General features: G+C 40.5%; 1 protein-coding gene and 1 pseudogene across 1 annotated transcript; both read left to right on the forward strand.

Annotated features, from left to right (window-relative positions):
• LOC135363651 (mitotic spindle assembly checkpoint protein MAD2A-like) overlaps positions 1 to 2,303 on the forward strand; it is a 16,455-nt pseudogene extending 14,152 nt beyond the window's left edge.
• A 16,647-nt stretch (positions 2,304 to 18,950) lies between these two features.
• On the forward strand, positions 18,951 to 46,611 carry LOC135363544 (rho GTPase-activating protein 20-like). The gene is made up of 10 exons (XM_064584025.1): positions 18,951 to 18,994; positions 20,015 to 20,182; positions 26,629 to 26,778; positions 29,247 to 29,288; positions 29,926 to 30,010; positions 34,134 to 34,211; positions 36,434 to 36,500; positions 39,026 to 39,214; positions 42,499 to 42,669; positions 46,604 to 46,611. The coding sequence occupies exons 1-10, from the start codon at positions 18,951 to 18,953 to the stop codon at positions 46,609 to 46,611; spliced, it is 1,002 nt and encodes a 333-aa protein (XP_064440095.1).
• The last annotated feature ends 25,478 nt before the right edge of the window (positions 46,612 to 72,089 follow it).

Consider the following 72,089-nt stretch of genomic DNA (forward strand, 5'->3'; position numbering starts at 1 on the left):
AGGCAGTCGCTTAACTAACTGAGCCACCCAGGCGCCCCTCCTTAGACATTAAACTGAAGTTTTTAGATTATCCGGATGGGAGATGCCCATCATTATATGCTAATTTCTAGCATTGTCCTAGGCATGCTTACCTGTAAACTCTGAACTATCTCTCATAATGAAATGATGGAGTTTGCTCCTGAAGCCTTTGGTCTGTTTTAGAAAATGTTTAATTATTAACGCCATACACGAGTAACATCTTATTTGAGGCAATAGGAAATTAGACATTTAGGCATTACTAAAAATGCCAAAATGATTATACCGATTCAATATTTTAGATACTGCTTGTTATCTTTATTTTAAGACATGCTGAAGCTTTCCTGACTTGAAGTACTTGGCAGGTTTTCTAGTCATCTGTTATTTAATGACCTGATACTAAGAACAACCCTAAAAAATGATTGGAAGGATAAATGAAATAATAGAGATACATATTGTGCCTACTAAGTTTCTTAAGGACATATATTTATTTTCATTTAAAAAAAAACCTCCTTTTGAATGCATTACTTATTTGATTTTGGAAGCATTTAATCAGATAAATAATCTTACCTGTGTTTCAAATAACTTGTTAAAACTTAAAATGAATTAATTGGTTTCTTTGATAGTGCACCCAGAGAAAAGTCTCAGAAAGCTATCCAAGATGAAATCCGTTCAGTGATCAGACAGATCACAGCTACGGTGACATTTCTGCCACTATTGGAAGTTTCTTGTAAGTATTATACAACTTCACACTGGCTTAAATTTGTTGTGGAAAAGACTAAGCTACTACTTTAAGAATTAATGCGCTCATTAAGTTTTTTCTTAATTATAAATGTCATGTTATATGAATGAGAAAACTGTGATAAAGCTAAAGTAATGCTATTTGCATTTTATTTACAAGTGCTGAAAAGGAAAGGAATGAAAGTATTCTACAGTACTCACTCTTGAATATTTTGATGTAATTTCTGTCATTATTTTTATTTTCTGCACATTTCTATGTATATAATTAAGATTTATAGCTATAATTGTGTCTTTGTTTTCTTAGTTACTCCTTCATTCATCAGATATATCCTAAATACCTACTACATGCCAGATGCTGTTCTGGGCACTGGGATACAGCTGTCACAGAACCAAGGTATTATCTTTTCTATGGCTTAGATTCATGCTGTCTCATGATTAATTGTATACTTTCTGCAAATATTTTTAGTGGTTTTCTCTTTAAAAAAAAAAACTTGAGTTTTTCATAAAGTAAAAGGAGTACAGTATTTTCTGTACTAAAATTTCCACTGAGGAAAAGCAATTAGTTAATATAATTGATTAGAGATCAAGGTAAACTAGCTTTTCTGACACTATAGATGGTTCAAATGTGAAAGACACAGGAAGGGTGGTTGTACTTTAGAAAAAAATAATTGTACTTTAATGATCTTATCCCCAATTTAGGTTCATTTGATCTACTGATACATACAGACAAAGATTTGGTTGTACCTGAAAAATGGGAAGAGTCGGGACCACAGTTTATTACCAATTCTAAGGAAGTCCGTCCCTTCGTTCATTTACTACTACAATCCACAAAGTCAATAGCATGGTGGCCTACAAAATTCCTGTCAATGACTGAGGATAAGATAAGGACAGTGATGTACTTATAACTCTCAGATGTGGTTTTCCTGAAACCAAGTCAACTATAGTTGATACATTTTGTTTCACTGGTTAATTTTTAGATGGGGAAAACTTAACATTATACTTCTATTGAACTGTGCATAATTGTTCCATTTTTTGGTACCCGTATGACTTTATACAGGGTTGGTATAAATTATTGCACATTGTTCAGAAGGGAACTAGCAGATTACATCAGCATTGTTAATGTCAATTCCTTTAAAGGTGGTAACTGTAGATGGAAAGCTTTTGCCATAAAGCTAAATGCCTTCTTAAACCTTTTGGTCAAGTACCTTGATTCGGAATATAGGTAGGGAGATATTTAAATATAAAATACAGCAAAAGAAGTCCGAAAATTCAGAGTCTTTGTTTAGATCCTGAAATTATCTAATGATAATCTGTAAGTAATGAAATACTGCTCCTGTTAGGTCCTTTTGCCATTTATTTTATTTGTATATTTTCCGTATTAAAAGCATTTCCAATTATTTGATTTTAATTTATATAACTTGAACTTACAAAGCTATGTATATTGCCACTGTTTAAATTCCTGTGATACAGAACACTTAAAATTTTTTTTTATGTTTTATAAAATCAAGCTTTAAATGATGTAATAAAGTTAAGTATGTATATTTTAATTTGTCTTAACATATTTTTATATTGGTGTGGTATTAACACAGTTAAATAGCAGGATGGATTCAGTATAGCAAATAATATCTTGTACCTACCAGGGCCTAAGAATACAAACTTGAGTCAGTCTGGAGGTGCTTTCAATTTAATGGACAAGCTTTGATTATACCCCTTTAATCTTATAACTGTGGACTTAAAATAAGCATCATTCTTTGTATAAAATAATACATGTCATTTGGAATTAATTCATTTTAGCATATGTTGGGCTGTAGAACTTTTCTATACTCCTAGCCTTATTGCTAGCCTAGTCTTCCTTATTTTGCCAAGGTCAGTTGAAGGCAGACTTCTAAAAAGTCTCTTCTAATCTCTGTTCTAAATCTTATCTCATTTTGTAATAATTAAGTGCTTAGTATCAGACACTGTTCTAAGCTCTTTATATGTATTAACTCGTTAATCTTCACTATAAAGTAAAAACACATAGCCTGTATCCATTCCTTCAAAAATTACAAAGTGAACACCTGTTAACGTGCCAAGTATTGGGATGAATGAAACAGGGTCCTGGCCTTTCTGAAGTTTGAGATATGAAGGAGAGGAAAATACATGGCAAGCTTCCAAGAAGTAACTACACGGATTTATCACATATGTATTTGTCTTTGTTATTTCACCTGAATGATCTGTTTGATCCTGTTGCCTGCTTGTTAAGAATAAAGGGCAATTCTCTCACTACAAGACAAGTGTAGGTCCCCGTATTTGATGATGGGTGTAGTGAATGCTGTTGCGAAAGCCCATTCCCTTGAGAGTTGAAGCTATCTAATTTTAGAGGTCCACCCACAACTCTTGCCTGAATAAGAAAAGTAGTTATGCAGAAATGGAAATGATTTTGAATTAGGTATGGTCAAGAGTCTGGTTTTCCAACATGAGATATAGTACAAAGTGGTCACTAGTAAGATTAAAACATTTGCATTCTTGGCTGTACATAACCTTCATAACATGACACATTAGGTTGAGAAAGAAAGCAGAAATGGAAGTTCAGTAAAAATATGGAGAGAGTTGAAAATTCTGGAACTACTTTTGGGACAAAAGTTTGAAATTCTTTTCAGAAAGCAGTAACTGCTTTAGGAAACACAATGCCTCTGCTAAATGGCCGGAAATAATGTGGTTCTTCCCCCACAAAAGCTCACTGGTAGCAACTTTCTTAATATATCATTGGTAATACTTAAATTTCTGTCATTTGTGTTTTTATTTACCAAATTAAATGACCCTAATATTATCACTTTTAATTTGTGATTTCTAACATTGCTAATTTCCCCCCCTTATAGATTATGTATCATTTAAGAAATACAAATACAAAGCTATGAGCTTTGTTGGTAAAGCTCAATTGGAAAAGCTTTGGCCTATGGCTCCAACTAAACTTGTCCTGCCTTCTTTCCTATACCTGAAGCTCACCTTAGGAGGGAGCTATTTAAACCAACAGGTTCAAGAATTGTGAATGACCGATGAGTACTGGGTGTTACGTGTAAGTGATGAATCACTAAATTCTCCTGAAACTAATATTACAGTATATGTTAATGAAGTAGAATTTAAATAAAGATTTGGAAGGAAAAAAAAAAAAAAACAAAACGTGCGTGACTTCCATACCATGTTAAACAGAGAAGCCAAGATTCCAAGAGAGTCTGATAGGCCTCTGATAGGCCTGGCCTGGACTCTGACTCGGTTTTGCTTACCGTAGGTACAGGAATGAAAACAACATGTTCCGATTGGGCCTGTCGAGGTCTGAAACAGAGCCCCAGATGGGACTGAACCACACCCGGTCTTCAGGACTCTTCTCCCAGTGTCATCAATTGGACAGAGAAGTCAAGCCTTGATGGGAATTTTACACAGAGGTATAACGATCTCATGTTTTAGTTGGCTTTTGCTTCATAGCAAACAACCATAGAATAACCGTAAGCATTTTTTTTTTTTTCCTGTAAGTCTGTGGATTATCTGGGGTGCTTGTTTTATTCTCATGCAAATCTGCAGGTCACATGTTTCATTCTACCATTGAAGGGGCAATAGCTAGCCAGGACTTTTAAAGCTTAGTTTCCAAACTTTGACACTGACATTTTTGCCCACATTCCACTGATTTTGGCCAAGTCTTGTGGCTGAGCCAAACTTCAGTGGGGCAGGGAAGTATACTCCTCCCATGGAGTTGGGGAAAGGGGTATGTGAAAATGTGATGAAAGTGATAATATTATTATTAGACAGGAAAGATCAGAATAGCTATAATGCCGCATTGTAACTCATTTTCCACCAGATGTCACTAATGCTGCAATATTCAAATTAAGGTGAACTTTTGACTTTAAAGGCTGTAATATTCAGCTTTTCTTATTGGAAATCAACAGTGGGATTTCTGGCTACAAAAATATAGACATCCAAGGAAGGAAATACAGCATCTGTAATTGGCTAAGCACTTCACATGAATTATTTAATTTAATTCTCATGCTTTAGTGCACAAGTAGAATTGCGGAATCAGCGGGCATGCAAACTGCACTACATTTTTTAGAGTTTAGATGGTCTCTTCTGTCCATGACCAAGGAAGCTCATCTGGCTCCTCAGCAAGCACATCAAAAGGAGTGTTTCTTCACCCGTTTCCTAATGGCTCTTACCTTTGACATCCTCTTAGCAATTGAGTGTCCAGAGCAAACTGGTTTTCATTTACTCCGCTTTACAAAACTCTACGTTTCTTTGGGTGCATTTGTATTTACACTTTCCTCAGATGACTTCCTGTAACTTATCCATATTGTGCAAAGAATAAATCAAGTGTGCATTTGTGAGCAGTTGTGAGACACTTGACCCACTAGTCAAAAGAATTGTTCGTTAAGTAACCTCAGTTACTCTTTAGGGAATTAATTTTTGGCTAAAGTTGTAAATAATAATTTCTTATTCTTTTTTTAATTAAATATGTGAAATTAGATTTTAAGTTATTTTGTTCAGTGTAACCGTGATAAAAATTTGTGTTGGAATAACTATGGAATAGAAATGCTGCTAAATTCCAAATTTTATGAGCTACATTTTCTAAGAACAGATCTTTAAAGATCTTTCCATTCATCACGAACATGGCTTTGAAAGCCAGCAGTATTAACTGATGCTTATTAAAAAAAATCTAGTTGGGAAAGCTACTTAAGCTTCATTAGAGTGGACAATGCTGTTCCAATCTGGCAAAAACACTGTAGCCTTAGCAACAAAACTATTAGAAAAGGCCTAGAGAGAAAAATGTCAAGAGTTGACCCTCTGATTACACAAGTCAGTTTATGTTACCATTTCACCTATTTTTGTGCTCTTACCATTTGATCTATTTTTATACTAGAGAAACATAATTTCATTTATTTGTATAAAGTCCATTGTCATCTGCGTTTATCTGCACCATTTTGTTAGGTAAGCTTGTTTGCACAAAGGTACACATCCTATCAAAATCTTTATTGTTTTGGCATTTTATCTGTGCTGAAAAAGGCCTCTGAATATAAGCACGACCGCTCAGGCTCCACTTCCATGCAGGGGAAAGATGTCAAACCTCTTTAAAAGCTATCTAGATATGGACATGCCCAGTGGATACCTAGACATGGATGTGAATTTCTTTCTGAATGGCAGTCTCACTGACTCACACTCATTTCCTTTAATCCTCACAACAACCCTAGGAGGGTTATTGTTGCCATTTTACACACGTAAAGCCTGAGATTCAGGGAGCCTAGGTAATTTGCCCAACTTCAAACATCCAGAATCTGTCCCCAGGCCCGCCCCCAAGGCCAATATTCTTTCTAGTATATCTCATTGCTTCTCAGAGACTAGGGAACAAAGGAGGGTGCCCCTGCTCCAGTGTGCACAGACTCAGCCAAAAAGACTAGACTGCTACATGACTCTAACCCCAAGTTGGGGAAGGAGAACTCAACAGTATTTGAGTATCAAGTTTCATTAATTTTTTAAAAAACACTTTTTCATAACAAGCGATCATTAGATGTTTATATACACACAGTATTTTGCTGTACGATAGCTGCATGCATCTTCTTCCATCAACAGTTTCTTCTCTCATTCTTTCACTTGTTTTTGTAACTACATGCTGTGTTGGAATTTGAACGAGTGAGAAAGAGGAGACAGAAGGCGATTGAGATGTATGTTATCATCCAAATCATGGGGTTCCCTAGCAAAGCTGGGTAGAGTGAGGCTTAGATCTCAAGCAGAAACAGGGTTTGCTACTACACCTCCAGAAATGAGCCGGGAATGGCCAGGCAACTGCAGGCATCCTCGCGCAAGCCCACTCCAACGTGGGAGCAAGAAGCCCTGCGTCCTGAACGCCAAGGGCACAATAAGAAAGCACTTGACTCGAACTCCTATAAGTCTTAGAAAGGTCTTTTCTCTGTTGCTTGGGATGGTGTGAGAGAGAAAGTGGAGAGAGGGGCCCCAAATCTCTGCCCAACACCACCTTCTGTCATCAGGATTGGAGTGGAGACCCGGAGAGTGGAGTAGCATGCATCCCTCTCGTTGAATATTTGCCAGCTTTTTAAGCTTTTTAGTGTATTACACTGTGCGTTCCACAGGCGTCCTGTGAGTTGCTTTAGGTAGCATGCTCACGGGCATTTTTTTTTTAATTTTAGTAGCTATGTATTTTAGTCTGTATTCAGAAAAACGTATAACATGTTCTAACACGTTACCATGAGCGAAGATTCTACAGTCCACTCTGAATATTTAAAGAAAAACCGATCAGTGTTTTGTATGGATGATGCAAATGTAGACAAGGGAAGAAGGCCGCGCACTCATGATGGAAGGCTGCGAAGCAGTGTCGTAGCCCATGGTGCTCCAGCCTCCGAAGGGAGCCAGGGCAGCAGTCCCCTTAGCGGAGCCGCGCCTGCTCCCGCTACTGCTGCGCTCACACACGCCTGAACTCGCCTCCTGCCCACAGAGTCCTTCGGGAACTGCTGAAGGGCATCTTGCTTTCTGCCCACAAAAGACTCCGGCCCCATGAGTCCGGTAGAACGCCATGCAGCGCCCTAGGCTGAAAGTTAACTCGCCGTTCCATTTCGTATCACTAATTAGGTCCAGTCATGTTGTCCAAAGGGGCTCACCAGCCTTTGATGAAATGAGCACAGAGACTGTATCCACATGAAAATGTCCCAGATTTGAACACTAGGACACTCTTTGTTTATGACTCCACTTCCCCCCAAACTAAATCCCCTCACAAAAGCCCATAGAAATTAAAGTCCAAGTGCCTTCATTCTCAATCGTATACAGTTGGCTCAGTGTCAGCCAGAGGCTTTTACGCAGAGCCTGGGTTCCGGTAGCTGTAGCGGTGTCCGGGGATTTCACAGGAATGGGCGTAGCTTCTTCAGCCTCTTCAAAGTTGGTTCGAACCTCGAATTAGTTCTAGTCTCCAAGGGGTCAGCAGTCACCAAAGAAACTGCATCTCCCCTATAGAAGTTGTCACAAACAGGGGCGCCTGGGTGGCTCAGTTGGTTAAGCGACTGCCTTCGGCTCAGGTCATGATCCTGGAGTCCCGGGATCGAGTCCCGCATTGGGCTCCCTGCTCGGCAGGGAGTCTGCTTCTCCCTCTGACCCTCCCCCCTCTCATGTTCTCTCTCTCTTTCATTCTCTCTCTCAAATAAATAAATGAAATCTTTAAAAAAAAAAAAAAGTTGTCACAAACAAAACTGTGGTCCCCCAATTAAGTGACTAGGTAATGGCGTGGCAGGTAACTTAGTGCTCCCTCTATTGGAGACAGCGAGGACCTGGGAACTGTTGGGTTTCAGTCCCACGGCAAGCCAGCCAGAGGCACCCGCCTTGAGTCCACAGCCTGTGAGTCCGTATTCACTGAGCACACAGCGCCCAGCAACTGTTGTGCTTCCACAACGGTTTATGTTTAATATGTGTGTGTATTTCTTTGTGTTTGTTGTTGTTACTGTTTTGTTTTGGTGACTCGTGTGTAGTTATCTCCCATATATATTGCCTACTTTCAGGGAGTGACCTTTTCTTTTTTTTTTTTTTCTTTCTATTAACATATAACGTATTGTTTGTTTCAGGGGTACAGGTCTGTGATTCATCAGTCTTCCACAATTCACAGCGCTCACCATAGCACATACCCGCCCCAATGTCTATCACCCAGCCACGTCATCCCTCCCACCCCCCCACCACTCCAGCAACCCTCAGTTTATTTCCTGAGATTGAGAGTCTCTTATGGTTTGTCTCCGTCTGGTTTCATCTTGTTTCATTTTTCTCTCCCTTCCCCTATGATCCTCTGCCTTGTTTCTCAAATTTAGAGAGTGACCCTGAGACATTATTGCCTTCTTCGAAAATTTAGATATTCTGGTTTCATTTCCTTGTGTCTCGTGTCCCATGCTTTTGGCACTTTGGTGCAAGATTGTGGTCTAGAGAAAACGTCTACTCCCAAATTCCTCCGAGTGTGTTCTCTCCAGAACAGTGGAGTGAAACACATTCTCCTCTGTCAGTGCATGAGGAATGGGGTAATGAACGTCACCCTGCTCCCTTAGCACTATGTTTAACTTACCTAATATGCCACGTCTTACTTGTTCTGATAGTAGTAATTGTCATCACTCTTCCATAGACTTTTCATTCCTACCTAGGCAGGCTGAGTTGGACCTGGCTAGGAAGTAGTTGACCAGAACCAAGATTCTAAGAAAATAAAATACCACGGTCACAGTAAGAGCCAATGAGTCAGGATTACTCTTTGTCAAGAAGGAACAGAAGGATACCAAAGTTTAGCAAGACTTTAAGAAGATTCTAGACATCACAGATGAAAGTAGTCAAAAGTTAGTATTCCAAAGAGTGGCGCCATTTGAAAAGACAGAACACAAGCACAAACAAATAAAGATTCCAAGACACTCAAATTAAGGGCAGAAATTTTTCTTTTCTCTCTTACTCCTTCCTGTCTCAGTAGGATCTGACCACTGGTGTAAGGAAAGAGACTGCAGCTGGGAAGGAAATGATGCCAAGAGCTGCAGCTGCAAAGAGGGTTTTTTTTTTTTTTTTTAACTTTTATAGTGTAAAATTAATACATACACACATTTTAAAAAACAAGCAGTACAGAGTGGTACCAAATGAAAAGTAAATTCCCTGCCTGAACCTGTTCCCCAACTCCTCATTTCCAGCTCCCTATTTTTAAATATTTTCTGTTCTGCTGGTGGTTATCACAATACCTCTGAAACCTATGTTAATACTTTCATTTCTTGTTTTATGAACTTGAAATAGCATCTATTGAAAGATGAGAAACTTATTTCTTTTATCCATCTGCTTCTACATTTTCCAGTTACATTGTTTTGGTTTTTCTGGTTATTACCATTTTAAAGAGTATGCTTACGTCTGTATTTTGTTACATCAATTTTAGACAGTGTATCTTGATTTTTTGCTATATAAATAAATAGGTGAAAAAGATCTGTGACATTATCTCTTCCATGTCTCTGCTGCCTTAATATTCAGACTTCCATTTTTTTTATATTATCAATGTTAGTATTAGTCAGATTCTTTTACAGTTGTTGTCTTCCAAGTTTTGTTTATACGTTGATTCTACAAATTAAAATAGCATTTCCATTATTCCAATGATTAAATTACTCCTTACCGAAGGACCAAATAGCTCTACTTACTGAGAAAGAAAGGGTAATCTTATGTCATTAAAACTGAAAGATGAATGTTCCAAGTGTCAAAGTCAAGTGGGATTCCTTAAACTCAATCTTCAAGACTTTCTAGTACATTTAATTTGGTCGATGATATCTTTAATTTCCAAAAAATTTTTTTCTTTGTTCTTATTTTATAGCCACCCATTCTTTGGCTTCTTGACTCTGAAGATGTTAGTTGGTTTTGTTTTCTTAATCAGTTTTTTTTTTTTTTTTCCCTGTTCTCTTACTTGTTTTCTTTAGGATTCGACTGTTACAATATCTGTTCCACTTAGACCTCCTCATTTTTGTTTTTCACTTACTCTAAATTTTCTGGGTTTTTTTCCCCCATATATGTGAGTGATGAAAAAGGTTGAGCAGTATTGATAGCATGATTTGCCACTGCAGTATTAGACCTCTTTCTTGAATGAAAAGATGGATGGCAGGTTCTGTGTACATATAAGCTAGTAGTACTGTTTTAGGGTACATTTAGATATTTTGTTCACCATGTATTTTTTGCAAATTGACTTTTTAAAATACTATATTAAAATTAAAATATCATATCTTATTTACTTAGTTTTTTGGTGCACCTCAAATTTTGTGTGCCTGGTTTCACTCACTGTAGTATCTATTTGGGCCAAGGGCCTGAAAGGTTAAATGTACTTTCCAGGTATGGTCAGTAGAGGGCAGCAAAGGGTAGTGGAGTGAGCACTCGCAGCCAAGGCCTGGGCATCCCTTTTTTCCCCTCTATAGAGATAAAAATCCATCAGTGGTAGTAGAAAGTCCAGAGTGCCAGAATCAGGAGAGAAATTACTCATAGGGATACTGATCCAGAATGGGGATCAGCTGAGGAGGCACAATTCACAGCCTGGTATCTATCTTAGCGATGTGAACCACTAGACATCAGGAGGGGAATCATTCGACTTTCCCAGTCCTGACGCCTCCTACTCCCTGCCTGTCTAAAACCTCAGATCTGGCTCCGTAAAATAACAGGAGTCTCCTGTCCATCTTGGGAGCTGATGCAAACTTCCTGACTGAGAGTTAGGACATGGTACCAGCAGTGGCTAAGTGTTCCTCAACCAGCCATTTCAGGGAGGAGAGACTGAGTGGGATAGGGTCACCATAGGCAAACACTGACAGCTGATGAAAACACTCACATATGTGTCAGTTAAATAATTTGGGAGCCAACCTAAATGGGATGTGGCTTAAAATATATTTTCTTTCCTCCTCCAGAAGGAAAACATTGTTTAGGTGAGGAAAAACTATATGACTTTGAAATTAGACAAACTTGACTCTGCAGATTATTTGGTATGTGGTTCTCAGTTACTTCACTTTATTGAGCTTCAGTTTCTCCATCTATAAAATGGAAATAATGATTCTTACCTCACAAATCTGCTGCAAGCAAATGAGATGATGTCCATAAACTGCCTGGCAAAGAACTTGGCAATTTGTAGTTACTCAATTGGCATTACTACCTGTTCTCTCTCCCTGTCTTTATTCATGGGGGGAATACCCATTATATTGTTGCTATTTTTGAATAAAAAGTCTCATTGTCTCCTGTAAGCATAACTAAATTATTTGAAGGATTAATCTGTTAGGTACCATACTAACATTTCTGCAGTATGATCTCATTTAATTCTCACAACAACCCTATGAAGCAGATGCTTTTATCATCATTTTGATTTTGCAGATAAGGACATTGAGGCTTTAGAAGTATAACTGGTTTACCCAGTGTCACGTAGGTAGTAAATCATAAGGAAGGATTAAAACTAGGTAATTGGATTCCAGAGCTCATGCTCTCGACACTACATAATGTTTTCCAATATACACATTTAATCAAAGATTTAAAATTGTAAGGGAATAAATCAGAGAAGAAATTAAAAAATACATGGAGACAAATGAAAATGAAAACACCATGGTCCAAAAACTTTAGAATCCAGCAAAAGCTGTTCTATGAGGGAAGTTTATAGCAATCAAGGCCTACCTCAAGAAGCAAGAAAAATATTGAAGAAACAACCTAAACTTACACCTACAGAAGCTAGAAAAAGAACAAACAAAACCCAAAACCTAAAGAAGGAAGAAAATAATAAAGATTAGAGCAGAAATAAATGAAATAGAAACTAAAAAAAACCCAGTAGAGCAGATCAATGAAACCAGGAGCTGGTTCTTTGAAAAGATCAACCAAATTGATAAACTTTTAGCCACACTCATAAAGGAGAGAGAGAGAGACAGGACTCAAATAAACAAAATCAGAAGGGAAAGAGGAGAAAGGACAACCAACACCACAGAAATATGAAGGATTATAAGAATATTATGAAAAATTGTATGCAAACAAATTGAACAACCTAGAAGAAATGATAAATCCCTAGAAACATATAACCTCCCAAAACTGAATCAGGAAGAAATAGAAAACTTGAACAGACTGATTACCAGGAATGAAATTGAATCAGTAATCAGAAAACTCCCAACAAACAAAAGTCCAGGAGCAGATGGCTTCACAGGTGGATTTTACCGAACATTTAAAGAAGAGTTAGAAGGAAAGCTTCCAAAATCACAAATTCATTCTGTGAGGCCAGCATTACCCTGATACCAAAACCAGGTAAAGACACTTAAAAAAAAAAAAAAAAAAAAAGGACAGCTGGGTGGTTCAGTCAGTTAAGCGTCTGCCTTCAGCTCTGGTCATGATCCCAGAGTCCTGGGATTGAGTCCCCCATCGGGCTCCTGGCTCAGCGGGGAGCTTGCTTCTCCCTCTACCACTCCCCCTGCTTGTGCGCTCTCGCTCTCTCACTCTTGCTCTACCGCAAATAAATAAAATCTTTTTTTAAAAAAGAGAGAACTACAGGCCAATATCTCTGATGAACACAGATGCAAAAATCCTCAACAAAATAATAGCCAACCAAATCGAACAATACATTAAAAAATCATTCACCGTGATCAAGTGGGATTTATTCCTAGGATGCAAACGTGATTCAGTATTCACAAATCAATTAACATCATACATCACGTCAACAAGAGAAAGGATAAAAAGCACATGATTATTTTAATAGATGCAGAAAAGCATTTGACAAAGTACAATATCCATTCATGATAAAAACTCTCAACGAAGTAGATTTAGAGGGAACATATTTCAGTATAATAAAGACCATATAAAAACCTACAGCTAAAATCATACTCAATGGTGAAAAGCTAAAAGCTTTTCCCCAAGATCAAGAGCAAGACAGGGGTGTCCATTCTCACTACTTGTATTCAACATAGTACTGGAAGTCCTAGCCCCGGGAATAAGACAAGAAAAAGAAATAAGTGGCATCCAAATGGGTAAGGAAGAAGTAAAACTTTCACTATTTGCAGGTGACATGATACTCTATATACAGAAAACCCTCCAGACTCCACCAAAAATAGACTAGAACTGATAAATGCGTTCAGGAAAATCACAGGATACAAAATCAATATACAGAAATCTGCATTTTTATACACTAATAATGAAGAAGCAGAAAGAGAAATTAAGAAACAGTCCCATTCACAATTATACCAAAAATAATAAACTACCTAGGAATAAACTTAAACAAGGAAGTGAAAGACCTATATTCTGAAAACTATAAAACACTGATGAAAAAAAATTGAAGACAACATGAATGGAAAAATATTCTATGCTTATTGATGGAAGAACAAATATTTTAAAATGTCCCATACCCAAAATGATCTACAGATTTAATGCAATCCCTATCAAAACACCAATAGCATTTTTCACAGAACTAGAACAAATAATTCTAAAATATGTATGGTACCACAAAAGGCCCCAAATAGCCAAAGCAATCTTGAGAAAGAACAAAATTGGAGGTATCACAATCCCAGATTTCAGGGTATATCACAAAGCTGTAATAATCCAAACAGTATGGTACTGACGGAAAAGTAGACAATAGATCAACGGAACAGAATAGAGAATCCAGAAATAAACCCATGATTTTATGTACAAGCAGGGAGGCAAGAATATACAATGGGGAAAAGATAGTCTCTTCAAAAACTGGTGTTGGGAAAACTGGACAGGTACATCCAAAAGAATGAAACTGGACCACTCTCTTACACTATACACAAAAATAAAATTCAAAATGGATTAAAGACCTAAATGTAAGACTTGAAACCAAAAAAGTCCGAGCAGAGAGCACAGATAGTAATTTCTCAGACACTGGTTGTAACAACATCTTCCTAGATATGTCCCCTGAGGCAAGGGAGACAAAAGCAAAAATAAATTATTGGGACTACATCAAAATAAAAGGCTTCTGCACAGCAAAGAAAACCACCAATAAAACGAGAGGACAAGTTACTGAATGGGAGAAGATATTTGCAAATGATATAAAAGGTTAGTATCCAAAATATATAAAGAGCTTATAGAACTCAACACCAAAAAACCAAATGATCCAATTTAAAAATAGGCGGAAGACATCAACAGACATTTCTCCAAAGAAGACACAGATGGCCAACAGACACGAAAAGATGCTCAAATCACTCATCATCAGGGAAATGCAAATGAAAACCACAATGAGCTATCACCTCATACCTGTCCAAATGGCTAAAATCAACAACACAAGAAACAACAGGTTTTGGCAAGATTGTGGAGAAAAAGGAACTCTTGTGCACTGTTGGTGGGAATGCCAACTGGTGCAGCCCCCTGTGGAAAACAATATGGAGGTTCCTCAAAAAATTAAAGATAGAGTTGCTATATGATCCATAACTGAGTATTTACCCCCCAAATAGAAAAACACTAATTTGTGGGGTGTCTGGGTGGCTCAGTCGGTTAAGCATCTAGCACATGGTTTCAGCTCAGGTCATAATCTCGGGATCATGGGATCGAACCCCACATTGGGTTCTGCGCTCAGCACAGAGTCTGCTTGAGATTCCCTCTCCCTCTTCCTCTGCCCCTGCCCCCACCTGTCTGCTCACCCTCTCTCATTCTCAAATAAATAAATAAATAAATAAATAAATAAATAAATAAATAAATAAATAAAATCTTTAAAAAAAGAAAAACACTAATTTAAAAAGATATATGCACCCCTATGTTTGTTGCAACATTATTTACAGTAGCCAAATTATGGAGCAAGCCCAAGTGTCCACTGATAGATGAATGGATGAAGAAGATGTGATATACACACACACACACACACACACACACAATGGAATATTATTCAGCAATAAAAAAGATGAAATCTTGCCATTTGCAACAACATGGATGGATTTAGAGGGTATAATGCTAAGTGAAATAAGTCAGAGAAAGACAAATACCATATGATTTCACTTATATGTGGAATTTAAGAAACAAAACAAATAAAAAAGAGATAAACCAAAAGACAGACTCTTAGCTATAGAAAACAAACTGATAGTTATCAGAAGGAAGGTGGGTGGGGGGATGGATGGTAGGTGATGGGGATTAAGAGTACACTTATGATGAGCACTGAGTAATGTATAGAATTATCGAATCACTATATTGTACACCTGAAACTAATAATAACAATTATACTGGAATTGAAATAAAATAAATATAAAAAAATTAAAAGAAAGAAATTGAATTAAGAAAATAGTCTAGGGGCACCTGCATGGCTCATTCAGTTAAGCATCTGCCTTCAGCTCAGGTCGTGATCTCAGGGTCCTGGGATCAAGCCCCACATCGGGCTCCCTGCTCATAGGGGAGTCTGCTTCCCCCCCTCCCCCCCCACCCCCCTCCCTGCTCATGCTCTCTCTCTCTCTCACTTCTCTCTCAAATAAATAACATCTTCAAAAAAAAATTTTTAAATAGTCTTGTCTTTGCAACATGCTTAAAAATATTGATATTATGGGCATAGGATCACCTTATACTATCTCTTCTATTTGATATTTAGGGTGAAAAGTTAAGTGTTCAATGAAATAGATGAAAACAAACCCTATCACTGTGATTCTATTTAGAGCTCATTCATCAAGTTAAAATAAGTAGCAATGGTATTTTAGAAGAAAATAAGCTTTAGCTATTACTGTAAATGTAACTATTACATGACTAAGGAAAGCTCCCTTTATCTTTCTAAGAAAACTTTTCTCTCCTTGGCTTTACTACAAGGGGAAGATAGAATCAGAACACTACATCTTTCTCAATTAATTCCTGAAGATTAGTAACTCACAATCCTGGTTACATACAAGAATCACTCAAAAAATTTTTCAAAATACAGGTTTTCTGGATCTGATGAATCAGAACCTCTAGGGGTTAGAGAGGGAGTGCCTGAAAACTCCCCCAAGTGAGACTGATGCATATCAGTATTGATAAGCAGATACTAGATTCTAGAAGGAGAGTTTTCCTGGTCTCTAAATCTCTAACCTCTCTGAAGGGAGAGGCAGAGAAATGGGACATAATCTGGGAATTGGGGAAGGTGCAGAGATAAGTTTGCCTACATTTTTACATTAAATAACTGTTGACAGATGCTTGATGGGAGGCCAGAAAGTGTTGCCCCATGAGCCTCCATGGTTCTAATACAATCAAACATGTCCAGACTAGCACTTGTCCCTTTAAAAGTGGTGAGAAGGGGCATCTGGGTGGCTCAGTCGGTTAAGCTTCTGACTCTTGATCTCGGCTCAGGTCGTGATCTTGGTTCAGGTCATGATCTCAGGGCTGTGAGATCGAGCCCCAGGTCAGGCTCCACTCTCAGCACTGTTTGTGCTTGTCCCTCTCCCTCTGCTACCCCCCACCCAAATAAATAAATAAAATCTTAAAAAAAATAAAAGTGGTGAAAAGTCTGAAGGCCACTATCTACATGTCACTTCTGTGCTAGTTTGGTTTTAAGATGAGAGGCCTCAGTAAAGTCTAAAAGGTCTACCAGGACTTGTGCTCTTGCCTCTACCTACTTTTTCAGGCATATTTCATGCTCCTGTACCTTCTGCCTGTATCTCCAAACTAGCAAACTCTTCCATGTCTCTGAAACATCACATATTCGCATTCTGTCCCTTCAGCTGAAAAATGTATCTTCCCTTCCAATACACTTCTCTTCTTGTCCCTTCCCTCTGCCTTCCTCTTTTCTCTCCTCTCTCTAATCAATCCCTAATTATTCTTTAAAGCTCATTTTAAAGGAGCTCTTCAAAGGAGACTTCTTCACAACTGAAATCAGGTGTCAGGTCCCTCTTTTAATTTCTCATCTCTTTAATTTTTCTCTGCAGTACTTTCCAGAGTCTGGTGTTACACAGTTATTGATGACACTCTTTGTTTAATTTCTGCCCCCCACCCCCCCATTTAAATCCTGGTTTTGTGAGAGTTGGGCCTGGCTCTCTGTTGCCCAGACCTAGCAAGTGTCTTTCTCCTAGTACAGGTTCAAACACTATCTGTTGAATGAATGAAGTAAATGAGAGAGAGACTAGTTTAGGTCATGCCTTTTCCCCATCCATCCATGCCAGAAAACTATTTCACTCACCCATTCAAGAGAATTTTTGAATTCCTCCAATGTGCCAATGTTTGTGAGAATTAAAATGATAAATCAGACATAGACTCTTTCCTTGAGGCCCATAGAGTCGAGTGGGGAATAAAAGAGAGGGATTCACATACCTGTTCGAGGTGCCTATAAGGGAAACCATGAACTTTGTTAGTAGGATCAAATTTCAGTCCTCCACTGTTGTCAAAGGAAAGACACTGTCCGTGTGAGAAGAGTGGGGGCCCTCACAGGAAGCTGAGTGACCTCCTGAGTCAGCTGGATTTGAATCCTTCATGTTATGTCGCAGCTGCTTGAATTGAAAGCGTCTAACCTGTCCGTGAAGCACCTCCTCATCTGTAAAATGGTCAGTTTTCTAGTGGACAGGGAACACCGTCTCCACGGAAAATGTTTTTAACAGACTACTGTAGGTTCCGTCACACTGAAGAAGATGTCCGCACGGCAAACAGATGTTTAGCATCACTAACCATTGGGGAAATGCACGTTAAATCCACAGTGAGATATCATGACACAGCTATCAGAACAGCTAAAATAAAAAATGACAACACTAGTTGCCAGTGTGGATGCTAGTGTGGATGTGGGGAAACTGAATCACTCCCACAGTACTGGTGAGAATGTGAAATGGCAGAGCCATTCTGGAAAACAGTTAGTGTCTTAAAAAACAAAACAGAGCAGCTACCCTAGGACCTGGCAATTGGACTCCTGGGCATTTAGCCCAGAGGAGAGAAGACCGACGCTGACACAAAAGCCTGTACACAGATGTTTACAGCAGCTTTATTAGTGAACGCCCAAGCCTGCAGACAATCCAGAATTCCTTCAGCAGGTGGTGAAGCAAACTGTGATACAGCCATATCCTGGCATACTACTAAGAGACACAGAGAAATGAACCGTGAGCACCTGTGGCAATCCGGATGACTCTCCCGTTATGTTGAGTGGAAAAAAGCAAATCACAAAAATGTTACATACTATATGATCCCCTCTGTATACCATTCTTGAAATGTCAAAATTATACACATGGAGAACAGATTCGTGATTGCCAGGGATTAAAGAGGTGGGGGAGGTGGAAGGAAGTTTGTGTGGTTGTAAAAGGGTAATAGGAAGGATCCTTGTGGTGATGGAAGTGTCTGGAAGTCTCTGTCTGTAGAAAATTGATGTAATCTCTCTGTATTATTTCTTACAGATACATATGAATCTATAGTTATCTCAAAATAAAAAAGATTACTTTTAAAAAATCAAAACGTGCAGGCCAAATCAGGGAAACAAGTATGTCAGTTTGGCAGTTACGACATGAGCCTTAGATCCGTGACATCATAATGGTAGTGATCTCAGGTTACTATGGAATCCTCAGGCTTCAAGCATTTTACAGTACTCTGCCTAGTGCTGTAGACTCACTTGATTTTCAGTCCTGAGAACTGAAGACAAAAGGATGTTCACATCATTCAGAAAGTATGCAGAACTTATAGGTGGTCATTCAAGGCTTCACTGCAGAAGGTAGTCTTTTGATATACTATTTTTGAGCCTCAAAACAGACTGACAATAACAGGAAGTGTTGTTCTCTTTTGTTTCTTCTAATACGTGTACACTAATGAGTAACTTCAGCACCAGCTTCGTGAAAGGCTACTCAGGTTCGTAAGATTCAGTGCTGCTGAGCTGAAGAGAGCAGGGTTTACATTCTCGGAGGAGACACTTTCTTGGCTCCACGAGAGAGAATTTTCCCAGGTCTATGAAAATATCTGTCCTATTTATGAAAGAACTTTTGCATTCTGTTCAATTTAGCTGTTTTACCTATGATGACCAGAAAGTCCTATCAGAGCTCAGTCAGAGCTCAGCCAAGTAATAGCTAAACTCTTGTGTTTAGAAACTTTTTGATGTTTCCAGTATTTTTGCCGATCTTTGAGAATTTTTCCCCCAAGTTTGAATATTGATTTAGATAAGATTTAGATAGATTTAGATAAGTAAATTTCCAGAATCTTCAGTTGTCTTCATTTTTATCTTAACATGAAAGCAAATTGTAATTAATTCTTCACACACACACCGTATCATTTTGTTTTATATTAGGCCACCAATTGTCCTGTTTGTTGTTGTTGTTTGTTTGCCTTCTTGTAATACACTCTACCTCTTGATCCTCCCCTTCCTAAAAGCTCATGATTAGCTTTGCTGCTTTCTCCACCCCACGTCTAAGTGTTGGCATGCCCAAGGGCTTTGTCCTTGAAACTGTTCTCCATCTGCATCAATTCACCAAGTGACCTCATCTCTCTCTCCTTTTTAAAAATATTTTGTTTATTTATTTGAGAAAGAGAGCATGTGAGAGAGAGAGAGAGAGAGCTCAAACAGGGTGGAGGGGTAGAGGCAGAGGGAGAAGCAGGCTCCCCGCTGAGCAGGGAGCCCGACGTGGGACTCGATCCCAGGACCCTGGGATCATGACCTGAGCTGAAGGCAGACGCTTAACCGACTGAGCCACCCAGACGTCCGACCTCATGTCTTTCAATAGCTTTCTATAACTCAGCGATCCCTGAATGTGAGCTCTGGAGCTCTGCTTTCGGGGTTGAGACTAAATTTTAGTGTTATGCGAACCTTGACATTTAGCATAAAACTCTATTGTGTATTTGACTAGTAACTAGCTGCTCCGTGGTGTTTGGTGGGTTGCAGGAAGAGCTCTTCTGTTGAGGTGGATGCCTGCAGCAAAAGCACTACATCATCTGAGGGTGCCGCCCATACCCTGCTTATCCACGGCCCCGTCGAGCTCAAGAGAGGCTGGAGGAGGCAGAAGCGGCACCTCTTCTTATTCAGCGATTTCTTGCTGTTGTCCGATACCAAGTATGTATACTAAGCAACGTGCCCTTGTGATGATCACGAAGTTACATTTCCATTAACCCTTACCATAAGAAGACATGACATTTTTTTTCTTTTGTTTTTGCCCATGTTTGGATCCTTCATTCATTCAACAAGTACTTATGGAGGTCTTGTTTTGTGCCATACCCCCCTCCCCCCCCCCCCCCCCCGCCTGCAGAGAATACAATAGAGAATGTGACAAGCAGTGTGTCTCTTGCCTGGAACTTACAAATGACAAAAATAAGAGGGGTAATTATAGATTGTGATTAGTGCTTCTGATAGAAAGTAGACAGGGGGCCGTGTGGAGATGATGGGAACGTATGAGAGAGGGGTAGTCCAGGAGGGCCTCTCCTAGGTGGCAGCACTGAAACTCGATCTATGGGATGAGAAGCAGCCACAGTCCTAGACAAGGTGCCTGAACCTTCTAGGCTGAGGGACCGGCAGGCTACGTGGGTGCAACCTGACCCCTGGGGGGAGGGGCTCAGGAAGGCTGATTTGATGGGAGCCGAAAGCATGGGGCATGCGATCAGATGTGAAACTGCGCTCGGGGTCCAGTCACACACGGTCTTCACAGGCCATGGTGAAAAGTGGAAATATTTTGCCAAAGCATTTTTAACTAGGACTGACTGAATCTGATTTATAGCTCTCGCAAATTTTTCTGACTGTTGGTAGGTAATGGATGGATGGTTGAGCAAGAGTGGGAGCAGGGAGACTGGTTAGGGGAGGCAGTAGTCCTGATGCCTGCTCTCAAGGGCTCCAGGATAGGAGTGCAGTAAAAAGGAAGGAGGCAGCAGACAGGTTGGGAATATATGCTGGAGACAGAACTAACTGCGTGCACTTTCCTCTCAACCCTGAACACAAAGGTAACTGATAGCCAGCCTGGAACCTGATGATTGCTCAATAAATGTCCAAAAGCAGGTGGATGGGAGGTCAGCTGTTTACTTGCTCTGTCTCTGTTTTCATTATTCACAAAACATCATGAAAGACAAAGACTATTCCAACCAACCAAATATCAAGAAGCTTTTTAGTCACCAGAAAAAAAACTACGCCCCCTTTATTTTGCTGCCCTCACCAGCTCCCAGTTATGCCATGCCATTAGTAAGACATGCAAGTACTAATTTGGCAAAATGCTGTACTCAATCTGAGTGACATTAATGATAATTTATCAGGGGCTTACTACATGACAGGTGTTATGCTAAGAACTTCATGTATGCAATCTTCTCCAACCTTACAACTACCCTGTGAGATGGGATTATTTTTATTTTAGAGAAGACCTCTGAAAATCAGAGGTCTGAAGGTTTTGCCCAGGTCACCATATTAGTGATGAGTAGAGTCTACATTTGAAATTAGGTCCGTTTCTTTCAAAGTACAGGCTTTTATTCTACGTGTGGTGCTGCTGTTTCTATTATTTCTATTTTTCTGAATTTCATACAACATTCCATGAACACCTAGATTCTCTCTCATTATTGAAATCAACCTTTCCTTTATGTTGAGTAAACAACTCCAATCTGCTTGGTATCTGGTAAGAAATAGGTCAGAATGCTTAGTGAACTGAGAAATGAAGGTAGTGTAGCTGTCCAAAAAAAAATAAATAAATAAATAAAAATCAGAGGCAAAGACAGAAATAGTAAAATATATTTGAGATGAGTGATATTGCCTACAGATGTAGCCTTGGAGGTGGTGATGTCATGAGGAGGACAGAGAGAAAAAGACTGTCCAGGTCCTGGCATGAGGTCCGTATGACGCACTCTGCTCCTCCTGATAGAGGGCCACATCATTATTTTTAAAAAAGCAGACTAGTTACCATTCCCTTTATTTAACCAAGGTGAGTACAGGAGACTAAAATGTGTGGGATGCATGCTGGGGACCACACGAGGAGCATTACAGATTCCTCGTGTAATTTCCCCACAGCCCTCCAAGGCCAGTATTGTTACCATCCACTGACTGCAGAAATGAAAGTGGGGATGGAGGAAGTCTCAGGAATGGACCTGTCATCCACAGGGAAATGGTGGGAGAGACTCCAAGCCAGGCCTGCCTTCATCCCAAGGCCACACTCTTCCTGCCACACCATGCCACACCTACTCTTGCATGCTCAGCCCGAGACACGCTAACAAACAGCAAACTCCTTTCCTGCTCCTTGGGACCTTGCAGACCACTCACATTCGATTTATAAGGGGAACAGGTTGTCCTTCACTTTGTTTTCATCTTTGTAATTATTATAGCACTTAGGGAGAGGAGAAGACCTTTCTTTTCTTACTAGAGCCATTTATTGTCCTGGATACTGTTTACCTCTCAGCGGGTTTTACAGAACCTATGGTGTTCTGCTGAAAAGATTTTATATACAGGCAGTGTTCTTTCCCCATGAGAGAACTGCATCCTTTTAAGAGCTGAATTTTTTATTTTGATTGGTTCACTATTACAAAAGAAGTGCAACATTTTTCCTCTTCACATATTGCTTTTGAGATAGGTCTTTGTGTCTACGCAAGGGTTTTTATGATGTGACAAAATCTACATCAATGTATTTAATAATGTTCTCTTTAAGAGACTCAGCTCCTGAAAGATTATCTTATATACTTTTTACATCCATTTGGAATATTAGAAAATGTAAGTGATCTCAGGCACTTGAATTTGGCTTCTAAAACCAAGGCCCTTGACAGAGAGAGAACACAGATTTTTGGAAGTCCAAGTTCGGGACACCATCAGGGTCAGGTTCCCGCGAGAGCTGTCTTTCTGCGTGCAGATGGCTGCCCTCTCGCCTATGCCCTGTGGGGTTTCCTCAGCGCCTGCATGTACACACACACACACAGAGCTCTCTCTCCCTCTTCTTACAAGGGCACCAATCCTACTGGATTAAGCCCTTACCCTGATGGCCCCATTTACACTTAGTTACCGCTTAAAAGCTCTCTCTTCAAACATGGTCATATTGGCAGAGAGGGCTTCACGGTAGGACTGTGGGGAGCAGTGGGGGAGGGGACACAATTCTGTCCCTAGCAGTCACGAGCAGCACTTCATGCTGTGGCCGCGTACAAGTTTTTGCCACAGTTTTTAGAAAACGACCATGAGAACATTCCCATAGTAAACATTTGGGTATATTTATGATCACTGTGAATATTGGACAAGTTTACATTTTTTTTTTTTCTAGAAGGAAACAACTAAAAAGAAATAGCTCCTGCATTAACAACCTTGTTTCATCCCTGTCATCCTTGTTCTTGGAGGATTGTGTTATGCCCTGAATCAATCTGTTCAAATTAATCATCTGAATTTAGGGCCTACGTTTTCCAATTAGCCATAAGAAGGGGTTGGGGTGACCCAGGTTCTATTTTACCTCAGCTCACCTGCAGGCTTCAGCTGGAAACTCTCATCTTTAGGTTGACGCTATAGAAATTAACACAAATTGGGTAAGTAGTTGACTAATTGCTACCTCTGTATTCTGTCAAAATTAGTGAATTTTAGTTTGTGTGTAATAATAAAAGGAATTTAAATGTTTGTTTCTTCACAAAGAAATTATATTTCTCTAGTCGTACAAGATGTTAATAATAGTGAAAATTGTTTGGGGATTCTTTTCATACACCTTCAGAAATTTCTCAAGAATTGAGGTCAGATGGAACCTTCCTTATTACTTTTGATATTCATTAGAATACTAAATAAGTTATTTTTCAAAGAAAATCATTACTTTATTTTTAAGAACAGTATCTGCTTGATAAATATTAAGATACTAATACTAGTAGAGGCCCATGAAGAATTTACAAAAAGGAAGGGACTGAACTTAGTTCTTTAGACATCACATTCCTCATATGTAGTTATTAAAGAATATAAAATGAAACAAAAAGTGAATTTAAATTAGGTCAAAAGATGAAGATGACTATTAACTCATTATCCGTGAAATTACAAAGAATTACTTACAGAATATAACATGACCCCCACTCCCAACATCTGTAAAAGGATACCCCTCTCTTAGAACAGGGGAAATCCCCCTAGAATCCTGCAAATTTCCACAGTGCACTGGGGCTTCCCTTCTGGTATAAAGGTTAAGGTAGCAGAAAGCAAGAGTGATATCCATCATGTTAATACAAATATAATAAAGGACTATTTTTAGAAATAAAAACCACAGTTCTTTCTCCTCCTCTTTCTTCTCCTCAAGTCAGTTTACATTAGATTAATACTTTCTAATTTCTACTGAGATAATCCAGTTGGGTCAGTGATTGAGAGTGAAGAAATGCAGTAAGACCCTAGAAGAATCCACTGAAGTATGAAGCTTTGTTGTAATAAACTTTAAATATTTCCAAGCTAGTAACCAGCTTTGTTAATATAATGTCTTGAGATTTATCCTCTCACTCCCCAGATAATCCAATGAGAAAGCCTGATGGCTCTGGGGACCGAAGTGAGGCTGAGTGAGGGTAGGAAACATGAGAAGGGTAGTTCATGGAACGATAGGTCAGCACCCACAGAGGCCAAGTGGTTACAAACATGGGCTCATGAGTTAGGCTGTCTGGGTTCAAACTCTCTTGCCTTTGGCAATTTAGTTGACCTTTCTGTGAGTTTCCTTATTTGTAAAATGGAGCTAATAAAGACCACCTAGTGTAGTTGTTTGAGGATTACATTTTTTATATTTGTATTTATAAAATATTTAGAACAGTGCTTGGCATATGATAAGTGCTCCAAATGTGATAGGACAGTCGAAACCATGCTCTGGGCTTTGGGATAACTCCTTGGTTTGGAGTAGATAATCTTGGTGCTTTCTTGAACTAAGGAGAGAATTACTGAAATGCCTTTTTCCAGGTCAATGTATTTGGAAGTTCCCACACAGTACCTTGGGTGTCTGTATACACACAGATACCTACATTAGAAAAAAAAAGAAAAAATCTTAAAAACCAACAGATATATGTCTATCTTTCCCATTAGCCATCTATTTCTACCCTGACAATGCCTTTGGAGTTACTATCTAGAAAAATGATTTTATCTGATAATCAGACATCTGATATCTGATAATGATTTTATCCGATGACTTTATTCATTGTGTCATAAACTTTGAATCTAGATTATCCTTCAAGTGTGCGTCCAGCAAAATTATTTTTATTTCATAAAACCCATTGGAGAGTCTTAGCTTTAATTGTTCCATGAATCACTGGAGTCACAGGGATTTTTGCACATGAGGTGTCTTTGATCTCATTTTAGTTTAGTGTTTCCACATGTGTTTCTGAATAGTAAGGAGTTCCAGAGTGGTGTGTCCAAGTTCCCTAAGCATCCCTCAGAGGGCTTATAACTATTTAAATCCCAAGCCCACCTGAGAGTTAAAGTTGTGAATTAACCAAATCAATCAATATGGTGGTTTTCATGTTAGAGATCAAAGAAGATTAGGCAGAAATTGTCAAAAAGCAATTTCACCACTGACAAAGTTGATCACCTTCTGACTCCTCAGAGAAATGGGAAGTATCCATCACTCACATATAAGACCTCCTGACCGCTGATCTGGGATTGATTGATGGATGGATTGATGATTTTTAAATTGGGCTCAATCTGTAGGCTAACAGTTTTTCAGTTTTAGCCAGAATCTAAGGGAAAATGATATGGATAAAATTTTAAGAAGGGAAATTGAAAATAACCTATGCTTTAAAGGCTAGAAAGTATTTTTTTTTTAAATTAAGGTTGAAAATAACTTTTAAATCTTTCTGATCCCCCCCCCCCAAAAAAAAATCTTTCTGATCCAAGTTTATTTTTTGTTCTTGGTTTGTCTCTCTCTCTCTCTTTTTTTTGAAGATTTATTTATGTATTTATTTATTTTAGAGAGAATGAGCGTGAGCGGGGGGAGGGGCAAAGGGAGAGGGGAAGCAGACTCCCCACTGAGAGGGGAGCCTTACATGGGGACTCGATCTCAAGACCCTGAGATCACCACCTGAGCCGAAACCAAGAGTTGGATGCTTAACCGACTGAGCCACTCAGGCGCGCCCCCTGGTTTGTGTCTCTTAAGCAAAAAATTGTATGACTATTTTTATAAATCGTGTATCAGGTAGCTTTGTTCAGCCCCTCAAATACTTTTTGAAGTAAGCAAGTCATAAATGAATAATTAACTATAATAATAACCATAAAACTATATATAATAAGAAACAAATTCTAACAATAATAAATGAATTAATGGTTTTCTTAAAAAGCTCTGGAATATATAGTCTTTACTCAACACTCAACATTCAGAAAAATGGCCACTTGCTGCCATTTGAGGAAGTGTTTTCAGGGCCTTCCTAGGGCCAGACTTCGCTCAACACACACTTTGTAAAGGTCATGTCACCATTTGCTGTGCTGGGCACAGAGGGTAATAGAGACAAGGGAGGCATGCTGTGCCCTGGAGCAGTGAGAACTGGTCTCTGATGAGCACAGCTGTTCCCATAACATTTATGAAACAAACTAACAGAGGTCTTGTTTGGGTATCTTTCTAGGTATAAGAAAAAACTTAAGATAAAAAAGAAAATACCACTGAACACCATGTGGACTGCCAACTGTATGGACAGAGTGGAGGATGCCAACATCTGTGCTGGGAGGTCCTTTATCCTGGGCTGGCCCACGGTGACCTTTGTGGCCACCTTCGGGTAAGACCGACCGTTTGGTCTTGTATTTACATGGGATAAAAAGAAAAACATTTTAATCTGATTATATGTCAAGCCAGTGACTCCCTTTTTGACTTCCCATAATGACACTCATTTGCCTTGTACTTCCCCCCAAAAGGTATGTACAAATGGGAGCAAGTAGATAACATAGAGTGGGAACTATTGGAGTAATTTCTTTTGGTTTTGATCAGTGGTTTTTCCCATGGGCTCTAGGAGCCACTTGAGGAATTGGGTGTTTTAGGCATATGGAAGGAGAATCAAGAGAGTGAGGTTCTAGAACCCCTCTCCAATATCCTGCCCCCTAATTCCCAGGGGGTATGTGTGTTTCTAAATCACTGGCATATTTTTCTTGAGCAAGTACTATTAAAGAGTCCAATTAAATTTGAAAAATTGCTCTTATACTCCCAAGGTCATTCCTTTAAAAATAGTATGGAATTATACAAATAAATTAATCATGTCATTGAATATGAGGTTGCCTGAATTGGTGTGTACTGATTATCTTAGTTGGTGTCTCTAGAGAGGTGACCATCTAAAACAAAAGTATGATTGCATTGAGTAGAGGTTAGTTGTGCAAGACACATTCTTAGGCTGACACGAGGATGGGGAATGTGACTCTCTACCCCGGACATCCTGAGCAGACACTCCTGAGTTTACAGGGGTGGTGCAACACTTACATCTGCTGTTTGAAACAACCACACCCCAAGTCTCATTCTTGTGTTGCACAATGAGTGTTCATCACATGCACTTAACACCCTTCTTTCTTCTCCTCACCCCACTCCACCAAAATGTCCCACGTCATCACAAAGGGAAGACAACGAAAATGTTTACAAGTTGTTAATTTATTAAGCCCTATAATGCAGCGTTGACTTAAGGAGAAATTGTCAAAGCTTATTGGGAAGAAATATGTATTTATATGCTCTCCGCATGTCTTCTTTTCCACGACGCATTTCTGTAAAGATTCTCAGTTCCTCTTGCTTCCTGTCTTCTCCATGATGCAAATGGAAGGAAACAGTTTCAATTGGGAATGTATAAAGTCTTTGACAGGGGAGTTTCCAAGAGACTTTTTTTCCCTAACAAGGAGGACAATGTGGAAGCCAGGCTTATACATGTTATATTAGTTAAAAAGCTGTGTAAACATATAGAAGGCATTTATAACAATTCCTGGCACCTAGTGCTTTTGCTATTTGTGGTTATGACTGTTCTGCAGATCAGCATGGCTAACTAGAAGCTGTGTCCATGCGCATAGGCAGGCTGGGACGCTAAGTGGGCGTTCCATTTTCCAGATGGGACAAATCCTGAAACAGCGATGGAGGGGTTGGGGAGCAGTGTTGCTGGGAGGAGTATAAAATGTGGCAGCCACTGTGGACAGTTTGATGGTTCCTCAGTAAGTCAAACAGAATTACTATACAACCCAGCAATGCCACCCCCAGATAGATACCCAAGAGAAACGTAGGTCCACACAAAAATTGATACACAAACGTTCATAGCAGCATTGTCGACAATAGCCAAAAAACAAACAAACAAAAAAAAGTAGAAACAACCCACGTGTTTATCAACAAATACACAAAATATGGTACAGGAGCTAGAAACAGGAAGGAAGGAAGAGTGACTGCTTCGTGGACACAGGTTTGCTTTTGGGTGAAAAAATGTTCCAGAACTAAACAGTCACGGTAGTTGCACAAAACTGTGAATGTACTAAAGGTCACTAATGGTCAATTTTATTTTGTGTAGTTTACCACGGTAAAAAAACGCTAGTAAGTGGTAAGGCCATGTATGCATGAGGCTTAAAACATTCGCAACTTTGGGTATTAAATGCTGTGAAAACTTTAGTTGAGAAAAGACTAACCTTTAGTAGTTTAGCACTAGCTGGATCGATCTTGCTCAGAGGATCACAGTAACGAAGAATGTTTTCTAGAAACTAATTTAACACATTCCAATCTGCTATGTGTATAAAGAAATAAAAATATTACAGGTGTTTCTTCCTAAAAAGCTATTCTTGTTTCTGGGCCAAGATAGTTCCATCCAAATGCCAAATTCCTTAAGTATGATTTAATTTGAATAATAATGTTCTTTATATCTGAATAGCACTTGCAGCTGCAGGAACACTCGGGGTATAATTAACCCTTTTCCAGTTCTGGAAACTGAAGATCAGCGCAGTTAAGCAAAGTGCCCCTGATCACATAGCTTGCATCACATAGTTACAATTAAGTGTTCAGATTCAAAACCAACTTTTCTCCCACTTTAGGATCTACTTCCCATTGCTTTAATACGCTCATAAAAGAGTGGGGTCCCTCCAAAGCGCAACTATGAGGACAGTATGATATTAACACATGCATCCACATCCTTAACAACTGGCTGCTGCTATTTTTTTCTGGAATGGTGATCTTATTTTGCTAGTATAAGTATTGTATGTATCTTAATTTTTTCTTCCCATTTTTTTTAAATTGCAGTTCTTCGGAACAAAAGGAAAAATGGCATTCTTTCCTTCAAAGGTATCTTGTCACTATACATATTATACATCTTTAACCCATGAGAAAAGAATAAATCTCTTCAAAGCAGTGCCCCCACACACTATGCTTCCCCTACTTAGTAGAAATTGTTAGACTATCCTCAAATAATTTCTTATTTAGATGTACCCTGGCTGCTACTGCAAATAATCTGCTCTTATTTACATGCACATATTGCTTATTTTTGATGAAATTCTGGTTATCACTCTCATCTTCCCCTTCTCTCAGACCTAATGATTGGAGCTAACATTATTCTCAAAAGATACATATTAAATTTTCTTAAGTGCAATTTACTCTCCTGAGTGATGCTCAAAGCACCTTCTCATTCCTACCCTTGAAGGTGCTGGGCCCTCCAGTCTAGGCAGGAAAGCTTTGATGACTGGATCTGCTACTCACATCTTACATGACGAGAGCAACCTGTTGTTTTCTGAGTCATGTCTTATTTTCCTGAAATAGTTTTGCATGTTTTCTTCCAACCCATAATTTGATGTTGCTGAGTTTATTTACATGCATTTAAAAATAACAGAGTATGTTGAAAATTTTAGCCACATAGATCAATTTGAAAGTAAGCTAATAGCTAATTCATCCTACTCTATTTGGGGTTATTATTGAATTTGATTAGGTATATCAATCTGGCCAAAGAGAAGGACCAGCCCAAAAGCATTCCTCTCAGAATCTTCACTGAGGACATCAAGAACTGTGCCAGTGTAAGTGTTTTTAAGACCAAAAATTAAATTCCATGTTCCTGATTCAGATAGAATGAAAGAGATGGAGATGGAGATGGAGATAGAGAGCGGGAGGGAGGGAGGGAGAGATGGGGAGGTAGGAAGGAGAGAGCAAGAGATAAGAAGAGAGAGAGTATTTAGAAAAGTACCATGTGGGAAAATGTATTTTCCTGTCTACACGTGTCTTTGTATACATAAAGAGTGCATCCTAGGTAATATGAAGCGAGAGGAATCCATGCCACAGTACTTAAGCATGGAAAGAATATTGCATGTTAAATATCCATAATATTTCCCTGGCTCTTTCTAATAGCAACATCACTGGCTTGTAATAAGGTGATTTTCACATGCAGGTATTTCCTACTAGAAGTAAACATTTTTTCCCAATGGTTACTACTTATGTACAGAATGGTTTGGATTGTTTCCACAGTTCTCCACCCTCCCCCCATTGACGCTTTATTTGGTATAACTGTAAACTCACAGAAAAGTTGTAGGTATAAAAATAAAACAAAAAACACCCCATGCACCCTTTACCTAGATTCAGCTATTAGTAACATTTTACTCCACTTGCTTTATCATTTATTTTCTTTCTCTGTCCCTATTATGTGTATGTTATACTTATTTTTGAGGGTCATACAAATGCCATGGCCCTTTATCCTTAAACCTAGGTATTTCCCAAGAATAAAGATATCCTCTTATATCACCATCACACAGTTATCACCTTTAGTAAATTTAACATCGGTGTAATACTTTACTCTGCCTTCCATGTTCCCATTTTGTCAGTTGACCTCAATAATGTCTCCTTTCCAGTACAGGATCTACTCAAGGGTCAGGTATTTCACTTAGTAGCTATATCAACTGCAGAGGGGTTTTGAAAGGTCTTTTGATCCAAGGAATATCAGGGTTGAATTGAGCTCAGAGGGATGACACTTTTAAGGGATCAGCATATTTCTATCTCATTTTCTTTTGGCTGTTGGGGGGAAAAAAATCAAACCAGTTGCCCATTCTTGGTATAAAATTTGATTTCTGAAATTGTAGTGCAGTAGCCAAGACATTTGCAATGATGAACAAGATACTTTGGGTATCTTTAAGTGACATTTTTTTTTTTCCTGTTATACTTTACAGTAGCTCTAGGTCACACAAAATAGTATTTGAAGGTGGAAAAAGGGGTAGTTATTCCTGGCCAAAGCAAAAGCCATGCAAATATTTTGATTGGTTTCTAAGCACCAGGTAGATGCATTGCATGAAGGAGATAAGGCCAGAGGGTTCTCTAGCAGCAGAGCACACTCTTGTCTCTGCCTGCTTTGATTTCAGCTGTGGCAGTGGGTTACACTCAGAATTTTCCATGGAAAATTACCTTGAAATCTTTAAAAATCAACTTTATTTATGTATAATTTACACAAAATAAGCATTTCTAATGTTCTTCACTTGTTCCTGAACATCCAAGTTTCCCTCTAACACTGTTTTCATTTCATCCTAGAGAGATGATCCTTAGCATTTCTTGTGCAGACCTGGTGCAAACAGATTTTCTTAATTTCTCTTATCTGAATATGGCTTTATTTCACACTCACTCTTGAAGGATATTTTGAGGGATGTAGAATTTTGTTCGCAAACTTTTTCCTTTCAGCTCTTTAAAGATGTTCCACTGTCTTTTTGTCTTTGTGCTTTCTGATGAGTAGTCTGTGATCAATCAAACATTAATCCCCTGTAGGTGATTTGTCATTTTTCTCTAGCTGCTTTCAAGAGTTTCTCTTTATTTTTGGTTTTTAGCAGTGTGGCTATGAAGTATCAAAGCATGGTTTTCTTTGAATCTGTCCTATTTGGCATATTCTGAACTTCTTGAATTTATAAATTTAATTTCACCAAATTTGGGAAATTTTAATCATGATTACCTCAAATATTTTCTTCCCCATTTTCTCTCTCCTCTCCTCCTGAGAGTCCAGTTATATGTATATTAGACCCTTTCATATTGTTCATAGATCCCTCAGACTCTTAATTTTTTCAATCTTTTTTTCCCCTTTTCTTCTTCAGACAGGATAATTTCTATTATCTATTTTCAAATCACTGACTTCTTTTTGTCATCTCCATTATGCAATGTAGCCTAGTCAGTAAATTTTTTCTTTAAGATATTTTTCAGATAAAAAATTTCTGTTTTTAAATATTTTTAGTTTCTATGCTAAGATGCCTCTTTCATTTATTGTGAGCATATTTTCATTTGTATCATTGAGCATTAATGTAATAGCTGTTTTTGGCTAACAGTCTGAACATCTAGATCATCTCAGGGTTGGCTTCAGCTCTTGAGAATTGATCACATATTCCTTGTTCTTCATATATTAAGTAACACTTTGACTCATATAAAAAAAAAAGTAACATTTCTTTTTCTTTTAAATTATTTCAAAAAGCAGCTTATTTTTCTGAAGTCATTTGTTTACAGAGAGCTCTATCTACTGGAATTTATCTGTTTTGGAGAACCTACAACATGCAGGAAAATATACATACATCTCTGGAATTACTATTTTGAACATAGTATGTTCCTTATACCATGAAAACCATTATCTTGCAGACCAGATAAATTAAAAAGTGATTATTAGTATTTCAAAAGAGATTTTTTTTTTTTTCTTTAAAAAGATTTCATGGGAGGGATGCCTGGGTAGCTCAGTCAGTTATGCATCTGCCTTCGACTCAGGTTATGATCCCAGGGTCCTGGGATGGAGTCTTGCATCAGGCTCCCTGCTCAGAGGGGAGCCTGCTTCTCCCTCTGCCTTCTCTGCCTGTGGCTCCCCCTGCTTGTGCTCTCTCTCTGACAAATAAATAAACAAAAATCTTAAAAAAAAAAAAATTTTGTGGGAAACTTTTTAAGTTGTACTGAAAGGCTTTCAGACATCTTTAAAAAAATAGCAGAGCCATTACTTCTAACTAAATTTCAAGCTAAGACCCAGTCTTGAATCCTCTAGACAATTTAACATAGGAAGCCCCTCCTAGACAATTTAACATAGGATATCCTTGAGTTTGGGTGCTCTGAGTCCTACTGCTAGGTTCTGAACACTTTTTTTTATAATCCTTAAAGCTCAAGTAGTTTGAAATCAATGAACACTTTTGTTTATAAAAGTTCGATTATCAAGCAACTTTTGGGCCATCTGTCATATCAAGCAATTGCATTTCAATTCATAAGAAGAAAAATACAATGAAAGAACAAGTTTCTTTTAACTTTGTTTTTAATATTTTTAAGGACTGTGAGTGTCCACTTCTGTTGCTTGTCTTCTTCATGCACTGTTTCTCAAAGAACACAGGCCTCATTGCCTAATAATGTTATAAAAAGTGTATGCGTGGTTGGTTACATATTGTCCTATTTTAAAATGTCTTTTGGAATTCGGGTACTTTTATCGATATCATCTCAGATTCCTATCCATCCCTTTCAGATAATTTTCAATAACTGTTTTCCTTGTTGTATGGAGCAGTTTCTCAATATAAGGTGTGATAGAGAGATATTATAAGTAACTACTCACTGTCAGAGTTGCGAATGGAATATAAACTTCTAACATTTTCAGTCTCATTTCCTAGACTCATTGGTTTTATTTGTCTCAACAGATTTCAACAATGGAAATCTTAGTAACCATGATGACACAAAGAAAGTATTGACTAAATAGTAGTTTTTTTTTTTTTTTTAATGTCTGTCACAGACGGTTCTTATTCTGATTTTGCTGAAACTGAGTATGTAATTGCGAAGAGAGAAAAGTATCTAGCTCCTCCTTTTTAAACTATCTCCCCTCTCTATTTTGGGAATAGCCTTATGGAGCTGAGGGTCAATTCATGTCCCCTCGTGGAATTCTGTTTTTCTCTTTCTTGCTTAAGCTGCTATATTTTGTAAGCCACAAATCCTTGAAGGGAAATATATGTTTCACTGAAATGTTTCCTACTAGCCTCATGTTATGTAAAGAAATGAAAATATTGTAATCAAGGGTGTGTGCTCTACATATGCTTTACTTTGTCATTAACTGAAAACAAGCTTTGCCTTTAGAGTATGGATAATAATTTGACAATAATTATTTGGTCACCTGCTTTAAATTTTTAAAAATTTATAGCAATTTTTCTCATTTCTTTTTTACAGTCTGTAACTGTAACAGTAACAAATTCAGACACAGTGAATGACATTATCAACATGTCACTACCAATGCTAGGAATAACTGTAAGTTCCCTTGCAAACTATTTTTAATTTAAAAACCATCTTTGACTTTTGAGATTTGTGTGTGTGTGTCTGTGTGTTGTGTACCTCCCGTTATAAGACAGCTGATTATTATACATATCATAGTCATATTTTGTCCCCCAGATTTAGAAATTGAAGGCAGCAAAGCTATATTATTAGCCTATACATGGGTGCTCTTCTTGTCTTCCCATTTTAAATTTTCTGCGAATTCAAAATCATAGCATAAAATTGGGCTATAATTTTAGAGTGCTAATAACAACATGCAGTTTATTGTATATATTTTATACACAGACAATAAAATATTTCTAAGTTTCTAAATATTTCCTCCTCTATTGGACTCTTCTGTCTGTGTCTTCATTCCTGATTCCTCCCCATCCCTGTTTACTCTGGTCATCACCCAAGGACTCAATCCCAGTTAGATGAATCCTAAATTATATGTTTTGTTGTACATTTTGACATAAAGACCACATGGCTAGAAGCTACCTCCTCTTGATGCAGTTCCTTGGGATGAGGCGGCTCACACCCCTTATGAACTGGTAAAGAGGACAAGTTCTGAATAAGACCATGATCTGGGGGCAGTTGCGTACATATCACTTTCATCTTGTTTTGGTTTTAACGGCCTGTTCCTTTATGTTTTGATGGTGCTGGTGTGAGTTGCTGGATTTTTTTTTTTTTTTTTTGATGAAAGACATGGACATATTTGAGGATGAGGTTTTCTAAGGGAAAAGAGAGGGAGAGTGATAGTCAGATGGACAGAACTGAAGGGAGCACTTGTAAAGCACAGCTTCTTATATAAAATCCTCTATAAATGCAAAAATGTCTTGCTATTATGACATGACATAATTACAAGATTCTTACTTAAATTCTGTCTGACCCAATGGTATAATAAAGCCCCTTAAAAATTCAGGGCAACTGGAATTTAGCATAAGAAATCAATGATTTCTGTACAAACAAAATTTAATAATATATCAAATAAAATTGAATTTATATGTACTGAGTAAAGCACATATCTACATTGATTTCTAACCTGTATGATATATATACCCTAAATAGGAATTAAGTCTTAGACAGAGAGTGAGTGGTTTTAGGGATGAAGTTGAGGAGATTGATTAATGATGAAGCTCATTTTATTTCATGTTTGTGATTTTCCTTTGCATAAAGTGATCAATCTCACCACACAAAGAATTTCTGTTTTAATGAAGAATTGGGGTTATTTGGCTTTATGTATGCCTGATTTAAGGGATTCCAGCATAGCATTTCCAAACCCTACCCTACCTTACTAGCTCTCACGAGTTATTTGCAATACAATTTTGAGCAGATTTAGCTATGTGTGTGTGTCTGTGTGTCTGCGTGTGTCTGTGTGTGTGTCTGTGTCCATACCTATGACCTTTCTTCATAAGGGCAAGACCATGATTTTTAATCAGGAGTCCAGGTCAAGCATAGTACCTATCACCAACAACTCCATGTCAAACATTTTTTGCTTTAGTCTCCTGGAAGACTCTCTAAAATAGTTCAGCGGTCTTTATAATTTAGATGTGTTTGTTTCAAGTAGGACTTCCAGGTTTACTGGGCGGTCATTCTGCTGGGAGTAATTGTTTTCTGCATCTGATATGTTGTCTAGGTTAGAGTCCTTGTTCTTTCTCTCCCTGAAGTGGGGCTTGCCTGCACCAAAGCCAGTGGCTGACTTCAGTCCACTATCTCCTCAAGGCCTCTTGGGCGTTTGTCTCCTTTTGCCCAGGGCTGCGGAACTATTGATGCCTTTCAAGTTACTTTGCTCAGGAATAGTCATAGCAGGGTATATGGCTCTCTGGACAATATGCATGTCAGGGCAGGGACATTTGGCGGCAAAAGCCAGCATTATCCAAGGAATCTAGAGACAGCGGAAGGCAGGACTCTGAGATTAGAAGTTTCCTCCTTAGCGAAGGGGCACAACTGTGATTTCTTAGGCCATGGGCCACCCACACCGTGAGGGGCTGATTGTACTGTGGTTTCCTGGCCTTTATCAAAAATGACAAGAACCTGGGACGGTCCACTGGAGGCTATGAGGGAACAAGTTAACAAGTACTGTAGCTACCTCCATGGACCAAATGGCATTTATACTGGCCCCAATTCTTTCTTTCTGGAAACAGAGAAATGCAAAGGAAATGTGTTCTTCAAGTACTGTGAAAGATTTGTTATGATGCATAGTTCTTTTTGTTTCCAAGGGCTCTGAGAAAGACTACCAGCTGTGGGTGAGTGCTGGCAAGGAAGCGTCCCCACACCCACTCACTGGTAAGTGTCAGGGAAAATCTAAGATGGGATTGATTAGGTTCAAAATTGTAACTCTACATCTCAAAGTAATGGTTGTTCTGTCTTCAGCTTAAATACCCTTAAAAGTGAAAATCACATGCAATATTCACTCTCACGTTTATTAAAGAATTACCAGGTGCTTACTTGTTCCCAGGCACTGAGGACATCTCTTCATTCATCAGCTTAAGGTCTAGTTAGGGAGAGAAATGTAAATTTTTCGTTTCTACTTCATTTTACCTGACAAACGGAGCTGTCTTAAAAATTTTTTTGTTTATTGTTTACTTACTTATTTACTCACTTAGGTATGAAAGCATAGAATTGGAATTTTTTTTCCCCATACATTTATTTTTCATATTCCAGTCTTGAATTCCAGTTCCTAACGACTAAATAGCCTCTATTTTGTGAGAATCCGCTAAAATCCAATCATGTCTCTGAATCCAGGTATAGGTATGTATTTAACACCTGCTCTGTGCCCAGAAGTTTTCTCAGCATCATAAAGAGAATGAGATAATCACATTTAAACTCCTCAAGTCTTCACTGACTAAACTACCTGCACTTTGTTGTTTCTCAGGCTTTTTCCATCACTGTTCTTAAGGTTATTGATAAACAGATTACACCTCTCCTAAAATAGTTATTAGCACAAGTTCTCTAAAAAAAAATCTTTGGATTAGCAAAATTGTTCAGTGCTTACCAAAAATAGAAGGATTAAAAAACAAGAGAAAAAAGAGAGGATCTGTAGCAGACCTTGAAGTATAGTAATGTATGGTAATGGTGACAATGATTTCTGCTAGAAATCTTAGAGCATTCCTTCTTACATGCGTTTTTCAAAATCTTTTTAATAATCCTGTGAGGCGGGATGCCTGGGTGGCTCAGTTAAGTGTCTGCCTTTGGCTCAGGTCATGATCCCAGGGTCCTGGGCTCCTTGCTCAGTGGGGAGCTGCTTCTCCCTTGGCCTGCCGCTCCCCCTGCTTGTGCTCTCTCTCTCTCTCTGACAAATAAATAAATAAAATCTTAAAAAGAAAATAATCCCGTGAGGCTATTACTCTTTTTCAAGTTATCTAAAGAATATTTTCAAGTGATCTAGAAATCTAAATAACCAATTTCTTTCTACGAAATGTATATTCCCAGTCTTAGAATACAGAGAGTCACCAAGGGCATAGCTGAGGAAAAAAATCCCCCCCACCATTTCATGTTTCATATTAATATTGACATCTCTGTAAAAGTCGGCCAACCACAAAAAGGAAAAAAGTCAAATACTTAAATATATTTATTTTAATAAAGTGCATTAATTTAGGTAAAACAATATAGATGATAACTTTTTAGACTTTGAGCAGCTTCACACACCAAGGCAGCTCTAAGGAATCCGGAGAGCCTGTCATTCATGATGATCCATTGGCAGCATTCAAAATGCATTTTTTACCAATGCTCTCAATTCTCAATTGCGGATTATCTCTTGGTTATCTTTGTGATTTGGTTGTATTGCTGTCGTAGAAGCTTCTTTTTCCTTAAAAGAGGGAAGTCACTGTGATTCTTGTGAACACATCACTGACACTGCATCTATGACAGATGAGAAGGAACAGCAAAAGCTCCCCAAGTTACATTCAATAATAAATCAGAAATGACAGAAAGAGAACTTCCATTCTGTTCTTAAAAAATGAGATCCATATCCTATAGCACAGGGTCTTTGAGAATTCTATAGAGAGGAAACAATTTAAAGCATACAAGAATAAAACAAATCACTTGGCAGGCAACTCTCACTGACTCTGGGTGCAGTTTTCCACTCTGTAAACATCGTTTTGCACTTTGCTTGTGGGTTCCCAACACTGTTCAGCCTTCCCTCTGATCATCACCTGGCAGGACTCCCCTTGGAGGAAGGGCAGCAGTGGGAGGGAAGTATAAAGCATAAAGGCAACCCATCCCACTGCCCTTGAGTAGCTCTGCCTCTAGAAATTGACAAAAGGAAATGAAAAAAAAATCTGCTCAACTGACATTATGTGAGAGAGAATAGCAATTCTTAATATATATGTTCAATTATTTAAAAAATATTACCCACCAATGCATATTAATATATTTACTCTGATCCTTATAAGTTTGTGTGAGGGCAAGCATTTCAAAGGATGAATGTAAGGCTCAGAGGGGTCAAGTAATTTGCCTAAGATGTGCAGATCTCGTTAGTGTCAAGGCAGAAACTAGAAGGCCTTAAATATTCTCAGATGGAAACACAGCGAAAGTCAGCATTGTGCAATGCACTGATGAATCTTTGTATTCCAAGTAAAGTAACATGCTTTACATTTTTTTTCTCTTTTTAAAATCTTTTCCTTGGGCACCTGCTTTCTGCAGGGTGTCTCCAACAAGAGCGAATATGATGCTCACTCAGGAGGCACAGAGTGAGTGCCAGAAGCCCCAGGAGAATAGCAGCATATACCAGTGTGATGCATACACTCATGGGAAGGGGGATTTGATCAGAGCCATCACCATCAGCCTGAATCTATATTTTTTCCATATAGGACATAAACATCCCTGTGGAATTAAAATGAGCCATCTTCCATCTACCACACTGCTGCCGCAGACACCAGAGGACTCCATCTCTCCTTCCACCCTCCAGGAGTCCCTCCTTCTGGAGCAGGGGTTCGCAGAGATGCAAGGCCGGTTCATCCTGAAGCCCAGGCACCCGGCGCAGAATGAGCAAGGGAGAGGTGAGCCCCTTCCCTTTCTTCAGGTGTCTCCTCTTGGCTCATGTCTCCACTCTTGCCCACAAATTGAGGACACAGAGCTCACTCTCTCTGTGGGGGGTGGGGAGGAACAGTAGAGGCAAGAACCCCAAAACTGCACAGAATCGAGCTTAGAGAAACCCAAAGGTCTTAGGACCCAACTCACTTCGAGGAAGGTTGTGTGCTTGTTTTAATTCTCCTAGGTAGACTGTTAGCTCCTTTCTCTGTATCCCCAGAACACTTTCTACATATAATTATGTGAGTACACATCTGTGTGTCTTCTTAGAGCACAAGCTGTTTGTGGCCTGGAAACAGGTCTTCCCTATTCCAGGGTTTTATCTAGTATCTCAGGCCATCACAGGATGGAATCAAATGACTGCATGGCTTAGACGCACCTGGAATGGAAGAACTCCAGTGGAGTAAAGAGTTATGGAACTGAATTGGATTTATTCTGGGCTTAGGCTGAAGTGGCCTTGGGCTTACAGTTAGAATTCAAGTCTCAATTCTGCCCCCACTTTCCATGTCTGCTTCAGACACAGGTCAAGGCTGGAGCTAGACTGAATGTTTATGGTCAGGGCTTTTTCATCTTCCTTCTTGCTATTTTTTTCCCTACCATTCCAGTATTCTCCCATTGATATTTTTTTCTCTGATGAAAATGTGTTATTCATCTGAGAAGTATTGGGCCAAAATAGAAAGTATTTTATTGTTATGATTGTTATTCTATAAGCACAAAGTTTCAAAAATTTTATTTTTTAATATTCATACCCTAATTCAAGCATTAGGAAACATTAACCCAAATCTTGCCAGGACTGTTTAAGAAAGAATAGGTTTCCATAAAGTTAGCTTGTTTAAACATTCCTATATTTTTCATGGCTATAGCATATATTTTTATTAGTAATAGAGGCAACATGACCTCTAACAGCAAATAATGTACATTATGAAACATCCAGCTAAGCCTGAAAATACCTTGGAGAAAGTATAGGACTCAATGTGTACTTATTTTCTGTATACTCATAGAGTAGCTAGATATATAGCTTTGTACCAAGGGATACAACATTCTTCTTAAGAGCATTCTTCTTATTAAAGCTGAAGAATGGAATATATTTGGGTAGTTTTAGAAATAATAAAACTAGGGGAAGAGTAGGGAACCCAGGTTGCATACAACAACTCAACTTACATATTAACACGTATCTTCAGCAAATGCATACATTTTGATGTACAGGAATCTCCTCCTGGATTTAAGAATGTGTTTGCTTTCTTTCTTCTCTCCTTTTAAAATGGTAGCGGTATCAATTTCAGAGCAGGAAGAAAGAGCCTTAGTTAAGTAAAGTGGTAGCCATCCTTCATGATTGCCTACCTTCTAGAGGTTGCAAAATCAAATAGAGAATGGGAGTGATGTCTGCTTTGGAGGGGGAAGAGACTGACGTCTAGACTGCCTGAGGCCTTCTGAGCAAGGAAATTACTTTTATCAAGGCTGCCACGAGCCATGCCTTGTGCTGAGTAGTACATTACATTTAGTTCAACGAGTTGTAGGCAGCAGCATTTATGTTAAAGTTAAGCAAACCAAAGCTTAAGAATTTTTGAGTAATCTAACTAGGTGGCAGAACCAGGATGCTTCTGGTTCTTAGATCCTGGTCTCTCTGGTCAAGTGCCATGAGTGTTGCCACCCACGTGAGTGGATACGGTGATGCACTCACTACATCCCAGAAAAGCCCAGTGGACAGGTGTTTATGGGTGTTTGGTGAAATGTTGCTCATTTGTTTATCCTTCTACAGCTTGGCTCCTCTGTGGACTTTTAAAGAATTCAGTTATTTAAGCAGATTTTATAAGCAAATGTTAAGGTATCTTATAAGGAAAACATTCATAGCTGAGCAGTAGAAACTTTCAACTCAGCTTTTCACTGCAGATCACCTTTTCTTTGTAAAGCTCTTCTTCTGCATTCCTTTGATAGGGAATGTTGGGTAATTCAAAATCATCTCTGGAAATTGGGGATAAATCAGGCATTCATAATCTCTCATTGTTTTTCTTTTTGTATGTTTTCTTTCAAGCCTTGTACTGGTATGGTGTATATACATGTATGTTTGAGTATGTGTGAGGAATTGGGTGCAATTCATTGTGGATTAGACTCTTTTCCGTAAATATCAAACATAATTTACAAAAAAAAAAAGTCATCTCTGGGTAGCTTGGTGGGGTATCACAAGAAAACACAGTCACCTGGAATCTTACCACATAGCCAGCATGTAATGACTATTTCCCAAGAACCCTGAATGCAGGGAGTCATCCTTGGGGATGGCCCAGAGCAGAGACACCAGAGGCCGCCTGAGAAGTGGGGTCAGGCGGATCATGTCATGAAAGGCAGATCCTTTTGATCTTGGAAGGTGAGCACTCAGGGGCACCTGGGTGGCTCAGTCGTTAAGCGTCTGCCTTCAGCTCAGGTCATGATCCCAGGGTCCTGGGATCTAGCCCTGCATCGGGCTCCCTGCTCAGTGGGAGTCTGCTTCTCCCTCTCCCAATCCCCCCCTGCTTGTGTTCCCTCTCTCGTTGTCTCTCTCTGCCAAATAAATAAATAAAATTAAAAAAAAAAAAAAAAAGTTGAGCACTCAGAAAGCCAAAGAGGAAACTTAAGACTGGAAGGAGACTCACTGTGAAAGCAGATGATTAACAAACTCAGCTTGATTTGAATACCAGATCTTTTGAGCTTTTAAAATCAGATCTGACACTGGATGAATCCACTAATCATACTTACCAATAGGAAACAAACAACAAGTTAAGTGCCTCATGATAAAGCACAACGGGCAGTAGATGGGATTGAAAGCATTGACACTAAGTCTGATCAAGTCTCTAGGTTTAACCATCAGTTTGCAGGATCTGGGGAACAACTGTTAACACCATAAGAATGCTATTGGCCAATTTCAAAACATGGAAAATTCTACACAAAAAATGCCTCAGTTTCCCTCTTCTAGCCATTGCAGTGAATGTACCGTAGAATGGGAATGGTGAAAATAAGGTTAAGCGGGATGGCTGGGTGGCTCAGTTGTTAAGCGTCTCCCTTGGGCTCAGGTCATGATCCCTGTGTCCTGGGATTGAGCCCTGCATTAGGCTCCATGCTGGGTGGGAAGCCTACTTTTCCCTCTCCCGCTCCCCCTGCTTGTGTTCCAATTCTCACTGGCTCTCTATCAAAAAATAAATAAAATCTTTAGAAAAAAAAAGAAAAGAAGGTTAAGCGAATAAAACAACAACTACTACTACTAATCTCACTTCTTCCTTAGATTACAGGCAGAAGACAGTTAAAAGCAGTTTTTTCAGAGACTGGGCCTGTTGTCTGGGCTCCAGCACTAGCCAGGACAGCCAGTGCACAACCCCACCTTCTTCAAAGCCAGGACAGCTCTTTGGAGTTTCCCTCATGGATGTGTGTAATAAAGACAACTTGCCCTTCCCAATCCCGGTAGGTCATCTCCTTTTGGTCTTCTATAGCCCTTCTGAGGAGGGGACACTCTGAGAGGCCACGTGTCCTCATCCAAATCTATTCCCAAATGGAGAAGTCATTAGACAGCCCCTGGCTTTGGCTGAGAAGCTCTGTTACTGTTATTTCAAAGAATAGAATCTGATTTAGGTCCTGCAGAGTCATGAGGCAAATACAACAGGAAAAGACATTCTTGTCCATTCCACTTGGGTCTTGTTTCCGCAAAGACATGCGGAGGCTTGTTCAGATCAGTCAAAATGGACTCTGTGTATGTGAGTCTCTGAGAGTCCACCTCATCTTCACACTCTCCCCTCATTGCCTTCCTGAACTCACATGAGTATCAAGTCTCCTTCAGCAGAGTCTACTCAGTCTAACAACTGTAAACATCTGACACGAGCATAGACTCATCCTCTGGCAAATAGGAAACTATTAATCCTAACAGAATATGTCAAATGAAAGCCACAGAGTTTGGCCTGTGTTATCTCAAGCTGCTGTAGTGAATTGTCAGTGTGGACATTCACTGAGTATTCGGTGTCTCTGCAAGCACTGTCCGGGATGTAGGGAACGTTCTGCTAGCTATGAAGAAATGAATCATCTTAGCTAGCATGTTACCTGCTAGCTACTACCCCAGGTCCTTGCATCACAGCAAATTTAGAGGGTAGCTAGGATTATCATCCTCCACACTTCTTAAACGAATCGGAAAAGCCTCAGTACAGGATGTATGTGCCCCAGGTCACACAATAGATAAGTAGCATAATAGACTTCAGATCCATTTTATTCCCTGAGTCCAGCCCTTATTAAGATTCTACACAGCAGAGAGAGGACATGAAGATACAGCAAAAGACAATGAAAGACTCATGAGAAGGGAGGGTAATCAGAGAAAGAGAAGAGAGTTTCTGAGCCTGACTTTAAAAGAGGGAAAGAAATAGAACAAGTAGGAATGGAGTATACACTCACTTAAAGAGAAATAAACAAATGGGAAATGTGTATTTCCTAAATAGACTTCCATACTTGGGGGAGAGCATCTATGTAAGGCAATAATGAGAAAAGAATGGTAAAGTAGGAAACAGACGGTGATTGTGCAAAGGCCTTGAAGCAGAGAATTTTGATTGAAGAGTGGAAACTCAATGGAAAGGAAAATCTGCTTAAAAGAAGTGTTTAAAATGTTTCAGTGTATGACTGTAAAATGGATATATGGGTAGAAAGTATATAGAGAGACACTGAAAAAAAAAACAATCTAAATTGACTTTAGTCCTTTCAGCTCAAAAACAGTGTACCATTGCATTCCCCTCCTCTTTCAAAACGGAGGCAAGCTTGAGCTCTGCGTTTGGGGTATGAGATGCGATATAATTTTCTTTTCTTCCTACAGGATATGCTTTCCTTTATTAATCAAAAAGCGTCCCTCACAGAATGCATCTTCAGCAAATCACCCAATATAAAATCAACCAGGGTCCTAAAGGAGAAACTAAATTCTGGGGTCAAAGTGGACCTGTACAGCGAATCTGTTCATGTGGTCGCATCCGTCTTAAAGGTAGGGAAGGTTCTAGCATTATCCACTCACGAGTAACTGAAGCTATGATTGGTGTCTTTCATCATGACTGCTCAAGAACCATAATGGGCATAATAGATTAAGAACCTGACAAGCTGAAAAACGCTTGACAAAATCAAAATTTAAGGAAGCTACTTTAGGAGTTAAAAGCCCCATATGTTAGAAATTCTTTCTGTTTTCACCACACACCGCCTACCCTGCCTTCACTCCTGAAGTCGCCATGCAAAATACTAATACTGAAATGACTACTAGTCATGATAATAAATTTAAAAATACGCACTGACACATACACACTGTTTACCCATGCAAACATTCTCACCACCCTCCTAGTGAAGGCAAAGTTTCCAAAAGAAATAGAACAGGGAAAGAATTTAATCCATCCACCTTGGCACTTATGAACAGCTCTGAACAACCCTATGTTAACGTAGTAATGACTACAGTCTTAGAATCTCAGTCACATTTGGTCTTCCCTTGTCCCCCGTTAATGTTCGAAGATGTGATCAATAGCAAAGTCCAGAAATGACTTAGGTAACCACTCCTACACTGCGGTCATAGTGATATCCAGTAGTAATATACATATAGGCATCAGGAGACAGGAGAAGAATGCTGATACATTACATAGCAAGATGAGTGTTGCCCTCTGTAAGGTGAGCACATGGAATCGATTTTCTAGCAAGAGTTAGGAGGTTCCGGGTGCCTGGGTGGCTCAGTTGGTTAAGCGACTGCCTTCGGCTCAGGTCACGATCCCGGAGTCCTGGGATGGAGTCCCACATCGGGCTCCCGGCTCAGCAGGGAGCCTGATTCTCCCTCTGACCCTATCCCCTCTCATGCTGTTTCTCTCTCTCTCTCTTTTAAATAAATAAATAAATAAAATCTTTAAAAAAAAATCATTAAAAAAAAAAAGAGTTAGGAGGTTCCTTCCTGATTCGGTGTTATAAGCACCGACTAGGAAGAGGGTATGCACATGTGGGCATAGTGCTTAGACATTTCTAAAGTTTTCTCTTCCTGAAGTTGATGGATCTTGGTGGAGAAACAGACTCTGCAACTTTGGCCTTGATAATATCATGTCAAAAAACTGGGAATGGACCTAATCTAGAAATGAATCTATCCTCAGGACCTCAGTGAGTCTACTATTAGACTCTCGACTTTTAGACAGTTAAGAAAAGGAAGAATGAAGCAATTGTGCGAGTAGCTTTCTTCCAGGGAGCACACATACCCCGAGTGAGAAGACCTAGTTCTTTCCTAATATGTGTGCAAGAGCCCACCTGTTTCTGTTTCGATTGTTTCAGGCCTTTTCTTGCTAGAGTTAAGAGCTAGCACTGTGTCTAAAACAAGCAACATGGGTAAGCGTATTTCTGTCCAAGAAGCTAAAAGGATTTAGGATGGTCTATAGCCAGACCCTGTCAGTTTGTGGTACTTTGCAAAAAAAGCACACAAAGAAAATAAGTTCCAGATGATAGAAGGGAGCTTTATCTTCATTTCTACCACAGCCTAAGCTCTGCTTTAATGCCTCTAAGATTTAGGGGGAGAATATCCAAGCACCTGATGCTGCGTGTGCAAGTCAATGGAGAGTCAGAGCCAAGCTCCGTGTGGGTCCCAGTTTGGGTATCTGTGAAGGAAGTGGGGGCTGAACTGAATTTTTTAACTACATATTTTCTCTGTAATATTTCCAATACATATTTTCTGTAATATATATACATATTTATTTTTATCTCCACAAGGATTTCCTAAGAAATATCCCAGGATGTATATTTTTGTCTGATCTCTATGACAAATGGCTCGGTGTTATTGATCAAGGGAACGAAGAGGAGAAGATGACTGCAGCGCGGAGGTAACGATGCAATAATTACTCTACTCTGGTCACATCTCCAAAATACACCCAACATACTATTAGGAAAACATTGGCTTACGTTTTGCAGCTTTGCCCACTATAATCACGACCAATGTCAAAGAGTTTCAATTCTTCAAAGCCATGGGGGTCAGCTTCAGAATAGAGGCACGCTTTAGGGCTATTATTGTTCTTCTCCTGATCTTATTAATGTGGACTCCTTGGCCGTTTGACACCTTCTGGATCCATGAAACTTGTAGACGAAATTCCCTGGTTCAAGACACATGCAAGAGCATCAACTGCCAGGGCTATGACCTTAAAAGTCTGTCAAACATTTAACTAACCAGAGAAGTGTTTATCTGGCTCAGGAACTAAATTCAGTGCAACAATTTTGTCTACATTCATGCCTGGAACTCTGCTAGAGAGGGGTTGTGTGCTAGATATACAAGGATGTATCCTTTTCCCTGTCTCTGTTGTTCCAACCTCTTAAGTGGAATCATTTACCTAATTTAAAGTGTGTTTTTCTGACCTTAGGCTTTTAGCCCAGCTGCCAAGAGCAAATATTGTTCTCTTGCGATACCTTTTTGGAGTGCTATACAACATTGAGCAACATTCCTCATCCAATCAGATGACAGCTTATAATTTATCCGTTTGTATAGCCCCAAGCGTTCTTTACCCACCTGATTCCGGCACCTTGGAATTGGAAGACAACTTGATAAAAAAGGTAATGAGAGCTCTCATTTTTGTCCCCCAAGGGGTAGAATCCCTACTTTGAACCGGACATGTGCAGTAGTAACTCTGACGGATGGAACCTTGTGAAGTGCACATTTTCGTTAGGCCCCTGTGGAGTGGCAGAGTTCTTTAGGCTACTCTGGCGGGGTCTGGGAAGGGGTGTCGTTAAACGGGAAACTCGGAGCAGTCGAGTCACTTCTTCACCCTCCAGGAGACTAAACACTAGACTGACTAAACGAGAGAGAGAAGAGTCGTGTGATACGATAGGAAAGAACCTGGGCTTTGGCTCTTCACCAGTCAAGGTTCAACTCTCAGCCTAATCCCTGAGGGACTCGTAACCTTGGGCAAAGCCATGGTTTCCTCACTACACAATGGCGACAACAGCCAGCTCCTCCGGTCATTACTGGCACATCCTGGGTGGCTTGGGCAATATGAGCCCCCATGGCTCCAAACACATTGGCCTTCCTCTGCCAATTGTGGCTCATCTAGAAAAGTACTCAGCTACTATTTCACCTCTGCTACGTCATATGGAAACTAGCAAGAGATTCCAGAATATCCTAATAAGATGACAGGTCTTCCCCAAGCTCACACAGAGAGAGCCAGCATGAGGCAAAGCAATGCGTGAGAAGGGACTGAAGTTAGACAGACAGATACATTTTCTCTCCAGCTGTGTGGGTTTTCCCTCACAACCCCACCAAAATCTCTGCTTCCGAACTTTAAGATACTTCTTCATTTAAGAAATGGTTTTCTTAAGTTTTTGTTCATACTTTATATAAAGTTTCATAAGATGTTATACATCAGTTACAGCTCAGTAAAACTGGAAACAAAATTTAAAAACATAAAATAAGTAAACTTTAATAAGGTAGGCTACTTTGAAAATTATCCTTGTTTTATTTATATTTGATATGTATTTATTTGAGAGAGGGAAAGAGAGAGCGTGAGCGGGTCAGGGGAAGAAGAAGAGGGAGAGGGAGAGGGAGAAGCCCAAGCCCATTCCCCGCTGAGCACGGAGCCCAAAGTTGGCTCCATGTTGGGCAGGATCTCACCATCATGAGATAGTGATCTGAGCCAGAATCAAGAGTCAGATTCTCAACTGAGGGGCCCCCAAAATTATCCTTGGCTTAATGATGTAACCACTGATACCAAAATGTTGGCTGTTAAACTAGGCCACATATTAAAACTTTAGCCTACTGATTAGCAGTATTTTAAAATGTGTACCCAAAGTACACGGAAAAGTATCACTCTTCCTAAGTTATTTCTTAGAGAATTCTGGTCTCTGTTTTTTATTTTATTATTTTTTTTAAGATTATATTTATTTTCTTGACAGAGGCAGACACAGCGAGAGAGGGAACACAAGCAGGGGGAGTGGGAGAGGGAGAATCAGGCTTCCCGCTGAGCAGGGAGCCCAATGTAGGGCTGATCGCATCACCCTGGGATCATGAGCTGAGCTGAAGGCAGACGCTTGACCGATTGAGCCACCCAGGCGCTCCTGGTCTCTATGTATTTTTATCAGTTCTGAATTTTTCTGGGAAATCTTTCACATTCTTTCTTAGATCCAAGGTCTATATACATAATGTGATTTATAACTATGCCCTATGGAAAAGAGCACCCCATTCTTGTCTTTTTGTGTTACAGATTTCTCTTGTACAATTTCTCATTGAAAATTGCCTTAAAATATTTGGAGAAGACATCACTTCCCTCTTGGGAGAGAACTCAATGAGTTGTGGTAACAGTGAGCAGGCTGCAGGTACCGGGAATAATTTTATTGGCTTTAGTGAGAAGCAGACAGCAAGGCTGCCAGGGGTCATGGGAGATGCTTAGACAGAGCTCTTCTGGAGCCCAGAGCATCGCCAGGGCAAGGATTTCCATGGGCTCCTTCGTCCGAAGGCTGGCTCACAGGTCAAGGGAGGTTCCACACTGTTGTGAGACCAAAGAAAGGATAAGATGAGGTCTCTGACTTCAAGAAGTTTCTAGTGTAGATCATAACAGAATTAGGACTCATCATGGTATGCCACAGTGTTTGGGAACTTTTTCTCACAAAATTTAAATGGGTGCTATATATATATCTATGTAGTTATATATATTACATAATTATATACTGATACTATATAAATATATAAACATAATGTATATATTTATGTATATTACATGTGCGCTGGTTGAAGCCAGAGAAAGGGGCCTTTCTTCCCCTCCCTCCTCTTTTGGCTCAGGGGCTCTTGAGGCACCACAGGATTCCAGTGCCCTTTGAAATGGGTTGAAAAGAATTGGCATCTTTGAGAAAAGAGAACTTGACTTGATGTCAAACAACCTCTCCAGAGTGTAAATTCCTGTACCCCCATTTACCAGCTATATTATCTTTGGCCCGTTATAGCAGCTAAGCATCAGTTTATTCATCTCTAAAATGTGGATAAAAATAATGTCTAAATCTTAGAATTCTGGTGTAGAATAAATAAGATGATGGATGTAATTCAAAAAAAGCCATTAATAGCACTAGGAGAAGTGCCCCTGACACTAGAGGTAGTATTATTTGAGCCTAGCTAATCAGACCTAACTGGCAGCAGTCCACCTTAGAAGGTAGACTTTCGATTCAGAACCTGGAGACACGTATCATCAATCCCTCCATATTTTTGACATTTCTTGTTTTCATGACACGTACCACATACTTTGAGGAAAGTTTTAGGAAAATACAAGTCATCAGGAATTAAGATGAGTCTGAGGCACCTGGGTGGCTCAGTCGTTAAACATCTGCCTTCAGCTCAGGTCATGATCCTGGGGTCCTGGTACCGAGCCCCGAGTCGGGCTCCCTGCTCCAAGGGAAGCCTGCTTCTCCCTCTCCCCCGCCCCCTACTTGTGTTCCCTCTCTTGCTGTCTCTCTCTCTCTGTCAAAAAATAAATAAAATCTGTAAAAAAAAAAAAAAAAAAAGGAAAAAGAAGGTTCAACATATTAAACAACAACTACTACTACGAGTACTCTCACTTCTTCCTTAGACTCCAGCCTGAAGACTGTGAAAACCCGTTCTTTCAGAGATAGGGCGTTTTGTCGGGGTTCCAGCACTTCCCAGCACAACCAGTGCACAGCCCCACCTTCCGCAAAGCCAGGACAGCTCTTTGGAGTTCCCCTCATGGATGTGTGTGATAAAGACAACTTCTCCTTCCCAATTCTGGTAGGTCATCTCATTTTGGTCTTCAATAGCCCTCCTGAGAAGGGGAAACTCTGAGAGGCCAAGCGTCCTCATCCAAATCTATCCCCAAATGAAGATGTCATTAGACAGCCCCTGGCTTTGGTTGAGAAGCTCTGTTACTGATATTTCAAAGAATAGAATCTGATTTCGGTCCTGCAGAGTCATGAGGCAAATACAACAGGAAAAGTCATTCTTCTCCATTCCACTTGGGTCTTGTTTCCACAAAGACATGCGGAGGCTTGTTCAGATCAGTCAAAATGGACTCTGTGTATGTGAGTCTCTGAGAGTCCACCTCATCTTCACACTCTCCCTTCATTGCCTTCCTGAACTCACATGAGTCTCAAGTCTCCTTCAGCGGAGTCTACTCAGTCTAACAATTGTAAACATCTGACACAAGCATAGACTCATCCTCTGGCAAATAGGAATCTGTTAATCCTAACAGAATATGTCAAATGAAAGCCACAGAGTTTGGCCTGTGTTATCTCAAACTGCTGTAGTGAATTGTCAGTGTGGACATTCACTGAGTATTCGGTGTCTCTGCAAGTACTGTACGGGATGTAGGGAACGTTCCGCTAGCTATGAAGAAATGTATCGTATTAGCTAGCATGTTACCTGCTACCTATTACCCCAGGTCCTTGCATCACAGCAAATTTAGCGGCTAGCTAGGATTATCATCCTCCGCACTGCCTAAACGAATCAGAAAAGCCTCAGTACAGGATGTATGTGCCCCAGCTCACACAATAGATAAGTAGCATAATAGACTTCAGATCCGTTGGATTCCCTGAGTCCAGCCCTTATTAAGATTCTACACAGCAGAGAGAGGACATGAAGATAGAGCAAAAGACAATGAAAGACTCATGAGAAGGGAGGGTAATCAGAGAAGGGGAAGAGAGTTTCTGAGCCTGACTTTAAATGAAGGGAAGGAAATAGAACAAGTACGAATGGAGTATACAGTCACTTAAAGAGAAATAAACAAATGGGAAATGAGTATTTCCTAAATAGACTTCCATACTTGGGGAAGAGCATCTACGTAAGGGAATAATGAGAAAAGCATGGTAAAGTAGGAAACACATGGTGATTGCACAAAGGCCTTGAAGCAGAGAAGTTTGATTTAAGAGTGGAAACTCAATGGAAAGGAAAATCTGATTAAAAGAAGTGTTTAAAATGTTTCAGTGTATGACTGTAAAATGGATATTTCGGTAGAAAGTATATAGAGAGACACTGAAAAAAAAAAAAAAAACTAACTAAATTGCCTTTGGTCCTTCCCGCTCTAAAACAGTGTACCATTACATTCCCCTCCTCTTTTAAAACAGAGGCTAGCTTGTGCTCTGTGTTTGTGTATATGAGATGCCATATACTTTTCTTTTTTTCCTACAGGGTATGCTTTCCTTTATTCATAAAAAAGGGCCTCTCACAAAAGGCATCTTCAGAAAATCAGCCAATATAAAATCCTGCCATGTGCTAAAGGAGAAACTAAATTCTGGCTTCAAAGTGAACCCGTACAGCGAATCTGTTCATGTGGTCGCATCCGTCTTAAAGGTAGGGAAGGCTCTAGCATTATCCACATGTGAGTAACTGAAGCTATGATTGGTGTCCTTCATCATGACTGCTCAAGAACCATAACGGGCATAATAGATTAAGAACCTGACAAGCTGAAAAACGCTTGACAAAATCAAAATTTAAGGAAGCTACTTTTGGAGTTAAAAGCCCCATATGTTAAAAATACTCTGTTTTCACTACACACGGCCCTCCCCACCTTCACTCCTGAAGACTCCATGCAAAATACTAATACTGAAATGACTACTAGTCATGATAATAAATTTCAAAATACGCACCGATACATACACACTGTTTACCCATGCAAACATCCTCACCACCCTCCTAATGAAGGCAAACTTTCCAAAAGAAATAGAACAGGGAAAGAATTTAATCCATCCACCTTGGCACTTATGAACAGCTCTGAACAACCCTATGTTAACGTAGTAATGACTAGTCATAGAATCTCAGTCACATTTGGTCTTCCCTTGTCCCCCATTAATGTTCGAAGATGTGATTAATAGCAAGGTCCAGAAATGATTTAGGTAACCACTCCTACACTGGAGCCATAGTGATATCCAGTAGTAATATACATATAGGCATCAGGAGACAGGAGAGGAATGATGATACACTAGGTAGCAAGATGAGTGTTGCCCTCTGTAAGGTGCACACATGGAATCCATTTTCTAGCAAGAGTTAGGAGGTTCTTTCCTGATTCCGTGTTATAAGCACCGACTAGGGAGAGGGTGAGCACTTGTGGGGAGAGTGCTTAGACATTTCTAAAGTTTTCTCTTCCTGAAGTTGACGGATCTTGGTGGAGAATCAGACTCTGCGACCTTGGCCTTGATAATATCATGGCAAACTAACTGGACAATTGGCCTAAAGTAGAAATGAATCTATCCTCAGGACCACAGTCTGTCTGCCATTAGACTCTCGACTTTTAGACAGTTAAGAAAAGGAAGAATGAAGCAATTGTGAGAGAAGCTTTCTTCCAGGGAGCACACATACCCCGAGTGAGAAGACCTACTTCTTTCCTAATATGTGTGCCAGAGCCCACCTGTTTGTGTTTTGATTGTTTCAGGCCTTTTCTTGCTAGAATTAAGAGCTAGCACTTTGTCTAAAACAAGCAACATGGGTATGTGTATTTCTGTCCAGGAAGCTAATAGGATTTAAGATGGTCTATACCCAGACCCAGTCAGTGTGTGGTTCTTTGAAAAAAAAAAACCACACACAAAATAAGTTCCAGATGATAGAAGGGAGCTTTATCTTCATTTCCACCACAGGCTAAGCTCTGCTTTTATGCCTCTAACATTTAGCGGGAGAAAATCCAAGCACCTGCTCCTGCGTGAGCAAGTCAATGGAAAGTCGGAGCCGAGCTCCGTGTGGGTCCCAGTTTGGGTATCTGTGAAGGAAGTGGGGGCTGAACTGAATTTTTTAACTACATGTTTTCTCTGAAATATTTCCAATACATAGTTTCTATAGTATAAATATATATATTTTTTTATCTCCCTAAGGATTTTCTTAGAAACATCCAAGGAAGTATATTTTTATCTGACCTCTATGACAAATGGCTCGGTGTTATTGATCAAGGCAACAAAGAGGAGATGATAACTGTAGCTCGGAGGTAACGATGCAATAATTACTCTACTCTGGTCACATCTCCAAAATACACCCAACATACTATTAGGAAAACATTGGCTTACGTTTTCCAGCTTTGCCCACTATAATCATGACCAACGCCAAGGAGTTTCGAGTCTTCACACCCATGGGGCCCAGCTTCAGAATAGAGGCACACTTTAGGGCTATTATTGTTCTTCTCCTGATCTTATTAATGTGGACTCCTTGGCCGTTTTACACCTTCTGGATCCTTGAAACTGGTAGACAAAATTCCCTGGTCCAAGACAGATCAAGAACAACAACTGCCAGGGCTATGACCTTAAAAGTCTGTCAGACATTTAGCTAACCAGAGAAGTGTTTATCTGGCTCAGGAACTGAATTCAGTGCAACAATTTTGTCTACATTCATGCATGGAAATCTGCTACAGCGGGTGGTGTGCTAGATATACAAGGATGTATCCTGTTCCCTGTCTCTGTTTTTCCAACCTCCTAAGTGGAATCACTTGCCTAATTTAAAAGTGTGTTTTTTTGACTTTAGGCTTTTAGCCCAGCTGCCAAGAGCAAATGTTGTTCTCTTGCGATACCTTTTTGGAGTGCTATACAACATTGAGCAACATTCCTCATCCAATCAGATGACAGCTTATACTTTATCCGTTTGTATAGCCCCAAGCGTTCTTTACCCACCTGATTCCAGCACCTTGGAATTGGAAGACAACTTGATAAGAAAGGTAATGAGAGCTCTCATTTTTGTCCCCCAGGGGGTAGAATCCCTACTTTGAACCGGACATGTGCAGTAGTAACTCTGACGGATGGAACTTTGTGAAGTGCACATTTTCATTAGGCCCCTGTGGAGTGGCAGAGTTCTTTATCCTACTCTGGCGGGGTCTGGGAAGGGGTGTCGTTAAACGGGAAACTCGGAGCAGTCGAGTCACTTCTTCCCCCTCCAGGAGACTAAACACTAGACTGACTAAACGAGGGAGAGAAGAGTCGTGTGATACGATAGAAAAGAACCTGGGCTTTGGAGCTTCACCGGTCAAGGTTCAACTCTCAGCCTAATCCCTGAGGGACTCGTAACCTTGGGCAAAGCCATGGTTTCCTCACTACACAATGGCGACAACAGCCAGCTCCTCCGGTCATCACTGGCACATCCTGGGTGGCCTGGGCAATATGAGCCCCCATGCCTCCAAACACATTGGCCTTCCTCTGCCAATTGTGGCTCATCTAGAAAAGTACTCAGCTACTATTTCACCTCTGCTACGTCATATGGAAACTAGCAAGAGATTCCAGAATATCCTCATAAGATGACAGGTCTTCCCCAAGCTCACCCAGAGAGAGCGAGCATGAGGCAAAGCAATGCGTGAGAAGGGACTGAAGTTAGACAGACAGATACGTTTTCTCTCCAGCTGTGTGGGTTTTCCCTCACAACCCCACCAAAATCCCTGCTTCCCAACTTTATGATACTTCTTCATTTAAGAAATGGTTTTCTTAAGTTTTTGTTCATACTTTATAAAGTTTCATAAGATGGTATACATCAGTTACAGCTCAGTAAAACTGGAAACAAAATTTAAAAGCAAAAAATAAGTAAACTTTAATAAGGTAGGCTACTTTGAAAATTATCCTTGTTTTATTTATTTTTTGATATGTATTTATTTGAGAGAGGGAAAGAGAGAGCGTGAGCGGGGCAGGGGCAGAAGAAGAGGGAGAGGGAGAGGGAGAAGCCCAAGCCCATTCCCCGCTGAGCACGGAGCCCAAAGTTGGCTCCATGTGGGGCTGCATCGCACCACCCTGAGATCGTGATCTGCGCCGAAATCAAGAGTCAGACGCCCAACAGAGGGGCCCCGAAATTTATCCTAGGCTTAAAGACGTAACCACTGATCCCAAAATGTTAGCTCTTAAACTAGGCCACGCATTATGACTTTAGCCCACGGATGGGCCGTATTTTAAAATGTGTACCCAAAGTACACGGGCAAGTATCACTCTTTCTAAGTTATTTCTGAGCGAACTCTGGTTTCTATGTGTTTCTGTTTTTTTGTGTGTTTTTTTTAAACTTTTATTTATTTACTTGACTGAGAGAGACACAGCGAGAGAGGGAACACAAGCAGGGGGAGTGGGAGAGGGAGATGCAGGCTTCGCGCTTAGCAGGGAGCGCGATGTAGGGCTGATCCCAGCACCCTGGGATTATGACCTGAGCCGAACGCAGACGCTTAACCGACTGAGCCACCCAGGCGCCCCTGGTTTCTACATATTTTTATCAACTCTGAATTTTTCTGAGAAGTCCTTCCCATTTTTTCTTAGATCCAAGGTCTGTATACAAAATGTGATTTATAACTATGCCCTATGGAAAAGAGCACCCCATTCTTGTCTTTTTGTGTTACAGATTTGTCTTGTACAATTTCTCATTGAAAATTGCCTCAGGATATTTGGAGAAGACATCACTTCCCTCTTGGGCGAGAACTCAATGAGTCGTGGTAACAGCGAGAAGGCTGCAGGTACCGGGAGTAATTTAATTGGCTTTAGTGAGAAGCAGACAGCAAGGTTGCCAGGGATCATGGGAGATGCTTAGACAGAGCTGTTCTGGAGCCCAGAGCATCGCCAGGGCAAGGAGTTCCATGGGCTCCTTCTTCCGAAGGCTGGCTCACAGGTCAAGGGAGGTTCCACACTGTTGTGAGACCAAAGAAAGGATAAGATGAGGTCTCTGACTTCAAGAAGTTTCTAGTGTAGATCATAAGGGCATTAGGACTCATCATGGTATGCTACAGTGTTTGGGAATTTTTTCTAACAAAATTCTAAGTGGGTGCTATATATCTATATATATATATACAACATCATACATATATATGTAGTTATATATATATATATATAATATATATAATTAGATACTTATACTATATAAATATAACCATAGTATATATATTTATGTATATTAGATGTGCTCTGGTTGAAGCCAGAGCAAGGGGCCTTTCTTCCCCTCCCTCCTCTTTTGGCTCAGGGGCTCTTGAGGCACCACAGGATTCCAGTGCCCTTTGAAACAGGTTGAAAAGAACTGGCATCATTGAGAAAAAAGGACTTGACTTGATGTCAAAAACCTCTCCAGAGTGTAAAGTCCTGTGCCCCCATTTACCAGCTATATTACCTTTGATCAGTTTTTCTAGCTCAGCATCAGTTTATTCATCTCTAAAATGTGGATAAAAATAATGTCTAAATCTTAGAATTGTGGTAAACACTAAATACGATGATGGATGGAATCCAAAAAAAGCCATTAATAGGACTAGGAGAAGTGCCCCTGAGACTAGACCTAGTACGATTTGAGCCCAGCTAATCACAGCTACCTGGCAGCAGTCCACCTTAGAAGGTAGACTTTCGATTCAGAACCTGGAGACACGTATCATCAATCCCTCCATATTTCTGACATTTCTTGGTTTTATGATGCTTACCACATTGCTTTGAGGAAATCTTTAGGAAAATACAAGTCATCAGGAATTAAGATGTGTCTGGGGCGCCTGGGTGGCTCAGTCATTAAGCGTCTGCCTTCAGCTCAGGTCATGATCCCGGGGTCCTGGGATCGAGCCCCGCATCGGGCTCCCTGCTCCGAGGGAAGCCTGCTTCTCCCTCTGCCCCTCCCCCTGCTTGTGTTCCCTCTCTCGCTGTCTCTCTCCCTCTGTCAAAATGTAAATAAAATCTGTAAAAAAAAAAAAAAAAAAGGAAAAGGAAGGTTCAGCGTATTAAACAACAACTCCTACTACTAGTACTCTCTCTTCTTCCTTAGACTCCGGCCGGAAGACTGTGACAAGCCGTTTTCTCAGTGACAGGGCCATTTGTCAGGGTTCCAGCACTTGTCAGCACAACCAGTGCACAGCCCCACCTTCCGCAAAGCCAGGACAGCTCTTTGGAGTTCCCCTCATGGATGTGTGTGATAAAGACAACCTGCCCTTCCCAATTCTGGTAGGTCATCTCCTTTTGGTCTTCTAGAGCCCTCCTGAGGAGGGGACACTCTGAGAGGCCACGTGTCCTCATCCAAATCTATCCCCAAATGGAGAAGTCATTAGACAGCCCCTGGCTTTGGCTGAGAAGCTCTGTTACTGTTATTTCAAGGAACAGAATCTGACTTAGGTCCAGCAGAGTCATGAGGCAAATACAACAGGAAAAGACATTCTTGTCCATTCCACTTGGGTCTTGTTTCCGCAAAGACCCACCGAGGCCTGTTCAGATCAGTCAAAATGACTCTGTGTATGTGAGTCTCTGAGAGTCCACCTCATCTTCACACTCTCCCTTCATTGCCTTCCTGCACTCACATGAGTCTCAAGTCTCCTTCAACGGAGTCTACTCAGTCTAACAACTGCAAACATCTGACACGAGCATAGACTCATCCTCTGGCAAATAGGAATCTGTTAATCCTAACAGAATATGTCAAAGGAAAGCCACAGAGTTTGGCCTGTGTTATCTCAAGCTGCTGTAGTGAATTGTCAGTGTGGACATTCACTGAGTATTCGGTGTCTCTGCAAGCACTGTCCGGGATGTAGGGAACGTTCTGCTAGCTATGAAGAAATGTATCCTATTAGCTACTTTGTTACCTGCTAGCTACTACCCCAGGTCCTTGCATCACAGCAAATTTAGGGGCTAGCTAGGATTATCATCCTCCACACTTCCTAACCGAATCAGAGAAGCCTCAGTACAGGATGTATGTGCCCCAGCTCACACAATAGATAAGTAGCATAATAGACTTCAGATCCGTTGGATTCCCTGAGTCCAGCCCTTATTAAGATTCTACACAGCAGAGAGAGGACATGAAGATAGAGCAAAAGACAATTTAAGACTCATGAGAAGGGAGGGTAATCAGAGAAGGACAAGAGAGTTTCTGAGCCTGGCTCTAAAAGAGGGAAGGAAATAGAACAAGTAGGAAAGGAGTATACAGTCACTTAAAGAGAAATAAACAAATGGGAAATGAGTATTCCCTAAATAGACTTCCATACTTGGGGAAGAGCATCTACGTAGGGGAATAATGAGAAAAGAATGGTAAAGTAGGAAACAGACGGTGATTCCGCAAAGGCCTTGGAGCAGAGAAGTTTGCTTTAAGAGTGGAAACTCAATGGAAAGGAAAATCTGATTAAAAGAAGTGTTTAAAATGTTTCAGTGTATGACTGTAAAATGGATATTTGGGTAGAAAGTATAGAGAGAGACACTGGAAAAAAAACAAAACAAAACAATCTAAATTGACTTTGGTCCTTCCCGCTCTAAAACAGTGTACCAGTACATTCCCCTCCTCTTTCAAAACGGAGGCAAGCTTGTGCTCTGCGTTTGTGGATATGAGATACCATATACTTTTCTTTTCTTCCTACAGGGTATGCTTTCCTTTATTCATCAAAAAGGGCCACTCACAAAAGGCATCTTCAGAAAATCAGCCAATATAAAATCCTGCCATGTGCTAAAGGAGAAACTAAATTCTGGCGTCAAAGTGAACCCGTACAGCGAATCTGTTCATGTGGTCGCATCCGTCTTAAAGGTAGGGAAGGTTCTAGCATTATCCACACACGAGTAACTGAAGCTATGATTGGTGTCCTTCATCATGACTGCTCAAGAACCATAACGGGCATAATAGATTAAGAACCTGACAAGCTGAAAAACGCTTGACAAAATCAAAATGTAAGGAAGCTACTTTAGGAGTTAAAAGCCCCATGTGTTAGAAATACTTTCTGTTTTCACTACACACCGCCCTCCCCACCTTCACTCCTGAAGACTCCATGCAAAATACTAATACTGAAATGACTACTAGTCATGATAATAAATTTCGAAATACGCACCGATACATACACACAGTTTACCCATGAAAACATCCTCACCCCCCTCCTAATGAAGGCAAACTTTCCCAAAGAAATAGAACAGGGAAAGAATTTAATCCATCCACCTTGGCACTTATGAACAGCTCTGAACAACCCTATGTTAACGTAGTAATGACTGCAGTCGTAGAATCTCAGTCTTCCCTTGTCCCCCGTTAATGTTCGAAGATGGGATCAATAGCAAGGTCCAGAAATGTCTTAGGTAACCACTCCTACACTGGGGTCATAGTGATATCCAGTAGTAATATACATACAGGCATCAGGAGACAGGAGAAGAATGATGATACACTAGGTAGCAAGATGAGTGTTGCCCTCTGTAAGGTGCACACATGGAATCCATTTTCTAGCAAGAGTTAGGAGGTTCTTTCCTGATTCCGTGTTATAAGCACCGACTAGGAAGAGGGTGAGCACTTGTGGGGAGAGTGCTTAGACATTTCTAAAGTTTTCTCTTCCTGAAGTTGACGGATCTTGGTGGAGAATCAGACTCTGCGACCTTGGCCTTGATAATATCATGGCAAACTAACTGGACAATTGTCCTAAACTAGAAATGAATCTATCCTCAGGACCACAGTGAGTCTGCCTTTAGACTCTCGACTTTTAGACAGTTAAGAAAAGGAAGAATGAAGCAATTGTGCGAGTAGCTTTCTTCCAGGGAGCACACATACCCCGAGTGAGAAGACCTAGTTCTTTCCTAATATGTGTGCAAGAGCCCACCTGTTTGTGTTTTGATTGTTTCAGGCCTTTTCTTGCTAGAGTTAAGAGCTAGCACCTTGTCTAAAACAAGCAACATGGGTATGTGTATTTCTGTCCAGGAAGCTAATAGGATTTAGGATGGTCTATAGCCAGACCCTGTCAGTTTGTGGTACTTTGAAAAAAAAAAGCACACACACAAAATAAGTTCCAGATGATAGAAGGGAGCTTTATCTTCATTGCCACCACAGGCTCAGCTCTGCTTTTATGCCTCTAAGTTTTAGCGGGAGAAAATCCAAGCACCTGCTCCTGCGTGTGCAAGTCAATGGAGAGTCAGAGCCGAGCTCCGTGTGGGTCCCAGTTTGGGTATCTGTAAAGGAAGTGGGGGCTGAACTGAATTTTTTAACTACATATTTTCTCTGGAATATTTCCAATACATATTTTCTATAATATGTACACATATTTTTTTATCTCCCTAAGGACTTTCTAAGAAATATCCCGGGAAGTGTATTTTTATCTGATCTCTATGACAAATGGCTCGGTGTTATTGATCAAGGCAACAAAGAGGAGAAGATAACTGCAGCCCAGAGGTAATGATGCCATAATTACTCTACTCTGGTCACATCTCCAAAATACAGCCAACATACTATTAGGAAAACATTGGCTTACGTTTTGCAGCTTTGCCCACTATAATCATGACCAACGCCAAAGAGTTTCAAGTCTTCACACCCATGGGGCCCAGCTTCAGAATAGAGGCACGCTTTAGGGCTATTATTGTTCTTCTCCTGATCTTATTAATGTGGACTCCTTGGCCGTTTGACACCTTCTGGATCCATGAAACTTGTAGACGAAATTCCCTGGTTCAAGACACATGCAAGAGCATCAACTGCCAGGGCTATGACCTTAAAAGTCTGTCAAACATTTAACTAACCAGAGAAGTGTTTATCTGGCTCAGGGACTGAATTCAGTGCAACAATTTTGCCTACATTCATGCCTGGAACTCTGCTAGAGCGGGTTGTGTGCTAGATATACAAGGATGTATCCTGTTCCCTGTCTCTGTTTTTCCAACCTCCTAAGTGGAATCACTTGCCTAATTTAAAAGTGTGTTTTTCTGACCTTAGGCTTTTAGCCCAGCTGCCAAGAGCAAATGTTGTTCTCTTGCGATACCTTTTTGGAGTGCTATACAACATTGAGCAACATTCCTCATCCAATCAGATGACAGCTTATACTTTATCCGTTTGTATAGCCCCAAGCGTTCTTTACCCACCTGATTCCAGCACCTTGGAATTGGAAGACAACTTGATAAGAAAGGTAATGAGAGCTCTCATTTTTGTCCCCCAGGGGGTAGAATCCCTACTTTGAACCGGACATGTGCAGTAGTAACTCTGACGGATGGAACTTTGTGAAGTGCACATTTTCATTAGGCCCCTGTGGAGTGGCAGAGTTCTTTATCCTACTCTGGCGGGGTCTGGGAAGGGGTGTCGTTAAACGGGAAACTCGGAGCAGTCGAGTCACTTCTTCCCCCTCCAGGAGACTAAACACTAGACTGACTAAACGAGGGAGAGAAGAGTCGTGTGATACGATAGAAAAGAACCTGGGCTTTGGAGCTTCACCAGTCAAGGTTCAACTCTCAGCCTAATCCCTGAGGGACTCGTAACCTTGGGCAAAGCCATGGTTTCCTCACTACACAATGGCGACAACAGCCAGCTCCTCTGGTCATCACTGGCACATCCTGGGTGGCCTGGGCAATATGAGCCCCCATGCCTCCAAACACATTGGCCTTCCTCTGCCAATTGTGGCTCATCTAGAAAAGTACTCAGCTACTATTTCACCTCTGCTACGTCATATGGAAACTAGCAAGAGATTCCAGAATATCCTCATAAGATGACAGGTCTTCCCCAAGCTCACCCAGAGAGAGCGAGCATGAGGCAAAGCAATGCGTGAGAAGGGACTGAAGTTAGACAGACAGATACGTTTTCTCTCCAGCTGTGTGGGTTTTCCCTCACAACCCCACCAAAATCCCTGCTTCCCAACTTTATGATACTTCTTCAATTAAGAAATGGTTTTCTTAAGTTTTTGTTCATACTTTATAAAGTTTCATAAGATGGTATACATCAGTTACAGCTCAGTAAAACTGGAAACAAAATTTAAAAGCAAAAAATAAGTAAACTTTAATAAGGTAGGCTACTTTGAAAATTATCCTTGTTTTATTTATTTTTTGATATGTATTTATTTGAGAGAGGGAAAGAGAGAGCGTGAGCGGGGCAGGGGCAGAAGAAGAGGGAGAGGGAGAGGGAGAAGCCCAAGCCCATTCCCCGCTGAGCACGGAGCCCAAAGTTGGCTCCATGTGGGGCTGCATCGCACCACCCTGAGATCGTGATCTGCGCCGAAATCAAGAGTCAGACGCCCAACAGAGGGGCCCCGAAATTTATCCTAGGCTTAAAGACGTAACCACTGATCCCAAAATGTTAGCTCTTAAACTAGGCCACGCATTATGACTTTAGCCCACGGATGGGCCGTATTTTAAAATGTGTACCCAAAGTACACGGGCAAGTATCACTCTTTCTAAGTTATTTCTGAGCGAACTCTGGTTTCTATGTGTTTCTGTTTTTTTGTGTGTTTTTTTTAAACTTTTATTTATTTACTTGACTGAGAGAGACACAGCGAGAGAGGGAACACAAGCAGGGGGAGTGGGAGAGGGAGATGCAGGCTTCGCGCTTAGCAGGGAGCGCGATGTAGGGCTGATCCCAGCACCCTGGGATTATGACCTGAGCCGAACGCAGACGCTTAACCGACTGAGCCACCCAGGCGCCCCTGGTTTCTACATATTTTTATCAACTCTGAATTTTTCTGAGAAGTCCTTCCCATTTTTTCTTAGATCCAAGGTCTGTATACAAAATGTGATTTATAACTATGCCCTATGGAAAAGAGCACCCCATTCTTGTCTTTTTGTGTTACAGATTTGTCTTGTACAATTTCTCATTGAAAATTGCCTCAGGATATTTGGAGAAGACATCACTTCCCTCTTGGGCGAGAACTCAATGAGTCGTGGTAACAGCGAGAAGGCTGCAGGTACCGGGAGTAATTTAATTGGCTTTAGTGAGAAGCAGACAGCAAGGTTGCCAGGGATCATGGGAGATGCTTAGACAGAGCTGTTCTGGAGCCCAGAGCATCGCCAGGGCAAGGAGTTCCATGGGCTCCTTCTTCCGAAGGCTGGCTCACAGGTCAAGGGAGGTTCCACACTGTTGTGAGACCAAAGAAAGGATAAGATGAGGTCTCTGACTTCAAGAAGTTTCTAGTGTAGATCATAAGGGCATTAGGACTCATCATGGTATGCTACAGTGTTTGGGAATTTTTTCTAACAAAATTCTAAGTGGGTGCTATATATCTATATATATATATACAACATCATACATATATATGTAGTTATATATATATATATATAATATATATAATTAGATACTTATACTATATAAATATAACCATAGTATATATATTTATGTATATTAGATGTGCTCTGGTTGAAGCCAGAGCAAGGGGCCTTTCTTCCCCTCCCTCCTCTTTTGGCTCAGGGGCTCTTGAGGCACCACAGGATTCCAGTGCCCTTTGAAACAGGTTGAAAAGAACTGGCATCATTGAGAAAAAAGGACTTGACTTGATGTCAAAAACCTCTCCAGAGTGTAAAGTCCTGTGCCCCCATTTACCAGCTATATTACCTTTGATCAGTTTTTCTAGCTCAGCATCAGTTTATTCATCTCTAAAATGTGGATAAAAATAATGTCTAAATCTTAGAATTGTGGTAAACACTAAATACGATGATGGATGGAATCCAAAAAAAGCCATTAATAGGACTAGGAGAAGTGCCCCTGAGACTAGACCTAGTACGATTTGAGCCCAGCTAATCACAGCTACCTGGCAGCAGTCCACCTTAGAAGGTAGACTTTCGATTCAGAACCTGGAGACACGTATCATCAATCCCTCCATATTTCTGACATTTCTTGGTTTTATGATGCTTACCACATTGCTTTGAGGAAATCTTTAGGAAAATACAAGTCATCAGGAATTAAGATGTGTCTGGGGCGCCTGGGTGGCTCAGTCATTAAGCGTCTGCCTTCAGCTCAGGTCATGATCCCGGGGTCCTGGGATCGAGCCCCGCATCGGGCTCCCTGCTCCGAGGGAAGCCTGCTTCTCCCTCTGCCCCTCCCCCTGCTTGTGTTCCCTCTCTCGCTGTCTCTCTCCCTCTGTCAAAATGTAAATAAAATCTGTAAAAAAAAAAAAAAAAAAGGAAAAGGAAGGTTCAGCGTATTAAACAACAACTCCTACTACTAGTACTCTCTCTTCTTCCTTAGACTCCGGCCGGAAGACTGTGACAAGCCGTTTTCTCAGTGACAGGGCCATTTGTCAGGGTTCCAGCACTTGTCAGCACAACCAGTGCACAGCCCCACCTTCCGCAAAGCCAGGACAGCTCTTTGGAGTTCCCCTCATGGATGTGTGTGATAAAGACAACCTGCCCTTCCCAATTCTGGTAGGTCATCTCCTTTTGGTCTTCTAGAGCCCTCCTGAGGAGGGGACACTCTGAGAGGCCACGTGTCCTCATCCAAATCTATCCCCAAATGGAGAAGTCATTAGACAGCCCCTGGCTTTGGCTGAGAAGCTCTGTTACTGTTATTTCAAGGAACAGAATCTGACTTAGGTCCAGCAGAGTCATGAGGCAAATACAACAGGAAAAGACATTCTTGTCCATTCCACTTGGGTCTTGTTTCCGCAAAGACCCACCGAGGCCTGTTCAGATCAGTCAAAATGACTCTGTGTATGTGAGTCTCTGAGAGTCCACCTCATCTTCACACTCTCCCTTCATTGCCTTCCTGCACTCACATGAGTCTCAAGTCTCCTTCAACGGAGTCTACTCAGTCTAACAACTGCAAACATCTGACACGAGCATAGACTCATCCTCTGGCAAATAGGAATCTGTTAATCCTAACAGAATATGTCAAAGGAAAGCCACAGAGTTTGGCCTGTGTTATCTCAAGCTGCTGTAGTGAATTGTCAGTGTGGACATTCACTGAGTATTCGGTGTCTCTGCAAGCACTGTCCGGGATGTAGGGAACGTTCTGCTAGCTATGAAGAAATGTATCCTATTAGCTACTTTGTTACCTGCTAGCTACTACCCCAGGTCCTTGCATCACAGCAAATTTAGGGGCTAGCTAGGATTATCATCCTCCACACTTCCTAACCGAATCAGAGAAGCCTCAGTACAGGATGTATGTGCCCCAGCTCACACAATAGATAAGTAGCATAATAGACTTCAGATCCGTTGGATTCCCTGAGTCCAGCCCTTATTAAGATTCTACACAGCAGAGAGAGGACATGAAGATAGAGCAAAAGACAATTTAAGACTCATGAGAAGGGAGGGTAATCAGAGAAGGACAAGAGAGTTTCTGAGCCTGGCTCTAAAAGAGGGAAGGAAATAGAACAAGTAGGAAAGGAGTATACAGTCACTTAAAGAGAAATAAACAAATGGGAAATGAGTATTCCCTAAATAGACTTCCATACTTGGGGAAGAGCATCTACGTAGGGGAATAATGAGAAAAGAATGGTAAAGTAGGAAACAGACGGTGATTCCGCAAAGGCCTTGGAGCAGAGAAGTTTGCTTTAAGAGTGGAAACTCAATGGAAAGGAAAATCTGATTAAAAGAAGTGTTTAAAATGTTTCAGTGTATGACTGTAAAATGGATATTTGGGTAGAAAGTATAGAGAGAGACACTGGAAAAAAAACAAAACAAAACAATCTAAATTGACTTTGGTCCTTCCCGCTCTAAAACAGTGTACCAGTACATTCCCCTCCTCTTTCAAAACGGAGGCAAGCTTGTGCTCTGCGTTTGTGGATATGAGATACCATATACTTTTCTTTTCTTCCTACAGGGTATGCTTTCCTTTATTCATCAAAAAGGGCCACTCACAAAAGGCATCTTCAGAAAATCAGCCAATATAAAATCCTGCCATGTGCTAAAGGAGAAACTAAATTCTGGCGTCAAAGTGAACCCGTACAGCGAATCTGTTCATGTGGTCGCATCCGTCTTAAAGGTAGGGAAGGTTCTAGCATTATCCACACACGAGTAACTGAAGCTATGATTGGTGTCCTTCATCATGACTGCTCAAGAACCATAACGGGCATAATAGATTAAGAACCTGACAAGCTGAAAAACGCTTGACAAAATCAAAATGTAAGGAAGCTACTTTAGGAGTTAAAAGCCCCATGTGTTAGAAATACTTTCTGTTTTCACTACACACCGCCCTCCCCACCTTCACTCCTGAAGACTCCATGCAAAATACTAATACTGAAATGACTACTAGTCATGATAATAAATTTCGAAATACGCACCGATACATACACACAGTTTACCCATGAAAACATCCTCACCCCCCTCCTAATGAAGGCAAACTTTCCCAAAGAAATAGAACAGGGAAAGAATTTAATCCATCCACCTTGGCACTTATGAACAGCTCTGAACAACCCTATGTTAACGTAGTAATGACTGCAGTCGTAGAATCTCAGTCTTCCCTTGTCCCCCGTTAATGTTCGAAGATGGGATCAATAGCAAGGTCCAGAAATGTCTTAGGTAACCACTCCTACACTGGGGTCATAGTGATATCCAGTAGTAATATACATACAGGCATCAGGAGACAGGAGAAGAATGATGATACACTAGGTAGCAAGATGAGTGTTGCCCTCTGTAAGGTGCACACATGGAATCCATTTTCTAGCAAGAGTTAGGAGGTTCTTTCCTGATTCCGTGTTATAAGCACCGACTAGGAAGAGGGTGAGCACTTGTGGGGAGAGTGCTTAGACATTTCTAAAGTTTTCTCTTCCTGAAGTTGACGGATCTTGGTGGAGAATCAGACTCTGCGACCTTGGCCTTGATAATATCATGGCAAACTAACTGGACAATTGTCCTAAACTAGAAATGAATCTATCCTCAGGACCACAGTGAGTCTGCCTTTAGACTCTCGACTTTTAGACAGTTAAGAAAAGGAAGAATGAAGCAATTGTGCGAGTAGCTTTCTTCCAGGGAGCACACATACCCCGAGTGAGAAGACCTAGTTCTTTCCTAATATGTGTGCAAGAGCCCACCTGTTTGTGTTTTGATTGTTTCAGGCCTTTTCTTGCTAGAGTTAAGAGCTAGCACCTTGTCTAAAACAAGCAACATGGGTATGTGTATTTCTGTCCAGGAAGCTAATAGGATTTAGGATGGTCTATAGCCAGACCCTGTCAGTTTGTGGTACTTTGAAAAAAAAAAGCACACACACAAAATAAGTTCCAGATGATAGAAGGGAGCTTTATCTTCATTGCCACCACAGGCTCAGCTCTGCTTTTATGCCTCTAAGTTTTAGCGGGAGAAAATCCAAGCACCTGCTCCTGCGTGTGCAAGTCAATGGAGAGTCAGAGCCGAGCTCCGTGTGGGTCCCAGTTTGGGTATCTGTAAAGGAAGTGGGGGCTGAACTGAATTTTTTAACTACATATTTTCTCTGGAATATTTCCAATACATATTTTCTATAATATGTACACATATTTTTTTATCTCCCTAAGGACTTTCTAAGAAATATCCCGGGAAGTGTATTTTTATCTGATCTCTATGACAAATGGCTCGGTGTTATTGATCAAGGCAACAAAGAGGAGAAGATAACTGCAGCCCAGAGGTAATGATGCCATAATTACTCTACTCTGGTCACATCTCCAAAATACAGCCAACATACTATTAGGAAAACATTGGCTTACGTTTTGCAGCTTTGCCCACTATAATCATGACCAACGCCAAAGAGTTTCAAGTCTTCACACCCATGGGGCCCAGCTTCAGAATAGAGGCACGCTTTAGGGCTATTATTGTTCTTCTCCTGATCTTATTAATGTGGACTCCTTGGCCGTTTGACACCTTCTGGATCCATGAAACTTGTAGACGAAATTCCCTGGTTCAAGACACATGCAAGAGCATCAACTGCCAGGGCTATGACCTTAAAAGTCTGTCAAACATTTAACTAACCAGAGAAGTGTTTATCTGGCTCAGGGACTGAATTCAGTGCAACAATTTTGTCTACATTCATGCCTGGAACTCTGCTAGAGCGGGTTGTGTGCTAGATATACAAGGATGTATCCTGTTCCCTGTCTCTGTTTTTCCAACCTCCTAAGTGGAATCACTTGCCTAATTTAAAAGTGTGTTTTTCTGACCTTAGGCTTTTAGCCCAGCTGCCAAGAGCAAATGTTGTTCTCTTGCGATACCTTTTTGGAGTGCTATACAACATTGAGCAACATTCCTCATCCAATCAGATGACAGCTTATACTTTATCCGTTTGTATAGCCCCAAGCGTTCTTTACCCACCTGATTCCAGCACCTTGGAATTGGAAGACAACTTGATAAGAAAGGTAATGAGAGCTCTCATTTTTGTCCCCCAGGGGGTAGAATCCCTACTTTGAACCGGACATGTGCAGTAGTAACTCTGACGGATGGAACTTTGTGAAGTGCACATTTTCATTAGGCCCCTGTGGAGTGGCAGAGTTCTTTATCCTACTCTGGCGGGGTCTGGGAAGGGGTGTCGTTAAACGGGAAACTCGGAGCAGTCGAGTCACTTCTTCCCCCTCCAGGAGACTAAACACTAGACTGACTAAACGAGGGAGAGAAGAGTCGTGTGATACGATAGAAAAGAACCTGGGCTTTGGAGCTTCACCAGTCAAGGTTCAACTCTCAGCCTAATCCCTGAGGGACTCGTAACCTTGGGCAAAGCCATGGTTTCCTCACTACACAATGGCGACAACAGCCAGCTCCTCCGGTCATCACTGGCACATCCTGGGTGGCCTGGGCAATATGAGCCCCCATGCCTCCAAACACATTGGCCTTCCTCTGCCAATTGTGGCTCATCTAGAAAAGTACTCAGCTACTATTTCACCTCTGCTACGTCATATGGAAACTAGCAAGAGATTCCAGAATATCCTAATAAGATGACAGGTCTTCCCCAAGCTCACCCAGAGAGAGCGAGCATGAGGCAAAGCAATGCGTGAGAAGGGACTGAAGTTAGACAGACAGATACGTTTTCTCTCCAGCTGTGTGGGTTTTCCCTCACAACCCCACCAAAATCCCTGCTTCCCAACTTTATGATACTTCTTCAATTAAGAAATGGTTTTCTTAAGTTTTTGTTCATACTTTATAAAGTTTCATAAGATGGTATACATCAGTTACAGCTCAGTAAAACTGGAAACAAAATTTAAAAGCAAAAAATAAGTAAACTTTAATAAGGTAGGCTACTTTGAAAATTATCCTTGTTTTATTTATTTTTTGATATGTATTTATTTGAGAGAGGGAAAGAGAGAGCGTGAGCGGGGCAGGGGCAGAAGAAGAGGGAGAGGGAGAGGGAGAAGCCCAAGCCCATTCCCCGCTGAGCACGGAGCCCAAAGTTGGCTCCATGTGGGGCTGCATCGCACCACCCTGAGATCGTGATCTGCGCTGAAATCAAGAGTCAGACGCCCAACAGAGGGGCCCCGAAATTTATCCTAGGCTTAAAGACGTAACCACTGATCCCAAAATGTTAGCTCTTAAACTAGGCCACGCATTATGACTTTAGCCCACGGATGGGCCGTATTTTAAAATGTGTACCCAAAGTACACGGGCAAGTATCACTCTTTCTAAGTTATTTCTGAGCGAACTCTGGTTTCTATGTGTTTCTGTTTTTTTGTGTGTTTTTTTTAAACTTTTATTTATTTACTTGACTGAGAGAGACACAGCGAGAGAGGGAACACAAGCAGGGGGAGTGGGAGAGGGAGATGCAGGCTTCGCGCTTAGCAGGGAGCGCGATGTAGGGCTGATCCCAGCACCCTGGGATTATGACCTGAGCCGAACGCAGACGCTTAACCGACTGAGCCACCCAGGCGCCCCTGGTTTCTACATATTTTTATCAACTCTGAATTTTTCTGAGAAGTCCTTCCCATTTTTTCTTAGATCCAAGGTCTGTATACAAAATGTGATTTATAACTATGCCCTATGGAAAAGAGCACCCCATTCTTGTCTTTTTGTGTTACAGATTTGTCTTGTACAATTTCTCATTGAAAATTGCCTCAGGATATTTGGAGAAGACATCACTTCCCTCTTGGGCGAGAACTCAATGAGTCGTGGTAACAGCGAGAAGGCTGCAGGTACCGGGAGTAATTTAATTGGCTTTAGTGAGAAGCAGACAGCAAGGTTGCCAGGGATCATGGGAGATGCTTAGACAGAGCTGTTCTGGAGCCCAGAGCATCGCCAGGGCAAGGAGTTCCATGGGCTCCTTCTTCCGAAGGCTGGCTCACAGGTCAAGGGAGGTTCCACACTGTTGTGAGACCAAAGAAAGGATAAGATGAGGTCTCTGACTTCAAGAAGTTTCTAGTGTAGATCATAAGGGCATTAGGACTCATCATGGTATGCTACAGTGTTTGGGAATTTTTTCTAACAAAATTCTAAGTGGGTGCTATATATCTATATATATATATACAACATCATACATATATATGTAGTTATATATATATATATATAATATATATAATTAGATACTTATACTATATAAATATAACCATAGTATATATATTTATGTATATTAGATGTGCTCTGGTTGAAGCCAGAGCAAGGGGCCTTTCTTCCCCTCCCTCCTCTTTTGGCTCAGGGGCTCTTGAGGCACCACAGGATTCCAGTGCCCTTTGAAACAGGTTGAAAAGAACTGGCATCATTGAGAAAAAAGGACTTGACTTGATGTCAAAAACCTCTCCAGAGTGTAAAGTCCTGTGCCCCCATTTACCAGCTATATTACCTTTGATCAGTTTTTCTAGCTCAGCATCAGTTTATTCATCTCTAAAATGTGGATAAAAATAATGTCTAAATCTTAGAATTGTGGTAAACACTAAATACGATGATGGATGGAATCCAAAAAAAGCCATTAATAGGACTAGGAGAAGTGCCCCTGAGACTAGACCTAGTACGATTTGAGCCCAGCTAATCACAGCTACCTGGCAGCAGTCCACCTTAGAAGGTAGACTTTCGATTCAGAACCTGGAGACACGTATCATCAATCCCTCCATATTTCTGACATTTCTTGGTTTTATGATGCTTACCACATTGCTTTGAGGAAATCTTTAGGAAAATACAAGTCATCAGGAATTAAGATGTGTCTGGGGCGCCTGGGTGGCTCAGTCATTAAGCGTCTGCCTTCAGCTCAGGTCATGATCCCGGGGTCCTGGGATCGAGCCCCGCATCGGGCTCCCTGCTCCGAGGGAAGCCTGCTTCTCCCTCTGCCCCTCCCCCTGCTTGTGTTCCCTCTCTCGCTGTCTCTCTCCCTCTGTCAAAATGTAAATAAAATCTGTAAAAAAAAAAAAAAAAAAGGAAAAGGAAGGTTCAGCGTATTAAACAACAACTCCTACTACTAGTACTCTCTCTTCTTCCTTAGACTCCGGCCGGAAGACTGTGACAAGCCGTTTTCTCAGTGACAGGGCCATTTGTCAGGGTTCCAGCACTTGTCAGCACAACCAGTGCACAGCCCCACCTTCCGCAAAGCCAGGACAGCTCTTTGGAGTTCCCCTCATGGATGTGTGTGATAAAGACAACCTGCCCTTCCCAATTCTGGTAGGTCATCTCCTTTTGGTCTTCTAGAGCCCTCCTGAGGAGGGGACACTCTGAGAGGCCACGTGTCCTCATCCAAATCTATCCCCAAATGGAGAAGTCATTAGACAGCCCCTGGCTTTGGCTGAGAAGCTCTGTTACTGTTATTTCAAGGAACAGAATCTGACTTAGGTCCAGCAGAGTCATGAGGCAAATACAACAGGAAAAGACATTCTTGTCCATTCCACTTGGGTCTTGTTTCCGCAAAGACCCACCGAGGCCTGTTCAGATCAGTCAAAATGACTCTGTGTATGTGAGTCTCTGAGAGTCCACCTCATCTTCACACTCTCCCTTCATTGCCTTCCTGCACTCACATGAGTCTCAAGTCTCCTTCAACGGAGTCTACTCAGTCTAACAACTGCAAACATCTGACACGAGCATAGACTCATCCTCTGGCAAATAGGAATCTGTTAATCCTAACAGAATATGTCAAAGGAAAGCCACAGAGTTTGGCCTGTGTTATCTCAAGCTGCTGTAGTGAATTGTCAGTGTGGACATTCACTGAGTATTCGGTGTCTCTGCAAGCACTGTCCGGGATGTAGGGAACGTTCTGCTAGCTATGAAGAAATGTATCCTATTAGCTACTTTGTTACCTGCTAGCTACTACCCCAGGTCCTTGCATCACAGCAAATTTAGGGGCTAGCTAGGATTATCATCCTCCACACTTCCTAACCGAATCAGAGAAGCCTCAGTACAGGATGTATGTGCCCCAGCTCACACAATAGATAAGTAGCATAATAGACTTCAGATCCGTTGGATTCC

Source organism: Mirounga angustirostris, unplaced genomic scaffold (assembly GCF_029215605.1).
Source record: "Mirounga angustirostris isolate CCGP_5_RB_7025 unplaced genomic scaffold, mMirAng1.0.hap1 SCAF_2, whole genome shotgun sequence".
Taxonomy (NCBI): Eukaryota; Metazoa; Chordata; class Mammalia; order Carnivora; family Phocidae; genus Mirounga; species Mirounga angustirostris.

Excerpts from the sequence above, each read along its gene's own strand:
- LOC135363544 (XM_064584025.1), top strand. The coding sequence starts at position 18,951 with ATGAGTAACTTCAGCACCAGCTTCGTGAAAGGCTACTCAGGTTC. Across the intron at positions 29,289-29,925 it reads TGGCATTCTTTCCTTCAAAG|GTATATCAATCTGGCCAAAG; the intron begins GTATCTTGTCAC and ends GAATTTGATTAG. Across the intron at positions 39,215-42,498 it reads GCAGAATGAGCAAGGGAGAG|ATTACAGGCAGAAGACAGTT; the intron begins GTGAGCCCCTTC and ends CTTCTTCCTTAG.